The sequence below is a fragment of the Haemaphysalis longicornis genome, unplaced genomic scaffold (genome assembly GCF_048455015.1).
Source record: "Haemaphysalis longicornis isolate Haplotype H1 unplaced genomic scaffold, Haemaphysalis longicornis Haplotype H1 scaffold_7, whole genome shotgun sequence".
Taxonomy (NCBI): Eukaryota; Metazoa; Arthropoda; class Arachnida; order Ixodida; family Ixodidae; genus Haemaphysalis; species Haemaphysalis longicornis.
Window position 1 is genome coordinate 74633538 of NW_027526422.1, and position 71193 is coordinate 74704730.

Here is a 71193-nt window from a genome sequence, read left to right on the forward strand (position 1 = left end):
AAGTGATCGCTGCGCGATTCTTTTCTCGGTGACCCGCCTGCAGCCTAGAAGTTGTTCACCCACCCTGGTGAAGATGTTTGGAAGGTGGATGCTAAAAAATTCCACCAAAATTGTGCTTATTTCAGGTACAGAAAAATTTGCAAGGCAATATACCTGCAAGCATGCAAGTGATCGCTGCGCGATTCTTTTCTCGGTGACCCGCCTGCAGCCTAAAAGTTGTTCACCCACCCTGGTGAAGATGTTTGGAAGTAGGATGCCAAAAAATTCCACCAAAATTGTGCTTATTTCAGGTACAGAAAAATTTGCAAGGTAATATACCTGCAAGCATGCAAGTGATTGCTGCCCGATTCTTTTCTCGGTGACCCGCCTGCAGCCTAGAAGTTGTTCACCCACCCTGGTGAAGATGTTTGAAAACAGGATGCTAAAAAATTCCACCAAAATGGTTCTTATTTCAGGTACAGAAAAATTTGCAAGGTAATATACCTGCAAGCATGCAAGTGATCGCTGCCCGATTCTTTTCTCGGTGACCCGCCTGCAGCGTAGAAGTTGTTCACCCACCCTGGTGAAGATGTTTGGCAGTAGGATGCCAAAAAATTCCACCAAAATTGTGCTTATTTCAGGTACAGAGAAATTTGCAAGGTAATACCTGCACACATGCAAGTTATCGCTGCCAGATTCTTTTCTCGGTGACCCGCCTGCAGCCTAGAAGTTGTCCACCCACCCTGGTGAAGATGTTTGGAAGCAGGATGCTAAAAAATTCCACCAAAATTGTGCTTATTTCAGGGACAGAAAAATTTGCAAGGTAATATACCTGCAAGCATGCAAGTGATCGCTGCGCGATTCTTTTCTCGGTGACCCGCCTGCAGCCTAGAAGTTGTTCACCCACCCTGGTGAAGATGTTTGGAAGGTGGATGCTAAAAAATTCCACCAAAATTGTGCTTATTTCAGGTACAGAAAAATTTGCAAGGTAATATACCTGCAAGCATGCAAGTGATCGCTGCGCGATTCTTTTCTCGGTTACCCGCCTGCAGCCTAAAAGTTGTTCACCCACCCTGGTGAAGATGTTTCGAAGCAGGATGCTAAAAAATTCCACCAAAATTGTGCTTATTTCAGGGACAGAAAAATTTGCAAGGTAATATACCTGCAAGCATGCAAGTGATCGCTGCGCGATTCTTTTCTCGGTGACCCGCCTGCAGCCTAGAAGTTGTTCACCCACCCTGGTGAAGATGTTTGGAAGGTGGATGCTAAAAAATTCCACCAAAATTGTGCTTATTTCAGGTACAGAAAAATTTGCAAGGTAATATACCTGCAAGCATGCAAGTGATTGCTGCCCGATTCTTTTCTCGGTGACCCGCCTGCAGCCTAGAAGTTGGTCACCCACCCTGGTGAAGATGTTTGGAAGCAGGATGCTAAATAATTCCACCAAAATTGTGCTTATTTCAGGTACAGAAAAATTTGCAAGGTAATCTACCTGCAAGCATGCAAGTGATCGCTGCCCGATTCTTTTCTCGGTGACCCGCCTGCAGCGTAGAAGTTGTTCACCCACCCTGGTGAAGATGTTTGGAAGTAGGATGCCAAAAAATTCCACCAAAATTGTGCTTATTTCAGGTACAGAAAAATTTGCAAGGTAATATACCTGCAAGCATGCAAGTGATTGCTGCCCGATTCTTTTCTCGGTGACCCGCCTGCAGCCTAGAAGTTGTTCACCCACCCTGGTGAAGATGTTTGGAAGTAGGATGCCGAAAAATTCCTCCAAATTGTGCTTATTTCAGGTACAGAAAAATTTGAAAGGTAATATACCTGCAAGCATGCAAGTGATCGCTGCCCGATTCTTTTCTCGGTGACCCGCCTGCAGCGTAGAAGTTGTTCACCCACCCTGGTGAAGATGTTTGGAAGTAGGATGCCAAAAAATTCCTCCAAATTGTGCTTATTTCAGGTACAGAAAAATTTGCAAGGTAATATACCTGCAAGCATGCAAGTGATCGCTGCCCGGTTCTTTTTCAGGTGAACCGCCTGCAGCGTAGAAGTTGTTCACCCACCCTGCTGAAGATGTTTGGAAGTAGGATGCCAAAAAATTCCACCAAATTTGTGCTTATTTCAGGTACAGAAAAATTTGCAAGGTAATATACCTTCAAGCATGCAAGTGATCGCTGCCCAATTTTTTTCTCGGTGACCTACCTGCAGCCTAGAAGTTGTTCACCCACCCTGGTGAAGATGTTTGGAAGCAGGATGCTAAAAAATTCTACCAAAATTGCGCTTATTTCAGGGACAGAAAAATTTGCAAGGTAATATACCTGCAAGCATGCAAGTGATCGCTGCGCGATTCTTTTCTCGGTGACCCGCCTGCAGCCTAGAAGTTGTTCACCCACCCTGGTGAAGATGTTTGGAAGGTGGATGCTAAAAAATTCCACCAAAATTGTGCTTATTTCAGGTACAGAAAAATTTGCAAGGTAATATACCTGCAAGCATGCAAGTGATCGCTGCGCGATTCTTTTCTCGGTTACCCGCCTGCAGCCTAAAAGTTGTTCACCCACCCTGGTGAAGATGTTTGGAAGTAGGATGCCAAAAAATTCCACCAAAATTGTGCTTATTTCAGGTACAGAAAAATTTGCAAGGTAATATACCTGCAAGCATGCAAGTGATTGCTGCCCGATTCTTTTCTCGGTGACCCGCCTGCAGCCTAGAAGTTGGTCACCCACCCTGGTGAAGATGTTTGGAAGCAGGATGCTAAATAATTCCACCAAAATTGTGCTTATTTCAGGTACAGAAAAATTTGCAAGGTAATCTACCTGCAAGCATGCAAGTGATCGCTGCCCGATTCTTTTCTCGGTGACCCGCCTGCAGCGTAGAAGTTGTTCACCCACCCTGGTGAAGATGTTTGGCAGTAGGATGCCAAAAAATTCCACCAAAATTGTGCTTATTTCAGGTACAGAGAAATTTGCAAGGTAATATACCTGCACACATGCAAGTGATCGCTGCCAGATTCTTTTCTCGGTGACCCGCCTGCAGCCTAGAAGTTGTCCACCCACCCTGGTGAAGATGTTTGGAAGTAGGATGCCAAAAAATTCCACCAAAATTGTGCTTATTTCAGGTACAGAAAAATTTGCAAGGTAATATACCTGCAAGCATGCAAGTGATTGCTGCCCGATTCTTTTCTCGGTGACCCGCCTGCAGCCTAGAAGTTGGTCACCCACCCTGGTGAAGATGTTTGGAAGCAGGATGCTAAATAATTCCACCAAAATTGTGCTTATTTCAGGTACAGAAAAATTTGCAAGGTAATCTACCTGCAAGCATGCAAGTGATCGCTGCCCGATTCTTTTCTCGGTGACCCGCCTGCAGCGTAGAAGTTGTTCACCCACCCTGGTGAAGATGTTTGGCAGTAGGATGCCAAAAAATTCCACCAAAATTGTGCTTATTTCAGGTACAGAGAAATTTGCAAGGTAATATACCTGCACACATGCAAGTGATCGCTGCCAGATTCTTTTCTCGGTGACCCGCCTGCAGCCTAGAAGTTGTCCACCCACCCTGGTGAAGATGTTTGGAAGCAGGATGCTAAAAAATTCCACCAAAATTGTGCTTATTTCAGGGACAGAAAAATTTGCAAGGTAATATACCTGCAAGCATGCAAGTGATCGCTGCGCGATTCTTTTCTCGGTGACCCGCCTGCAGCCTAGAAGTTGTTCACCCACCCTGGTGAAGATGTTTGGAAGGTGGATGCTAAAAAATTCCACCAAAATTGTGCTTATTTCACGTACAGAAAAATTTGCAAGGTAATATACCTGCAAGCATGCAAGTGATCGCTGCGCGATTCTTTTCTCGGTTACCCGCCTGCAGCCTAAAAGTTGTTCACCCACCCTGGTGAAGATGTTTGGAAGTAGGATGCCAAAAAATTCCACCAAAATTGTGCTTATTTCAGGTACAGAAAAATTTGCAAGGTAATATACCTGCAAGCATGCAAGTGATCGCTGCCCGATTCTTTTCTCGGTGACCCGCCTGCAGCCTAGAAGTTGTTCACCCACCCTGGTGAAGATGTTTGGAAACAGGATGCTAAAAAATTCCACCAAAATGGTGCTTATTTCAGGTACAGAAAAATTTGCAAGGTAATATACCTGCAAGCATGCAAGTGATCGCTGCGCGATTCTTTTCTCGGTGACCCGCCTGCAGCCTAGAAGTTGTTCAGCCACCCTGGTGAAGATGTTTGGAAGGTGGATGCTAAAAAATTCCACCAAAATTGTGCTTATTTCAGGTACAGAAAAATTTGCAAGGTAATATACCTGCAAGCATGCAAGTGATCGCTGCGCGATTCTTTTCTCGGTTACCCGCCTGCAGCCTAAAAGTTGTTCACCCACCCTGGTGAAGATGTTTGGAAGTAGGATGCCAAAAAATTCCACCAAAATTGTGCTTATTTCAGGTACAGAAAAATTTGCAAGGTAATATACCTGCAAGCATGCAAGTGATTGCTGCCCGATTCTTTTCTCGGTGACCCGCCTGCAGCCTAGAAGTTGTTCACCCACCCTGGTGAAGATGTTTGAAAACAGGATGCTAAAAAATTCCACCAAAATGGTGCTTATTTCAGGTACAGAAAAATTTGCAAGGTAATATACCTGCAAGCATGCAAGTGATCGCTGCCCGATTCTTTTCTCGGTGACCCGCCTGCAGCGTAGAAGTTGTTCACCCACCCTGGTGAAGATGTTTGGCAGTAGGATGCCAAAAAATTCCACCAAAATTGTGCTTATTTCAGGTACAGAGAAATTTGCAAGGTAATACCTGCACACATGCAAGTGATCGCTGCCAGATTCTTTTCTCGGTGACCCGCCTGCAGCCTAGAAGTTGTTCACCCACCCTGGTGAAGATGTTTGGAAGCAGGATGCTAAAAAATTCCACCAAAATTGTGCTTATTTCAGGAACAGAAAAATTTGCAAGGTAATATACCTGCAAGCATGCAAGTGATCGCTGCGCGATCCTTTTCTCGGTGACCCGCCTGCAGCCTAGAAGTTGTTCACCCACCCTGGTGAAGATGTTTGGAAGGTGGATGCTAAAAAATTCCACCAAAATTGTGCTTATTTCAGGTACAGAAAAATTTGCAAGGTAATATACCTGCAAGCATGCAAGTGATCGCTGCCCAATTTTTTTCTCGGTGACCCGCCTGCAGCCTAGAAGTTGGTCACCCACCCTGGTGAAGATGTTTGGAAGCAGGATGCTAAAAAATTCCACCAAAATTGTGCTTATTTCAGGGACAGAAAAATTTGCAAGGTAATATACCTGCAAGCATGCAAGTGATCGCTGCGCGATCCTTTTCTCGGTGACCCGCCTGCAGCCTAGAAGTTGTTCACCCACCCTGGTGAAGATGTTTGGAAACAGGATGCTAAAAAATTCCACCAAAATGGTGCTTATTTCAGGTACAGAAAAATTTGCAAGGTAATATACCTGCAAGCATGCAAGTGATCGCTGCCCGATTCTTTTCTCGGTGACCCGCCTGCAGCGTAGAAGTTGTTCACCCACCCTGGTGAAGATGTTTGGAAGCAGGATGCTAAAAAATTCCACCAAAATTGTGCTTATTTCAGGGACAGAAAAATTTGCAAGGTAATATACCTGCAAGCATGCAAGTGATCGCTGCGCGATTCTTTTCTCGGTGACCCGCCTGCAGCCTAGAAGTTGTTCACCCACCCTGGTGAAGATGTTTGGAAGGTGGATGCTAAAAAATTCCACCAAAATTGTGCTTATTTCAGGTACAGAAAAATTTGCAAGGTAATATACCTGCACGCATGCAAGTGATCGCTGCGCGATTCTTTTCTCGGTTACCCGCCTGCAGCCTAGAAGTTGTTCACCCACCCCGGTGAAGATGTTTGGAAGTAGGATGCCAAAAAATTCCACCAAAATTGTGCTTATTTCAGGTACAGAAAAATTTGCAAGGTAATATACCTGCACGCATGCAAGTGATCGCTGCGCGATTCTTTTCTCGGTTACCCGCCTGCAGCCTAGAAGTTGTTCACCCACCCCGGTGAAGATGTTTGGACACAGGATGCTAAAAAATTCCACCAAAATTGTGCTTATTTCAGGTACAGAAAAATTTGCAAGGTAATATACCTGCAAGCATGCAAGTGATCGCTGCCCGATTCTTTTCTCGGTGACCCGCCTGCAGCGTAGAAGCTGTTCACCCACCCTGGTGAAGATGTTTGGAAGTAGGATGCCAAATAATTCCACCAAAATTGAGCTTATTTCAGGTACAGAAAAATTTGCAAGGTAATACCTGCACGCATGCAAGTGATCGCTGCCAGATTTTCTCGGTGACCCGCATGCAGCCTAGAAGTTGTTCACCCATCCTGGTGAAGATGTTTGGAAGCAGGATGCAAAAAAAATTCCACCAAAATGGTGTTTAAACCTGCATGCATGCAAGTTACAGCTGCAAGATTCTTTTCTCAGTGACCCTCACGCAGCCTAGAAGTTGTTCACCCATCCTGGTGATGTTTGGAAGCAGGATGCCAAGAAATTCCACCAAAATTGTTTATTTCAGGTACAGAAAAATTTGCAAGGTAATACCTGCATGCATGCAAGTGATCACTGCCAGATATTTTTCTCGGTGATCCACACGCAACCTCGAAGTTGTTCACCCACCCTGGTGAAGATGTTTGGAAGCAGGACGCTTAAAAAATTCCACCAAAATTGTGTTTATTTCAGGTACAGAAAAATTCGCAAGGACCAAGAAAAGTATCTGCTGGAAATGTATCAATTGTGAAATAAGACAGCTTTGGGCGAGAGTTGTATCTCAAACTTTGTCTCAAAAAAAGTGTCCCCAGCAATGCAAATGTAACGTGCTCGAAACGTAGCTTGGCTTAAAAATTAGATGCGCTGAACCATGAAAAGATATGTTGAATCACTCCCAACCAGACTCCACTTAAAAAATCCTTACAACTTTCACGCACCCAGTATTGCCACAACAGGTATTGCTTAACCGGGTCTAACGATACAGACATGCCATTGGCATCTCTTCATTAGCACATATCCGTCAATGAGCGCTTGGTTTAAGCAGACTTTTGGGCAACCTGGCTGCCATCAACATTATGGTAGGCATTTCACCTGCTGTAGACTTTCGCGGTTAGGTGAAGCTGCATTTCATTCTGCTAACAGCCGACAAATATTGGCAGTGCAGGTATAAGGGTGAATAAAATGGAGGCATCGTGAATCTAAAGCAGTTTGGTCTAAACACATGCACAAACATTTGGAAGTGGCATAGCCTTTGAATAAAACTTCTGGCTGTACCTTGGCGAAATGCCATCATACTTCTGCCTTTTCCATTATTTTACACGTTTTCTAGGCATAAATTACAAGTAAAGACCTTTTACGATAACTATCAAGGCTTCAGAATGCAAGCGATGGCAGCACTCACTTCAGGACAGCCTCTCCTGGAAAGTTCAAGACAACTTTCAACACATTACACTGCGTATGCAGCCTTTTTATAAAATGCAGGTTTGCAGTGTATAGGTACAGTACTTCGAAGAACTAGTTGGGTTTGTTCCGGCACGCCTACGATATGTCGCTTACCCTTTCTTCACCTCAACTTCCTTCACACAACCTTTTTGTAACATTGCAAGACAGTCGTCAATAGAAAGAGTCTGCCATCAATAAACTACAAAGACCTGGCAATTGTGGAGAAAGCAAGGGTAAATCCATTCAGAAACAGGCAGACTCAAATAAAAACACCTGTGCACTGAAACCGTAAACACAAACTCTTTACGACAACAAATGACAAAAAAAAAGAAAGAGCAACACTTGACAAGGTAAATAAGTTAAAGGTTACAGGTATGTACACATAGGCACAGGGCATGTAGAAGTCACTTTCAAAAAAAAAAAAAAAAAAGGAGAAAAGTGGAAAGGGTTAACTGTGCACAGGAATAAATAACTTCTCTATGAAGTGAAGTTTTTGATTTGTTGCGCACACTATTATACACAGATCTGGAATGGATTACACAATGTGAAACGGACAAGCCATAGCGGCATGCCATAGGGTCAACAACCTGTGTGCTATATATACTTCTGACATATCGTACATATAGACCTCCTTTTAGCTGAACAATATGCACCTACGCAAGTCGCTTTTATGCTGAAGACTGGGCTACGGTAAGTTCATATTTGCATCATTCGGCTTTGGTTGCTTGTTTAGAACATGTGCCCACAAATATTGCAGGGAAAAGAGATAAAGCAAAAGAATCAATGCGAGTGCCGCTGTGAAACCAGGAGGGGTGCGAGTTAACAATATGGGTCAATGCAAAAACACCTTCACATCAAGGTTTCGCCCCATTGATAAGGTCTCCCGCCCTTCACCGTGGAGTGCCCATAGCCCGGATAAAGCTTTAGCATGTAAAACCATAATTTTTTTTTTTTCTGAACAGTCAACGTGTGAGTGGGGAGGCTCTGCCAGTCATGAAGAATCTGGACCTGTTAAATTGACACTCAAAAAAACTTTTAAAAACATGTTAAAGAAACAAATTTAAAAAAGAAGATACTGGGCCAATTAAAGTGAAAACAGCATCACCAAAGCCAAGGGTACTTTCCAGCCTTTCTAGGCATCCAGAACTTGTGCATTGAGAGTCTTATACCTGTGTTACACGGCTGTCTGGAAGGCTTCTGAGGGCTGTTGTACCAATTGTCTATCAAGTGCTCATTCTAAATACATAGGGCGCACTTGTGGGCGAGTGTTCAATTGCCAATTGAAAGTTGCCGGGTAACACAGGCTCTACAAAAACAATGGCCCTCAATTTTGTTTGGGCAACTCAGTACTCCAATTTCCACTTGCACGGTCATAGCCCGGTGGCCGTGTACCATTACCCACATACATGTACACACTAGGCAGCCATAAAGCAGGCAACACGAGTAAAAAGAAAACAACATAGACGCAGATTCCATGCGTACACTCTGTCAGCGTACCTATGTACAAAACATTCACACGAAAGTTGACATTGCGAGGTGATAAACAGAGAAGTGAAAATAGGGAATGCAGTGACGAAAACAGTGGTCCCAAATGAAATGCGTGCACTTGCAGTGTGCAAAAAGGGAATGAGTTGCTGGGGTCGGGGCTGTACCAGAACCCTCGGTCTAGAAAATGTGGTTATACCACAGGACAGCTTGACAGCTAGCGCAAAACAAAAATATCACAAGAAAGAAACGAACCGGGAAATGTTTTATAGCAGGCGAGAAGAGACTAACCCCTGATACTTTCCCTACCCTGTGCAGAACACGATAAAGGTCGTTTTCAATGAACTATCAAAGCAATTGTGCAACAATGCCAGCAAGCGTCATAGCCCTCTTCCTTGGAAAGAAAAAAAAAAAAAAGATTTGCATGAAAAATTACATGTACCTGCGCAAACCCAAAATATCCCTTTGAAATGGTTCCTTGCAACTGGTGCCACCAAAGTTTAATGAGCTGTAAAATTAGTTCCAAGCGGTGCATCAAAAAACCGTCTCTCTTATTGCACTCACCAGGGTTCGTACTATTGGAAAAAATAAAGATTACAGTTTTGTGACTCACAGTTTTGTCTATTGTTCCTCCAAAACTGACTAATTATCTGCAATTATATTGGGAAGTGATTGACCAACTGAAAAAAAATGGCATATGAAAAAATAATGGCTAAATCAGTGGGGAAAAAAAGCTGCATGCTGACAAGTTTCAGAGTTTATTTAAACATTAATGAAGTTGTTTTAAGAGCAGTGTCCTTCCTTAAACATAAGTGACTTCTTCATATTCGGTGCCATTTCTTCTAGAAAACATAACTCTTTCATTAGGACTACCACAACACATTTTAGCGAAGAATGTTATGAATGTCTTGCTTCAGCAAAAAATTTGTCCGTACATACATCATCAAGTCCCTCAACCTCCATTTGTAATGGGCACCGACTGGAATGCAAAGCGGACGGAAAGCGACATGGAGTAGGACGTCGAACCAGCCAAAGCAAAGGGGTGAAAAGGTGCATTGCCTTCTGCAATTTGTGACGTACCCAACCAGTTTACAGTTTTGTCATTCTCAAGCCAATTAAAAAAATGCTACCACCAAGCACAGTCTCTGTATCACCTAGGCACACTGAACGATCAATGCAGGCTGTGCATGTTAAATTTGCCCTCAGCCCTGTATTTATGAATAAAGCAAAATTTCTCGACAAAGCACGATGTGGATTGATGAATTATGAACAAAACGTGAATGGATAAAACATGAACGTTAATTTGTTCATTTTCTTTTGGTCAATGCATGTTGATTTAGGATGCAGACGAAGATATACAGCTTAAGTGCCGACACCACCTTACAACAGCGCTTGCAGGTATTTTGCTTGCACTCGCAAGTCACGAGCGTGTTTCAAGCAAGCAAAAAAAAAAAGTAACAATGTCACACAAGTCATAAAATAAACACACTGATGTGAAACCTATTTAAAGTGTTAAGGCCAGCACTACACCAACCCAGGAATTTTACCAGCAGCATAAATGCTGACACTACTGTCCTCAGACCAGAGCTCACTATGCAGGGTATTTTGAGCCTCCAAAAATTTTGCCTTCAGAAACTATCCAGATGGGTAGAGTTTCTGACCAATTAGCACAAACCCTTCTTCGAACCTCTCAACCCGTGCAAGCCGTTAACACCAAAACGAAGCATGGGGCACACTGGTTTCTGCTCAAGCCTTAATCAACTGAATGAAAGGCTGCAAAGGATCCACATTTGTAGAGATTCCACTTGCATAGAAATTAAAAAAAAATAATTTAAAGCTTTGCGAAAATAATTTTCTTTAGAGGCCAAGAAACGGATGTAAATGAAACGTGTACCTCTAAAGTAGGTGTTTTCAATGAGCGCTCCTAATGGGGGAATGTTAGCGCCACTCCATAACAATAACAGTTGCCAAGTGAAGATTTTGCTTTCACTTTATAACGAATATGTCAACCACTCAACTTAGGGTCAATTGAGTTATCTTATCACAGCTGGCAACTTCGACCACCTAAGGCACCTAACATTAGTGCAATCAAGGTAAATATCCAGAAAACCGTTCAGCGCCATGTTTGGTTGGTGCTTTTCACCTGCGCTGTGACGCGACCAACATAACTTCAGCACAAGCCGTAATGTTTTTACTACTAAATGTATGTAAATATTCAATACAGCGAGCTCCATCAAATTGCATCATGCTGCGAGGCTAAATAGACTGCATAGGTGCCAATAGTTTGAGGTAATGACTATTTGACTTTCTGCCCATCGCTTCAAAGGCTATTACCAATCTTCTTGTACTGTAGCAACAGCCACCCGAAAAGAATTCACAACTCAGTCATAAACTTGCACAAATTACACACGGGGCACACATCCCTGCAATACCCACATATAATAGTCCGAACTCTGTGCACGACATGGACAACGTCCCCAAATTTGCAGTGTACAGCAGTGAGCACTTCACCGTGGCGAGGCCAGAGAGCGCGGCAAACTCAGTCCAGTTCGAGTGATGAGCGCGGAGAGTCCAAAGCCTGCTCACTGATGGTCCTCAGGGGAGAACGTCGGCACTCTGGAGGGGTCAGCGACTCTGGAGTGGAGTCTGTTGTGCTGGCCGTGACGGCGGTGCCCTGGTAGTTGACTATGTCGCTCACTAGCTCCGTCGGCAGTGGACTGTCCACTATGAGGTGCAGGGAGATGTTTTCCAACCACTTCTGCAGCAGCTCAAATGGTGGCCTGCACATTGTGACAAGAGATAAAGAAATGAAGCTTCACTCATTCTGGCCTTTGAAGGTTTCTGCAGGACACAGAAATAGCGACCCACAGGTTCCAGTTCTGCCTTAAATTACAGTTGTTCTATGGAAATTGGGTTCGCTAGTACAAGATATTCTCAGGGTCCACAAACTCCTTTGTCCTCTCAACTTAGCAAATGCTAGATGTGGCTGCAAAACATCAAGCGATGCTGACCGACATGTGCACTCAACCAAGCAGAGGGAGAACACCTACTGCAGGTTTTCCCGCCCAATTTAATCCCGGTGCCAGCCAATTTAATCCAACCACCATCTAATTTAATCCAGATGCCATGCAATTTAATCCAAGTGCCAACCAAATTTTCCTCTCGCCGACCAAATTAAGCTACAAGAAGAATGTTCAGGAGTGTTTTGTGCAAAATTAGGCGCAGCTTTGTGGACTTTGTTGCATGTGGTGTGGTGAAAAGGTGGTGTTTCTTGTGCCATTATGAACAAAATATCTGATGCCAACAGCTTAATGTACATTTACCAACACGCGTAGACCATTGGTTCCGCGTGCTGTGAGCTGATCAATTGAGTGATTTGATTGTAGGGTTTAAAGGAGCCATGAAGAGAAAACACAAGTTTGGTTCATTCAAAAGATTGTCTCGTTAGAATCATACTGACACCACTTTTAACGTAAACTTCGCTCAAATAAGCTACATAATTAGGAAAAACGGGAATGGTCATGCGACCCACCAGCTTATTTCCCGCAACAGAACCTATGATGTCTAAGCTCTGCGATTGGCAGAGGCTGGCAGAGGCAGACGCAAATTAGGTAGAGCTTACAAACTAGACGAACGAGCGATTGCGCTTAAATTTAGGGCACATTCTTTACAAAGCAATAAGAATGATGGGACAAACAGTGGAAGTTACGAAAGCACATGTAAACATAGAAGTACTGATGCGTTCTGCTGTTCGTACTGCGCACAGCATGCTTGGTTTAGCTGCACAGCACTACGGGGCTTGGGGTTGTCTCAGACGACACTGGCCGATTGACGCAAGCAACGGTGTCTTACGTGACCCCATTTGTCGAGCGAGCACTGTTTCAGGGAACGAATATTTTCTCCCAGAACAAAAACAAGCCAGGTTTAAATGCGGGCAAAAACAAACCAAACGCTTGCCACGGTATGGTGGCGCCATCTAGGTTACGGAACGTAAAGAAACGCGGGAACAAACCAACACCGCTGTACAGGGTGGAAACAACCTTTGAACGGTCCCGTGCCGCCGCAATTGGGCCAACGGGCTCAACGCGTTATTCTTTTCGTTTCCCACGAGACCTAGCAACGCGAAACAGACAATATGATTCAAACTTCTTCAGTAAACCGCGTTGCGGCGATAATTTTAGCGCGGTTTTGACACAATGACTTGCTTCGGCGGCGAGCGAGCAACCGAAAATGGCGGCGCCAGCGTATACGTGTCTCTACCCTGTACGGCAGATGCGTGAATGAAGGTACTCTAGGCTGCAGACCGGTCGGTTCCTGTGATGTCATTTGGGACCACAAAAACGCACGATTGCGCGGGAAAATCAAAATTTTAACCTAAATTGTTTAATTTCTCAGTGAATAAAGCACCGTTTGTATCCGGACAAGCGCTGGGGGCACTATAAAACACGAAATCTTTCGAATAAAACCAACTTGCATTTTCTCTTCATGGCTCCTTTAACGCGCCAACGCAATGCAGGCGATGAGGCGCGCTTTAGTGGAGGGCTCCGGATTAATTTTGACCACTTGGGGATCTTTAACGTGCACCGAAATCTCGTACACACGGGCGTTTTTGCTTTTCGCCTCCATCAGAAAAGCGGCCGCCGCGGCTGGAAATTGAACCCGCGACCTCGTGCTCAGCAGTGCAACGCCTTGGCCACTGAGCCACCGCGGCGGGTTGTGAGCTGATCGTCTGCGAGAGCGCCGTCAATAACACACGTAAGAAGTATCATCTGCTCTTCACGTAACAATGCCTTCAGAAGCTCCTTTGATAAAACCACATTACTTAAATGCCCTTTGCATTCTGATTTTCAATAATTGAATGCTTTTCTGCAGGCAGTGTTAAGCATTATTTTCAGATTCTAATATCATCTGCGAGATCGTCAGAAATATTGCCTGCTCGCAACAGAAGTGTCGTCTGCTCGGGTAACAATATGCTGGCAAATATGCTGGCGTAACAGTATGCGAGCAGACAATACTTCTGACGATCTCACAGACGATAAGCACACGGCACCAACGGATCAAATGAGATCGCTCTGCTGGTCTGCGGGTGTCAGTAAATGTCCATTAGGCTGCGCGCATATGATATTTTGCACATAATGGATCAAGAAACACCCCGTTTTCACCGCACCACGCGCAACAAAGTCCACAAAGCTGCGCGTAATTTCACACAAAACACTCCTGAACATTCTTCTGATAGATGGATTAATTTGGTTGGCGCTCGGATTAAATTTGGATTTAAAAAAAAAAAAGATAACCATTGGTATGTTTGTTATCAGGATATACACGACGCTATTGGGCGTCACTCCTTTTTTTAAATATTGTATTATGCTACGAATGATGCGGAAATATATGGGGCTATTTTTCTTGCCCCTCCGTGGTCTGCTGGGGCAGATTTCACCTCAACGAAATTTTTCGCACGTAGCGGACTTTCACTGTATTACCTTCTATATAAAAATTTCTATGTGATAACAAAAACTTTTTGCTGTACCCCACAAAAACAGGACTTTTCCTGGCAGTAATGAAATAGTTAAGTATTGTAAAAAAGCCACTTCTGAATGATAACTCCTTTTTTTTTTCCTACTTCTGGATTATCTCCGTGTTCCTTTGCACAAGCTTCAATTGCTTCAGACAACCACATGGACAGAACACACTGACTTTCAAATTAAAGAACAGTCTTTCATCGCAAATCGGTTGCATAAAAAAAAACCTTCGAACTCGTTCGCACAACTCTGAGACAAACAAAATTATCTGGCCTCTTGCGAGTGGTGCCAAAGTGCAAGCTTTATGAGCTCCCGTCGGGCACCATCACCTCTTGCGCTGCACTTATGGAGTTTCACTTTCTCAATCTCATCAAAAGTGGAAATCCCTGCTTTCATCAGAGCAAACCTCTCCAGCTCTCCCTATGCCAGCAAGATGCAAGCAAGCTCACGATCCGTGATAACAACGCAGCGCTCAGCGCCCACCTCTTCTCGGGGTCGACGTCGCAGCACAGGAAGGCAATGCGGTAGAAAGGCTCGGGGCAGGTGGCACAAAACTTCTCCTTGAACACAACCGTGTTGAGGCCAAAGTCGTTGCTGCGGGGCAAGTAGTCGGGGTCCGCTTGCACCCGCCCGATGATCTGGGGGGAGAGGGACCGGTGCTCAGTCACACCACGGCCGTCTCAGGCTTGCAGCACAGGTCAACCCACACGACACGAGACAACTAAGCAGTGGCCCTGTCTCTTCGCTTGCTGTTTACTGGCCATTATTTTTACCAAGATGTACTAGAAACAAAGGCACTGCACTTACTCTACGCGGGAAAAGAGAAAGGAGAACAGCACTGTGTCTTCCCCTCCTGTCAGGCGGATGCAGAGTTGGAATAGGAAGACTGTGCAGCAGGTACAAGCAAGGAGAGGGAGGAAGCTCTCCTCCTATACTACACTCTGCAGCAGCCCACTCCTAGGCCCTAGTGCCTATTATGAACACACCATTAATAAAGGTCCCAGTACATTTTAGAGAAACAAGTGTCACTTATTAGGAACTGTACTTAAACAGCCCAAAAAATGCTGCTTTATTGCAAAGTTTCCTTAGTGCCTCAGGAGCCTTAGGGGGGCACCGCAGGCATCACTACCACAGCACTCGATTCCCAACCCTCCCCCCCCACCGAAGAAGGAGCCCAGTCACCTCGCAGAGGACGATGCCGAAGGAGAAGAGGTCGACCTTCTCGTCGTAAAGCTTGCCGGTCATCATCTCGGGGGCCATCCAGTAGGGGTTGCCCACCACCGTGTAGCGCTTCTTGCGCTCGGGCCGCTTGCTGCCCGAGGCGCGCTTGCTGCTGCCGCCGCCACTGCCTGCCCCCCCACCGCTGCCCCCGCCGCTGCTGCTCCGACGGCCCGCCACGCCCTGGTCGCTCATAATCCGAGCCAAGCCAAAGTCGGCCACCACCACCGTCCGGTCCTGGACGACATAACACCGGGCAGTGGTTCACTTCCAGAACACTAAGGAAAAAGCAGCACACCCCAAATTTGGCCCATGACAAGTTTGCACACAAGCTACTATTTTCCTTCAGGACTAACAAAACTATGTTTCAGTGAGATCTGTTTCCCTTCATTGCGAACAAAATGCCAAAGCTATTGATGTATAGCCATGCAGCAATTGTGGTCCAGGGGCAACAGTTCTTGCAGTATGCCCTACACACTGCAGCTCTAAAATGAAAAAGAAAATAAAAAAGTGTGGGAATCTGTCATGAGGCCGCATCTAGAATTACTGTATTTATTTGAATATAAGGAGAGGTTTTTTTTCTAAAATCCATAGTCTCAAAGTCATACTCCTCCTTATATTTGAAGCCCAGTATAGCAATATGGCGATTTTAGAGTGAAACTTTTGGTTTCTGCGTTTCAACCATTTCCAAGCTTCCAAAAGAGCCCAACAACACGGTTGGAAATGTAACAAAGATTTCAGAATAAAACTTACAGATGACATCATGGCAGCAGACACGCTCGACCATGTCAACGAGCTGAGTGGAGTTTTTGCTGGAATGCTTGGAGTCCTTGTTGTAAGAGTTTCTTTTTCAGTACTTGTTTTCTTTTTATTTACACAACCAGCGCAATAGTGAGTCGTCATTGCCGCTATAACACAGCCTTCAAGAGAAAGGTCATACCAGAGGCGAAAGTCATTGAAAACTGCGCGGCGGGTCGAAAGTTTGGCTTTTAAGAGAACAACGTGCGTCATTGGAAGCAAACAAAAGATGTTGCTCTTAGCCCGTGAAGCGACGGCAAAGGCAGCGATCCCAAAAGACAGTGCGGCGACATCGTTTCGCAAGTGATGAGTTTCTAATGCGCTGGATGGAACTGGGGGTGCTGACCTCTTAGAGTGCGCAAGTGATAAGGAAGATTTGAATAACACCACCTCTAAGGACAACAGTTTCCAACTTTGTCTGTCATCTTGCTCCAAACAAGCATCTTTGTGGCGCAGACAGTTCATGAATACTTGGTGTCTGGTTTGGTGAAAGGTAAGAAATTTAATTGACTTGCTTCCTTCGTTTCTATAGCCTTATATTGGTAGGAATATACCTTTTCTTTTTTTGGCTCTCCAAACTGCACCCTTGCCTTATAATTGTGACCACCTTATAATCAAATAAATACTAGTAAAATATTGGCATTGCAAGTTTTGGCCAATTTTTCATGTGGACATGTCATGTTTCTGCTGGGAGAGACAGGAGATTGGAAGTCTGCTGGGATATTCTGTCCCAGCTGGTCACGGGGTTACCTAGCCCCTGGCCCCACAATGACAGCTGTCTAAGGTGAGCCCATACGCAACTTAGCAACTCAGCACTGCGGGCAGTCTCTGCTGTGAGCAAGAGTCATGATGTTGTATTACATGCTGCTTGTACCCCTGGAATAAAACCACCATTTGCCACCGAAGCATGGGAACCTGTTTACCATGTAGGAGTCTGAGCACTGCTACGTACCATATTTATTCAATTATAAGGAGAGGGTTCAGTTTGAAGAGTAAAAAAAATCGCCATATATATATACTGAGCTTTGAATATAAGGTGGAGTATAATTTTGAGACTATAAATTAAAAAAAAAAAAAAAAAAAAAACTCGCCTCATATTTGAATAAATACAGTAGTCATAGTGTGGCTTTGCAGTTCATGCGCTACCCTAGCCAGTCGGGGCCATTTTCCCCCGAGGATTGCTAAGCTGGGCACCAAGAGACACAAAAATGATTAAATTAGGCAAACTAGGCACGTTACAATGAACCTTTAACTCAGCCCTGCCATGATGAAGGGGACCTGAAAGGGTGTGCCCCCCTCACCTCCTTGACGAGGCAGTTGTGAGAGTTGAGGTCTCGGTGGACGATGTCACGGGAGTGCAGGTAGCGCATGCCCGCGGCGATGTCCCGGGCCAGCCGCAGTCGCTGCAGCCAGGGCAGGGGCTCGGCCGAGTCGTGCAGCAGCGCGCGCAGAGAGCCCCCGCTCACGTACTCTGTGACCAGGTGCAGCCGCTTGTCCCGGTACAGCACCCCGATGAAGCGCAGGACGTTCTCGTGCTGCAGCGACCGCAGCACCGCCACCTCCCGCAAGAAGTTGCGCTGCGCATCCTCGTCCAGGCGGTGGAGCTCCTTAACCACCATCACCTCACCTGTCTCCCGGTGGGTCACCTATTGGCCAGTGCAGGAGACAAGTTAGTGCTCTCGTGCCGCTACTCTGCCCATCTTGCGTACACTGAAGGCCTCTTCCGTTGGCTTCTGTTTGCTCGTAATCTGTGCCGCCCAGACTCTCGTTACAAAACGGGCATACTTTGGAACATCGCATGTACATTCTAGACTATCTCATAAGCTGTTCTCAGTGTCCCTTCACTTCGCCACACTCACTTCGGTGACTCTTAAAATAAATCTTCAAGTAGTTACCACTGACGCATATACTTCCCTCAGTTATTGGTTAACAAAGAAGAACTGCTGCGTGAGATATCTGCTTTTGAACTTGCTTACAAATGGAACCGTTCACTCAGACTCAAGCCTCGAGAATTCACTCTGTGCATGCCAAGTTTCAAACGTGCAAAAACAAAGGCCTGTGCATAGTTAGGTTTCTTAAACATTTTAGGGTTTTTGCCATATATGTTCGGCGGCATTTTTCCATTCCGCAAGGTCTTTGCCGTACGGGTACAGTTTCGACCCTCCGCTTGAAATTTCGCGCCTTAATGAAGATGCATGCTCACTGGCAGGTGCTGCAACCCCCTAGGACTTACAAGAAGCATTTGAAATTTGATTGTGCTACCTTCTTGCAGAGAAACAAAACTATAGTTTCAGCGCGTCACATGGTCTGTGTCAACGCCCTTTCATGGTTTCAATTTCCCCATCGGATCGAAATGGAGGCGCGTGAAAATTGATTTTTATCCTTATTGGCACTCCCTTGCAGGGGCAGTGGAAGTTGATTTCTACCTATATTGGCGCTGCTCTTAGCTTATTTGTTACCGAAATGTATCACCATAAAAAAATTTGACCATCTGGGAAAGTATTTTTTTTTTTTTTCGAAGAACATTTGACCCTCAAAAGGTTAAGGGCTGCGTCTAATCTCACGGTAGCCGTGAGAATTACCTCAGAGAAATTCTCATGGCAGTTTCTATAAAAGCTGGCTGGCCTAAAATTCGCTGAATAATATTACCTCCCAATATAACCTAACATAACCTAACCTCACAGAACCTAGCCTAGCATAACCTAAGTATGCTAGGCTAGGAACCTAGCCTAGCATAACTAGCAGAACCTAGCCTAGCATAACTACCCAAATCCAGCCCAACTGCAACAAACCTAACCTAACCCAGCCCAACGACACAGAACAGAACATATATTAAACTTAATCCAGCCCATTCCAGAAGTCCTGTGCATCCTCTCTTGATATAGCAATAGCCAGGATGAAAATAACCACTAACTATAATGAAAGGTCCAAAAATTATTTAAAAAAAAAGAGAGAGAGAGAGAGAGACTTGAACCTAAGTGCTATACCACAGCGCCACAAAATTAGCTGTGGGAACAAGCTTACAGGGAATATTTGCCACTTAGAATCTGCGGGTGGAGTGCTTAGCCAAACAGAGGCAACTGTTGTGAGAAATTTCTGACGGCAATCCTCACAGTTGCCGTGACAATAGACACTACCCTCTTTAAGTTCTGAAATCAGCAGAAACTTCAGAATCGGGAAAGTATTACAAAGTTAAGGAGAACGGCCCTTTCTACAAGGGTTGTTTTCGAGCTCCTCTGCTCACCAGGTACACTTGGCCGAAGAAGCCCTTGCCTAGGAGTCTTCCCTGCACCAGGTCAGAGGCCCGAAAAATCCTCTGGTTCTTTGGCTCAATGCGGAACGACTTCGTCCGACTCAGGTCGTAGGGCGGCTGGCTGGTGCATTCAGCAGAGTCACTGCAACAAGCAACGCCGTCAAGCCAATCAATGCCTGCACTGTGTCCAAGCATAGCCAAGCACGTGCCGGTTGCAGCCAAACATTTGCCAAGAACAAGTGCAGTCTGCAGTCGTTTATGAGCTACTTTAACACGTACACCTTATAACTGAGTTCCACTGCCAAGGACATTGGAGGTCTGTTGGACTACCCAGCTTTTGTCTAGGTTTCATTGAAAACAAGAATGCTCCTCACCAAAATTTCCTAGGATAAAAAAAAAAAGCAAATTTTATTGCTGTGTGCACTTTTACACCTTCCTGCCCACGCCTATTCAAATCGATAGTATACTATCGGTGCTTTCGAATTCAAATTTGGACCTTTTCCCTTTCGAATTTGGAGCTTTCTGAGTGCGCTCTGAGAGCTGGCACTACCTACTAAGTAGTAAAGACACTTAAATCCTCTGTTATTTTTTTGTTCTGCGCGCCACGTTTTTTTAAAAGCCCCACCAATGTCATGTGATGGGTGCTCAGATGATACCAAGGCGGTGTTATCCTCCCCTCAGAAAACGAGTCGACTCGTTTTCTGAGGGGAGGAAGGGATGCGAAGCACAGGGTGGCTCGCAATGCATGCCGTTCGCACGGAGAGCCGGCAGCAGCTCGCATTTTCAGTGCATGCTGTAACCTGATTCAATTGTGATATCCGATAGCGCAGCACTGGAGGATTGTAATAAGCGGTTTATTAGAACACATACAAAAGTGGAGGGTGCCCTAGTTGTTCACCGTTACATCCAATATATTGTTGTAAACGGTATCGTTATAAGTGGGCTTGACTGTACATCGTTTTTTTTAATGTTTGGAAGTGTTATAATTCATTTTTTCTTGTGATTACCCTGGATGATATATTTTGAAACAATTGGAACCAACCCAACCCAGATACCCGTGGTATGGTTAGCTCCCACAGAAAAATTTCGGCAAACAAGGTGATGAAAACGAAGGGTTGGCGAGCCCATCAGTTTTGAAAATGCATCTTTAACACGGGCTCACCTGCACTGACACCGCTCAATGGTACAACCACTAAAAACATGTCATATCGCCCTCCATTTCCATTCTGTCATCCCACCCTCCTCGCGCAATAACTAGCAGCTAACTGCCACAGAACCCACACCCAGCAGCTGACTAAAAAATTAAAGCCGTTCCATTCAATGTGAAAGCTGTCGGAAGTGCAGAGCAGTGATTTGTCATAATGGGCTGTAGCGCCATTATCCACTCACTGCTACCACCCAATGCAAATCAAATTTCCCGCCTTCACAAATTTCCCTGCCTGAAACTGCGCCAGTGGGAGTTCTGTTTTTTTCCTGCTTGCTTTTCTTCCCGCACATGCCGGCGTTGCACTGCCAGTTTTTTCGCTTAGTAAAAACCAACCCTACGAGCATTACTAGCTAAATTAACACGGGTGCCGCCGGTTAATTACATATATTTTGCCTCAAATGTACCTACAGTTTTCTTTGCGCTAAACAATGGGGAGATGCATGACAAGCACCGGTGGTTCACGAGTTTCGAACGCTTATGACTTTATAAACTGCTTGGCTTTTAAAGCCTCCGGGTTACACTGCGAGGACAGCCGCTACGACAGAACGCTGTGCAGACTACAAGGCAAGCCTCTAAAGTGCTCTGCACTTAAAAAATCTCCCCAACAGTGTTGCATTGTACACACATTGGTAGGGCAAGAGAGAGCAATGGTTAGTAGTGAACTTCTAGGCCGTGAGCCCAACAACAGGCTCACCAGATGCCCAAAGCTGACTGAGACAGAGAGGAACACAGAGCTACAGTGCATTTGTTTTGGGCACAATGCTAAATGTACACAGGCAGCAGGTAGGAAAAAGCAACGGGAGAAGGTGTTGGCAAGTGCTCCGCGACCAACCTGACTAGCAGGCGCGGGAGAGACGAGGAGCGCTCCCTTCCGCCACTGGTCCTCTTGAGCTGGCGCGATCGCACACCGCTGGTGCCAACGGCGCCTTCGTCCTGCAGAGCGGCGGAAGCAGCAGCAAGGTTCAGTTGAATGCCAGGCAAGCTGTACATCTTGCATTAAACTGTGCTCCGCACTTATCCATAACACTCCCCGCTAGATCCGCACAGGTTCAAATTTGTGCAGCTAGAAAAGGTAAGCAGACTTAAGAAGTAGCCAACAGAACAAATACTTTAAAATGAGCGAGTAACCAGAATTATCAAGATGCTTAAATTAACAGTGAAATGGGGTCGCAGTGCCACGTTTACTTGAAATGTAATGCACAAAAAGAAAACCTACATTATAAGAGGCTTGCTAACATTACTGTGACAATTCTTTCAGCTAGACAAGAACTGATCTGCAAATCGACATCAGTGAAATATTGGGGAAAAAAGAAAAAAGGATTGCAAAACAGCCTCAGCTGCATCCTCACATGTTTTTCCCGTTTAAAAACAACCACTGAAGCTGACAGTACCTTATGAGCATCATTTGTTATACTGAGGATGCAATTCATGAACAGTACCAAACAAACGTGTCGAATTACGCCAATTCAAACTCACATTAACCCTGTCCGATCTGAAACTTTTACCCACTTTTCAGCTGTCCTGGTCCAGAAATATTTCGCCAGCTTCTGGTGCCGCGAAAAAAAAACACAAACTGTGCAAGAACTTAATATATTTTTTTCTCCTGCATTCTGCACGCAACTTGTTTACATATATTTGAGAGGTCCTTGCGCTTGCTCCTGTCGAACCACTGTCATCACTACCTGATGGACACACGTAATTCTTTTCCTCCCTAAAGTCATCATTGTTTTCGTTAAGTGCACCAGCAGTAAAACGCACGCGGTAAAAATACGGCCACGCTTCTTAGCAAACCACGCGCAAGTTCTGAAAGCTCTGGGATCCAGAAGGCCTGTGCTGAACATTATGCAGCACCCTAGTGCAAAAAGAAGTAAACTTTAACAAACAGAGTTCACTTATCCCTCAAGAGATGGCGCATCATGTATACAAAGAATGTACAGGCATCGCAGTGAGAAAAACCGCATAATTTAAACCCGCACATCCTTGTTGGGCAGTGCCCGACAAGGGCTGGACAATGGACCACAAAGGGTTTTACATAATGAAGTTGCACTCGGGTAATCAGCCATGGAGGAATGTGGATCAACTTAGATTGGCTGGCTGGGGATCTTTAAAGGAGCCACGAAGACAAAACACAAGTTTATGTTATTCGAAAGATTTTGTGTTTTATAGTGCCCCCAGTGCTTGTCCGAATGCAAACAATGCTTTATTCACTGAGAAATTAATTAATTTAAGTTGAAATCTTGATTTTCCCACTAAATCGCACGTTTTCGTGGTCTGCAATGACACCACAGGGCCTTGTTTACCGTTAGTGAACCTAGATGGCGCCACAAAACCGCGGCAAGCCGTTTTCTGCCTTTGGTTTGTTTGTGAACGTATTTGTACCTGGCTTGTTTTGTTCATGCAGATAATCGTTTCGTGAAGCATGGTGCTCGCTCGACAAATACGGTCACGTAAGACATCGTTGCTTGCGTCAATCGGCCAGTGTCGTCTGAAACAACCCCAAAGCCCTGCAGTCCTGTGCAGCTAAACCAAGCATAGTGCGCGCAGTACCAACAGCAGTATACGCATCGGTACTTCTATGTTTACGCGTGCTTTCGTAACTTGCACTGTTTGCCCCACCATTCTTAGGGCTTTAAAAAGGATGTGCCCTAAATTTAAGCACAAATAGCTCGTTCAGCAAGCTTATAAGCTCTGCCTAATTTGCGTTTGCTGTTGTCGCCCTCCGCCAATCACAGAGCTGTCTCATGTGACATCATAGGTTCTGTTGCGGGAAATGAGCTAGTGGTCGCATGGCCACTCCCTTTTTTCCTAATTATGTAGCTTATTTGAGCAAAGTTTACGTTAAAGTGGTGTCAGTATGATTCTAACGAGACAATCGTTTGAATGAACCAAACTTGTGTATTGTCTTCATGGCTCCTTTAACGTGCAGTGAAATCAGAATATGCAGAAGCGCACCTTCTTTTTGTAGCGCCTCTCCTTGTCGCTGAGGGCCTTTCTTCTGGGAGGGCACAAGAGGGCGCACCTGGAAACACTGCTGGGGTCGTGCTCAATGGTCAGCTGCAACACCTTGTTGGTCGACTTGATGAGCTCCTCAACCTGGGAGTCAGAGGACATTCTGTAAGGGGGCAACCCTCATCCCAACCAGACCACAAGCTTGGGCTGCCCCTGATTGTGCACACCTAAGCTACTCCAAAGAAGAGAGAAACACCAGGGTATACAGAGAACAGTGTACATAAACGGTGATTTTTGAACTGCATTGCCCTCTCCTGCATGGACCATACTTGGTCCGCAGTATGTGATAAATAAAACAAATAAACCATAAAACGACTTCAAGTTATTTGCATCATACAATTGGCATCTTTCAGACATGCGAGTGAGTTTGTCACGTCAAAGCTTGTGGTAAAAAAACTTGCTTCTGCTCAGACTGAGTTCATGAACAAGTACAAGTGCAATAGCAGCGTATTATGAGCTCTATTAACGTAATGGCATGAAAGGAGTCGTCTAGCTGAAGCTTCAGTGCTAGCGCTGGATGTCAAGTATTGACACTACCGCCATTTTAGAAAGAAGTCCCCAGTAAACGTACCAGAAGTCCCAGCAAAAAAAAAAAAAAAAAAAAAAAAACGCTCAGGGTTCTGAATGCGAAAGCTTTAATTGTCCGAATAAATGCCGCAATGCTTTGCTTCCATCCCGTGTTATCAAATGGCTTCATCTTCTCGCCGCTTGAGACAATCTGCTTCACAATCCGCTTTTGCCTTGTGTCTGTGTCATTCCTGCAGCATTACATTGTGACAGTTGATGACGATAGTGGATTTCGCTGCCCGTCCATCCCCATTAGGCTGCATTCTTCCACCCTTGTGCTTGATGTGTGGTGTACTGGTGTACATAGCCACCTTCCGCTACTGCTCATTTTAACTTTTTTTACAGCGCCATAGGCCATCGGACATGGATCGGACAAGGGCTGCTGGGTTGACGGGCCCGCAGAAATCCAAAACTTGGTGTACAGCATTTATGTACATATTGAATCATAGCTTAGGAAAGTAGTAACAACTTGTATATCTTAGAGTTCCTAAAATAATTTTTAGGCTCAGTACAATCGCCAATATACATTGTGTGTATACTTTTTTGTGCATTTTTTTCTGTTTATTTGACCAATAAACTATAAATAATTGTACCTCTCACAGAACTGCTTTTATATGTCTGAAAAAGCAATCTATAAGCTACAATTTCATGCATTGCAATGCCAAATGTGTCCAGTAGCTCAAGAGGAAGAAAAAGCTTTGTAGAAGCACTCAAAATCGGCTGTTTTTCCACTGTAACGAAAGAGTTAGGAGCGTGCCATGCAATGCCTCGCCGTTACAGACGCCAGCTGACGCTTTCTCATTAGCCCTGCCCCCACCCACCGACCTCCTCGAGGGACTGGCTGCCGAGCGGGGTGCCGTTGACCTCGAGGATGCGGTCGCCGATGTGCAGGGCCATCAGGTCGGGGCTCACGTCCAGGTCGGCAATGTGCACCCCGTGGCGGCCCAGGCAAGGGGGGCCCAGCTTGATGCTGCGCGCGCCCCCGGCCCCGGCCCCGGCCGGGATCTCCAGCAGCTGGATGCTGTGCGGCTGGGGCCCGCCCAGCACCGCGCTGCGCTGCGCCAGGGGCTGCATGTGGCGCCGGTAGCAGGGGCCGCTGCGCAAACAACAAACCCGCAGTGAACCCCCCGTCTACCTAACCACTCGGGACAGAAATGTGGCCTCATCGTAAGCTATACTTCATCAGTTGCTGCAGACCCCCCAACATAGCAGCAACACGAAAATTCGGGGGATTGCAGCATTTCTTTCGGTTTACATTTTGGAAATTACCGAGACTGGAGACCGACATCCGCAGAGGTTAAGGGCGTTTATTTTGGGTTGCTTTATTACGAGATAGACAGACGCAAAAGCTCTCATGCCTTTGCAGTAAAGTGGCAAACGCACCTCGGGGTCAGCCTTTGTAAGCTACAACCAACATTTCGGCCGTACCCAGATGCACGCTGCACGCGGTACTATAGAGCTGCAAATACACTTAGCAGTACTCCACAGTATGGTTAAAAAGAACAAAAAGTATGTGGCGAATGCTCTTCCCCAGCACAGCAAATGTCGCAGCAGGGAAGACTGCGCGCGTGATTAAGTGACCACTTTTCGGGAGATTAGAGACAGCATTCATACAGTCGGGAGATGTGGCTGAAAGTCAGGGGTCTCCCGGACAATTCGAGAATGTTGGCAGGTATGTAGCTAGAACGACCTTATCTCAATGCACTGCAGTGGAGAGCCCGAAACCCTCCAAATAAAGCAAGATTTCCAAAAAAGCAATTTCGTTATAAAGGGGGTGTTCTGCAGTTCAGTTCTACTTCCCCCAACTATATTTTTGCGTGCGGTTGTGTTTGTATGGCAAGCACGAGTGGCTTCGATATACGCCTCGAGCGCGGCCTGTAGGGGCGCCACTGAAATCCCCCTAGCGGCCCGTTTCGAAAGCAGGCGCGGGAGTCCCCGGCCCACTCCCACCTGTCGCCGTTGCTTTTGGGGCTCGTTCAAGACAGCGATTTACCGTTTGTGAGCGTTCAAAATACAGAATAACGTGGAACAGGCACTCTGTTTGCAAGCGTGGTGTGTTCATGAGAGTATAAACGTTTATGACGCGATCTTAGTGAGATCTATATGAGCGCCGGGCGTGTGTCACAGGCCGGCGTTCCGAAGCCAGCATTTGCATGCAGCTGGTTGCAATTCCACTGCCCTGAAATTTAGTGGCAGTGTCTCCGTAAGCAGTGTTTCCTCCAATGGTCATGTTGCGGCCATACACACTATGATGTAAATCGACTTTGTGCACTTACAAAATCCAGCGGAGCACTCATACCTGACAGCACGCAAGTTACGCCTGCCAATATCACATATCAGATATTGATCAGTACCATGAAAAAGCCAATGCTACATAAATTTCACAAACATTGTACCAAAGAAGTACGATGGATAATGCAAAATTATACTCCAGAGCCAGCACATGACGACAAATTTAATGCTGGGTCGTCTTGTCCCGAGGTGAGCGCTCGCAAAGATTCATCTGTTACATTTATCCTCCACGAGAAGCGCGAAGATGGGCTCATAGAGTAATCCGCGTCCGTGACCAAACTCTGCTTCGAAACATCGTCATATGACACAGGGAGACTGCAGAATCTAGCATAAACTGAAATCAGATGCCTTTATCAGATACGACACTCTTCCAACGCTCGAGCCCGTGTGTACGAGATTTCGGCGCACGTTAAGGATCTCCAGGTGGTCAAAATTAATCCGGAGCCCTCCCCTACGGCGTGCCTCATCGTCTCCGTTGCGTCGGCGCGTTAAACCTTGCAATCAATCAATCAACTCTTCCAACGACACCTCGTATCGCTTGTGAACTGCCTACCCTGTATTCTTCAAAAAATTCACCCGCATTTCCCCGAAGGGGAGCATGGGGAAGTGCGAATGCACGGGTGATGCGAAGGAACTCTTCTTGGCCAATCGCCCTAAGTGGGTATGTGGTGGGGTCGCTTTCGCACTTAAAAACTCTACTTGGCCAATCGCCCTAAGTGGGTATGTGGTGCGGATGGACGGACGGCGGTGGACGCGTGATTCAGGGTCGCTTAAGAAGTGCATTCGCACTTAAAAATGCGTCCGCCGAGTGATCAGCCGTTCGTTGAAGGCGAAAAACAAACGAAAAGTGAACACGAAGCTTGTGTGTGTGATTAGTAAAACGTTCATTCGTTGATTCCGCTCCGCATTTGTAAACAACGATAGTTAAGCGTCCTCCTCCTCCCCCCCCCTCCCCCCCCCCCATGTCTAGCGAAATATCAGTGCATTTAGCATCTAGTTGGTCTGGTGAATACTACCTTGCTCAAACAAACGTCTTTTGCATTTCAGAAGCTGCACTCAGTTTTTTTTTTAATTCCCGTACGACTATTCTATTTATTCCTGACTTGCAGACCATTCATTTTCCCGTGGTTTCATTAACCTTGGTTCTTACTATAAGGCACGAGTGGGCACATATCTTACAATGCACAGCCTTTGAGTGTACTTAACATTTTCGCGTGGCTTATATTCCCATAAAACGCACAATTTTTTGTCAGCTACTGGGTTAATTATCACATCCCCGAACATATTTTTCTACGACATACATATTCGAAGCAAAGCCGCATTTGTTGTCTGCGCTGCAAAACGAACCAACCTCTTACGGTGCCAATATCAGGTCTAAACGGGGCGACAATAAATAGAATTCACTTGTGCTGATGTGTTCGAAGGTGACAGCGGTGATATGCTGCTGCCGTCGCCGACGCCCGCAAGAGCGGCCAAGAAGCGCGCAGAATCGCCTCCCCGGGTAGCTCTTGATGGCGTTAGGGCGCTCTGTATACAAGACGCCGCTGTTTTTTAAGTGCCCTAAACGTGCAGTTAGCTTACAGACGTCACCATAACAAATTGTTTAGTGCGCGGAAAGGCAAAGAGAAGCGAAAGAGAACCAAAACAGTGCATGACCACCTATCAGCCACGCAGCGCTAATCCCGCAAACGCCGCGGAAACGCGGCGGCAGGCGGCGCAGCGATCGCGAATCTCGAGGCGTATAGCCACTTGTCCGGCACACCCACCATTCAAAACAACTTCCTTGTTCTCCATCACTGAAAACCAGTCTTTGATCGCAGTTTTTCTCCTCCCTCTGCACCTAGTTCCCTGCCTCCCACTGACTGCTTCCTGTCTTGTGCAGCACTTGTTACACTTACTTCTCTCATTCACTTGCAGCCTTGTTCTGAAAAGTGTTCACTTAAAGGGGGACACTGGTCTTGAGGACCGAAAATTTGCCAAAAAATCAATTTTCTGTATTAATTTTATTTGCAGTCTACAGGTCCCAAAGAATGTACCTGCAAAATATCATAGCTGTATCATAAGTATTCACAAAGCTGTTGCCCTTTGAAGTCACCTAAATGACCATTTTTGCCTATGTTTGCAAACTTCGTGCCCTGTTTTCTCAGAACCAGTTTTTTTTCCCACATCGTCAGCTGTCGGGTACAATATCTTGGGATGTACTGGTTCGATTTACATCATTTTTTGCTGCATTCGAAAGCTTATGAACTGAACAGTGCAATAAAGCCACAAAAGCACAGAATTTCTTTTTGCTGGCACAAGATTTTATGCAGTTAGTTTTACAAAAACGTTGTAAATTGATGACCTGACATTTACGAATTTTACAGCGTTTGCAGAAACCATGCTAAAATTACTGTAGTGGTATAGTTGCACTCCCTGGTCCTAGAGCACAAAGGGATAAAAGCTTTTTGAGTATTTCATAGGTACATAATGAAAAAATTGCCCGAAACGGAGTGACAAAACATGTTGCACAACTCTAAACATACACCCCATAGACGAAAACTGACTGCATATTTGTGCTCAGAATGTTGAAATACACTCAATGTGTAAATCTCAAGTACATAGGTTAAAAAATAACAAAAATGTCCTCAAGACCAGTGTCCCCCTTAAAGGAGCCATGAAGAGAAAACACAAGTTTGGTTCATTCAAAAGATTGTCTCGTTAGAATCATACTGACACCACTTTTAACGTAAACTTCGCTCAAATAAGCTACATAATTAGGAAAAACGGGAATGGTCATGCGACCCACCAGCTCATTTCCCACAACAGAACCTGTGATGTCACATGAGCTAAGCTCCGCGATTGGCGGAGGCTGGCAGAAGCAGACACAAATTAGGTAGAGCTTACAAACTAGACGAACGAGCGATTTGCGCTTAAATTTAGGGCACATTCTTTACAAAGCAATAAGAATGATGGGACAAACAGTGGAAGTTACGAAAGCACATGTAAACATAGAAGTACTGATGCGTTCTGCTGTTCGTACTGCGCATAGCATGCTTGGTTTAGCTGCACAGCACTACGGGGCTTGGGGTTGTCTCAGACGACACTGGCCGATTGACGCAAGCAACGGTGTCTTACGTGACCCCATTTGTCGAGCGAGCACTGTTTCAGGGAACGAATATTTTCTCCCAGAACAAAAACAAGCCAGGTTTAAATGCGGGCAAAAACAAACCAAACGCTTGCCACGGTATGGTGGCGCCATCTAGGTTACGGAACGTAAAGAAACGCGAGAACAAACCAACACCGCTGTACAGGGTGGAGACAACCTTTGAACGGTCCCGTGCCGCCGCAATTGGGCCAACGGGCTCAACGCGTTATTCTTTTCGTTTCCCACGAGACCTAGCAACGCGAAACAGACAATATGATTCAAACTTCTTCAGTAAACCACGTTGCGGCGATAATTTTAGCGCGGTTTTGACACAATGACTTGCTTCGGCGGCGAGTGAGCAACCGAAAATGGCGGCGGCAGCGTATACGTGTCTCTACCCTGTACGGCGGATGCGTGAATGAAGGTACAACCGGTAAAACGCTTGTCTATAACAGCGATTTCGACTTCAACCAACTACATCCGAAAACTACTGAAACATACTCGTTCCAAACATGTCGGAGGCAAAAGCGAAGGGCTAAGACTTCAGAATTCCGCAGTAGTTTTATTCAAATCCCGTTCCGGCGGGGCAGGATAGGGCTGAGAGTACGAACGCTGTGTTATAGACAAGCCTTTTACCGGCTGTACTCAAGGCTGCAGAGCGGTCGGTTCCTGTGATGTCATTTGGGACCACGAAAACGCACGATTGCGCGGGAAAATCAAAATTTTAACCTAAATTGTTTAATTTCTCAGTGAATAAAGCACCGTTTGTATCCGGACAAGCGCTGGGAGCACTATAAAACACGAAATCTTTCGAATAAAACCAACTTGCATTTTCTCTTCATGGCTCCTTTAAAGCGTGACATCAAAATTCCATTTTACGGGGGTGGAGCATGAAACTGAGAAGGAGGAGGAAGAGAAACCTCAACAACGCTTGCGCTGACCCAAACGAACAAAGTCAGGCTCTCCAAACAAGGCACCGAACATCTTTCTTCTTTACTTTTTTTTTTCTTTTTGTGCACGGCACTTTAAGCTAATCAGTTTCCGTAAACAATTCGTTTTCCAATGTGCAACCTCACCAGTTTTGGTAACAAAGAGACACGAAAAGCTCTAAGCATTCACCTCCAAAAAACAAAGGTTCCTAACTAAAACACTCCAAGACTGTTCTCAATGGATGGCGAAAACAACCATACTGCCACTGGTGAAGTCCAATGCTTTAATCCGACAAAGCACTAAGATTGCATTTTCTGTACATTTAAATACCATTTCTTGCTGCTACTTTTACACATTATGCCAGCGAAACCTTAACTACAACTGTGAATTTGTTGTAGCAGAATTAAGCTGCACAGGCAAGAGACAGAATGCAAACAGTCGATTGATTATGAGGTTCAACGTTCCGATGCTACACAGGCAATAAGGCGGGCCGTAGTGGAGAGCTCCGGTTTAATCGTTACTACCTGGGGATCTTTAACGCGTGCCGAAATCTCCGCCCTGTGCCAAAAGCAAGCATCCCCACCTGAAGAAAAAACTGTGAACACTTCCTTGAAATTCAAAATTCTGTTTCTTCCCATGACTCAACTGTAAATGTCCAGCAACGCATGTCCCTTAAAGCCGACAATGCCAAAAATAGGAAACATTGCACAAAAGAAAAAAAATATGAGAAAAGATCCTCCGCAGGTGACTCAAGTCGCAGCTCAGTAATGGAGAAAAAGGCAGTGTAAACAAAAAGGAGCGCATGGCATGACTACTCAAGGTGGTGTTCGGACACCTTGAAAATGCTGTCACTAGTGTTTCTTCTATCTGACCATGCTTTCCCACGAAAGCATAGACACAACACTGCATGTGCTTAGCTCCTATCAAACCAGTTAAGGCCTTTGCTCTGCATCATACCAGTAACTCTCATTCTCAACATATTTGTGCTCACAGCCCGTTCCGCAAAACTTAGGCATGGTATGTTTTCAACAAACACAGTAACTGCATGTTCATAGAGTAGGAGTTAGACTACAGCCTATGTGATTACAAAAGCCTAATTAATAAGGTTTTGTGAAAGAGAATTCAAGCCACCACATCCAGCAATGTAACGTCAGGGTCATTACTCCTGTCTGTTAACACTGTCTCCTTCGCAAAGTGAATTTCAGTAAAGCTTTATTTGCATAATTGTTTTAAACCATGTCACAAGTGAAAACAGCCCTCCATTTATCCCAGACATACGAGTTTTTTATTTTTGTAGCACTGGGGACAAAGACCGGAATTTTTTCAAAAAACGCATGCAAATGGGGACACATTTTTCCCTGAGCCAAACTTGTCTTTTTCTGGGGAGTTAACAGCACAGACAGTTGCACTGCCCCCTAACAGAAAGGCCAGCAAAACAGTGACAAGTATTTGCATCCCATTAAATAAAATTCCGATAAAGAAATGCAAAAACAAAAAAGACAAAGGAAATGTTACCAGAAAATGAAATTCACATGATTGTGTGGCAACGGCCAGCCAGAATAAATAATGTACTCACCAATACAGCTTAGAACGTTCCACTAAGGCATACGCATCCCCGTCCCCAATAAATGCATTGCAGCTCGCACAGCAGAAGCACTCTGGGTGGAACTTGTGGTCTCCTGCAACCTGAAAGAAGACACGCAGTACCTCATTCAATGCCTCAATGCCTCACAAGTTAACACACCTTTAGCACTCCCTCAAGCATCCCAAAGCAGTGCTGCATAAAGTTGGAAGTCATGGTTTTGTTTCATGCTTTAAGATTTCAACAAGTTAAAATAATGTCTGCAGGTGTAAACAAAAATAAGTGATGTGAGGTTACTTGTTACTTCCTACCACGGAGTCGACACAAAATAAATTAAAAAATCTTAACTACAGGAAGTTGCACAGCAACTAAGTTGAGTGCACATATTAATTACGTGTGCCGGTTGTGCCATCTGCGACGAGTTTCTTGTTTTTTTGTTTGTTTCTTTTTTGTCTCGCGGCCAAAATCAACCAAAAAGGGTAGCATGTTTTCTTGATCATCTTGCATGAAGCTTCTAAATAATTTCCGACAAAAAAAATCTTTTTGTAGCTTCAATTTTATAATAACAAAACAAATTTGGTTATTCTTCTATGGAAATATTGTAGCTTTTTTGCAGCCATAGGAAACTTTCAGGCCTGTCCATGAGCCATGCCAAAGACAAGTTGAACCTGCCTGCCCGGTACATCACGGAACACTCAATGAAGCACGGCTCACCTAGGCAGTGGGGCCATATTTCCCTCTAGTGCATATTAGCACGAAACTCTATGCCGCCCCCGTCAGCAATCCGGGAACACACCAGGGGATGCAGAGCAGCCAGCTCACCATGACGGGGCCCGTGATGACCTCGGAGCAATTCTGGCAGGCCTCGCCGTAGTTGGACAGGTAGTCACTCTTGCAGAACAGCATCCCATCCTTCTCAAAGTACCAGCTGTTCAGGGAAGCATCGCACACCGAGCACCTGCACCACACGAGCGCACAGCGAACACCGAGACATCAGGGGCCCGTTGTCATTCCCTCGGGGTCGGAGGTGTTACCCCCCTTACAAAAAGACAGCAAGCTTCCCCTTCACTCCACTAACTAACCCTTACCTGTGGCCTTCCCTTAAACCATTTATTCCAAGCAAAATCGATTAAGCTAAAAACAGTAACCACCCTCATATTAAATGTGGTCAGACATGTACCATGAAGCCTGGAAGCGGTACAGCAGGCATGCATGCAGGCACTTGGCTGGTGCAGAGAAAGTGCAGAAATAATTACAGTGGAGAGGTACGATTCGCGGCTGGTTGGCGCACGAGAGATGAACCACATGTGTACAACAATGAGCAACAGCACAGCACTCCATCGACAGATTGAGCAGGAGTTGCACCATGGCCCCATGCTCAAGAAAGAAAGAAAACCATTGTGGGATGGGATTGTGAGCCCCGCGCATAAATACTATGTTCCTCAGTAGTAGTCACGAAGAAGTGGTCATGGTGGCGGAGGTGATGATACCACGATAATTGCACAGACAGACTTGTTTTCACTTGAATCCCAGTGAACACCATATTCCATGATAAGGGAGATGGGAGTGAACCGTGTCCAAGTAACCAAATTTTAAAATTTTAACAAGTTTACTAACCTGCAGATTGGCTTCTGTACAGCCATCTCGAACATGCAAACCAAAGGGGGCTTTACCTCTTTAAACACTTTTCTCTTTACAAGTATTTTTACATTGATGTCATTACCAAAAGATTTAGGATGGCATTGTTTCAAATGTTTTTTTTTTAATCTTCACGTCAAGAGTTTTTATGTGTTACAGCTACTCTGTACTTATTAAGAAAATCTGTGGGAGCAATATAACGAACATTTTTCAATGACTAGCATTGGACTAGATGTAACTTAGCAAGAAGATACGAAAAAAAAAAAAAGCCCCAACTTCCCTGCACTGAAGTTAGCTTTGTGATGTCTACACAAGCCTTGCAGTGGTTTTTGATTAAACTTCACGAAGGATTTAATACTGATATCAAGTCACAACAAAGGGTCATGTTATTTCCAATTACAAGATCGCTATAACTTTCCGTAAATTTCTGCTCACAGTTAGTAAAAAATAAGAGAGGTGGAGGTCAATACATACTCGGCAGAATTTCGAGATAAAAGCATTAGAAACAGCAACGACCAGTTCCAGCCCACTTTTCAGCCAGTATAGAATGCTAAGCCTCACTGTAGCAAATTAAACCATTTGTTTACTGAAAGGCGACACTAAATACTTCTGAGCATAAGCACCACGAAAATAATTTTGACAAGGCAACTTCACATTTCATTCTTGAGGGACACTAAAAAGTATGAAAGTAAATAAGTTGCCCGTTTCGGTAGCCTACACCACCATTAATGCAAATATACATCTTGTGGTAGCTCCATGGTTTATTATTGCAGAAAATGCCACAAGTGCAAAGACAGGTATCACCACCCGTACATTATTCTGCATTACAATTGTGCAGCACTGCCCATGTAAGGAGCATACCTGTCGCAAAAAAGCTTTTCAAAGAGAACAATGTTGATACCTCCTTTCTGACCACTGTAAAATACAGAGATAGCTCATCAAAAAGCAAATCTAGTAAATATATGTGGCCCGTCTTGCATCATACGAGAGGATGCTTCACCACGGTGCTTGTGAAAAGAGGAAAAAGAAAGGGGGAATGAGGAGTGTGTCACAGGGCAGACGGGCTTGCCAAGCTGCTTCTATGCAGCTGTTATCATTGGTCCTCGCCAGGTACATAAAACCCTGAATACTTGAAATACCAGAGAGGTTAGTTTCTAGGGGAAAGGGGGAGAAGGTGAAGCATCCTCTGGATTTTAGCGTACATTCCTCAACCACTAACGGAAGGAAGCGCTTTGCTGCTGCTCCAACACTTTTGTGACTCACCTACAGCTGCATGGCTTTCAGGCATATTTTCTTTTTATAGTGCGAGTTACGATGAAACCAGATGCTGCATGCTTCAATGTTTTTGTGTGTGTGTGCTATTTTTTTTAGATAACTAGTACAAAGCAAAGCCTAGGCGTGAAACATAGCTATGAAACAAAATCAGACATTTGCTTTCTGTCCATGTTGTTGAGATATTAACATTGAATAAGACGTAACCACTGCCATACATCAATGTGACTGCTTTGCACACACCATATGGAGGTTTTTAATTCCCGAAAAGTCCTGGCATCTGTTTGTCTTATAGCCCAGTCAACGACGAAAAGGCTGGGAGCCCCAGCTGCAAGGAACTGAGGTAGGCCATACAAACACATCACACTTAACTGCACAAGCACCATGAAACCTCCGTTTATATAATCTGGATAACCCCACGCATTCCACACCATGTAGTCACGCAGCGTTCTGTGGTATCTCACACATTCCTCTTTTATCACGTCTTTGTGCTGATCCAGGCAACAACCCTATGATCACTAGGGCATCGTTCCGTTGTGTCAGCTATCCACAGGTAGGTGACAGAATCAATCATTGTGTTCTCTCGTCATCAACTCTTACGCCAACCCTACATGCTGACAAAACCAAGCGCGGGGTAAAGACAAAATTTCAAAACGGTGTCCTGGCTCCCTTGAGTGTGCATACACCAAGACACATGCGGAACAACATAGCCAGAATATGAGGGTATACTACACAAAAATTCCATGAATTATTTCCTGGAGATCATAGCAATATTTCTCTACAGGACAGCGATCACGCCGGGTGAAGCAAGTTTCGAGATACTCGGTTCGAGATCACAAAAACGTTGCAGTCAGCGCGCACGCAATCACAAAAAGAATAGGCGGAACTCAGAAGACTTACAGTATGCCCTCCACGCGCGAATGGAGAAAACTGCAGGCCACCAACGGAGCAACGATGCTGGATACAACAGACAGTGACGAATGACGACTCCCAAGCAACTTGAAGCCGTCGCCACCCGGCTACAACTCACGGTAACGGCATCGGAGACAGCTACGATTGCACGCCAGGAGGAAAGCTCCGCGCAGCAAAGATTGGAGAAAAAGGAACTTAGCTCAAAGGGCGGAAAAAGGGAGAAGGAAATGCCACCCAAACCCCTAGGTCATATCATACTACGATGGAGAAACGGACTAAATGCGGCGAACAACGCGCACTGCACCGGAACTTGCGGAGACAGATAAGTGTGCGAACGTGGTTGTATGACGCCCGGCGCGCGCATCCACGTTCATCACTACGTAAAACCCAAGATATCGGCAAGCCCCTCGGCGAACACTTCCCAATCGCCCCAATCGATAAACACGCGGTGACTCAGAAAGCCACTGCGTCTTTCCTAGCCGCGCGAGGGTACCACCACGTACTGCACGACCGCACAAACAAAACGCCTCTCGGTTACACGCGTAGTACGAGTCGGGTGAACCGCGCTGCCGCCGCGCTATGCATTTGGGGCAACGCTGGCGGATATGCAGCTCGGTTGGCCGGGAGCTCGTAAGCTGGGTCGCGGCGAGACCCAGCGCGACACGTGACAATCGGCGGTAACAAACCTTTCACGCCCTTCGAGAGACGTAAACCAGAGAAGGAGTAGGGGACCTTCGAAACAGGGAAGCAGCCTTGTATGAAATGACAGCGGCGTATTCGATTAAGGTTACGGGCCGGAGGCTTCCTGGGCAGCAGAGGTGCTGCAAAATGGTAAACACAAAAGTGCAAAACGCCGGGCAACCGGCCAGCTAACAAGGCCTTTAGCGAATTCGCCCGACAAAAGGGGCTAAAAAAGACGCAGTGAAATAGCGTTTATTGCACCCGAAGTCCTGAGCGCGTATGCGTGCGCCAAGTTGAAAATGAAAGAACAAGACAGCAGCCAAACCTTTTTCAAGCTTCGACGGGCTTCAACGTCACATTCAAGCAACACCGAACTAAGTCGCGTGCATTTTCTCTGCTCGTTTTTCATTTGGTTTTAAGGACATGAAGTGGCATATCTCACCTGAAACAATCGGTATGCCACACCGTGTGAAGCGCTTGCAGGCACTCGTCGTCCTCAATCACATTTAGACAGCTTGCACAAACCGACGGGGGCTCTTCTGTCAAGTTGAAATTCCATCGTTATCCAGTGTTAGTGAAGCGGGTTAGCCGTTGTTAGTTAGGCGGTGCCAGTTATTTCAGAAGCAAATTTGGATATTAACCTGACGCCTCCTCCATGCCAGACATCAAACATATCTTTGAACCACTCTGCGCATGCGCGGAAGTAAGCCGCCACGAGCGCCCGCTGCGCCACCTCCTCATGGACGGTGCTTTTTGTTTGTGATTGTTGCCGTGCTTTCAGATTTGCTGTGTTGCTGCACGGAAGACACCGTCAAGCTTGTTCGCGCCCACTCCTTGGACAATGAAGCTTCGAAAATAGCATGGATTGAACATAACTGCGATCGTTGTGAGGTGAGACAGTCAGCGTAATTTTAGAACAACCGCGGTGCGCCAAAATGTTTCTAAAAACTGCCCATTGTTCTGTGGCACAAATAATAGTTGTGCTACCGCTTTCGCGTCCAATTTGCAACCTAATTAAACGGCGGGTGGTTATTCTGTTTCACGGTCATGGATAGAGGTCGGGCAAGCGATTCTCCTCGTGAGCAGCGTTTGGTACCTGCGGACTGCATCCTAACCCACTAAAAACGCTAACTTCGGACGGCTGGAACAATCCTGCAAAATTAAATTGGACTAAGCACGTTCATAATGCGCATTTCGATTCACTTGGACGCGTGCCAGTCGTGCCATGCGAAAGAACAATTTGCGATGTGAGAAAAGCGCTCCGTCAGTCCATTCCGTCTACAACGTACGATTTCGCACATTGCTTCCAGGTAGACTGAAGCCGGTGTGATGGTTTCTTCAAAGGCTCAAGAGGATGATCTTCCCGACAAGGACGTCGCAAAAGAATTCTACGCGAAGTACGAGCCAAAAGAAATCCTGGGAAGGTACGAGATGTTCTCTTCGCGAAGTACTTTCGCTTTCGTTGATCCAAATCCGGCTTGTACGCCCGCACGGGCTTCTCGTGAAAACTGACCGAATGATCACCATTCAAACGAAGGGAGAGAAAGAAGGTGTACGTTAAGGGATTGAAGGAGGCAAAAACGCATAATTAAAAAACCGGGCCGTCTCCTCTAACCTGTAGCCTGGGGAGGGGCGAAGCATGCAGTGTATAAGTGTATTCAAGTCTCCCTTGCCACACAGCGCGCGGCATCCCAATTACGAAGACAGAATAGAAGTGAAGTTCGAAACGGAGAATGGCGAATTTTAATGTTAAAGAAGCGGGTGCGCGAACGAAAAACGAGTGCCCCGTGTGTTCTTTCAGTCCGCGTTTTAGCCCATGGAGATGAAACGTTGCAGCGCCAGGCGTGGGAAAACGAGTTTCCCGCTCTGTTCTTTTAGTACGCGTTGCGTTCTTGCGCGAGGCGTTGGAAAATTAGTGTCCTGTACCGTGACCACATGAGAATACGACGACATGAGACGCCGACAACAAGAGGCCCCTAAAAGGTCATGGTTTTGTTGTTCTCGTTGTATGCTCCACATTACTAGTGCATACACGTTCCCTATTTTTTAGTACTATACGCTTTTCCATTTTTTTTACATGAAGCATTGCTCACGTTCAGTTAGGCGAAGTGGTTGCGTGCCCTGTGGAATTTTGATTTTTCAGTCTGTAAAAGTAGCGTGCATGTTAAGTTCTTTTTTACTTTGTCATCACGCTAAATTTGCTGTAATATTGCTGCAGAGGAATAAGTAGTACGGTGCGAAGATGCATAGACAAGGAGACTGGGGAGGAGTATGCTGCGAAGATCATCGACATCAGTTCAGACACTGAAGGGTCAGGACCGACGAGTCTCTACCAGGCAACAAAGAGGGAAATCGAAGTGCTCAAGAAAGTGGCTGGTCATCCCTACATTAGTGAGTGCCTTTTCAACTGTGAATGTGTGCTTGTTCTGCTCTGTTTGTTACATGTCGACAGGGTTCCGATTCGACGTTGCCATAGAGCGACGGCCGTCTGTCTAGGAGTTTCTTTTTCCTGGTTCAAACAAAACGACCCACTTCTTGAGCATACCACTTCACCCCTTTCTTATGTGGGATCACTGTTTGCAATGAGAGTCTCTCCTCGATGATGCCCTCTTTCAACTTCAACATCAGTACCTTCTTGACTGAAGCCTCTTTAAGTGACTGACCCTTCTTGCAATGATCTTCCTTCTTGAACACTGTACTTTCAATATCTGTAATACGGTTGATTCAAACGTTTGACCAGCACACAAAAAGATGCATGACAAATATGTGTATCTTTCTGCGGTCTCCGTATTTTTGCGCACTGGACTGTTGGTATGAATTCCAATTTACATTTTCTTTTTCACCTTATGTCCATCTCAGCATTTTCGGTTAGGCAGTTGGACTTTTTGGGGGGGGGGGGGGGGAGTGTTTTAGTTGCACAGCATCATTGGTCTTGTCCTGTGCCTGTGACCTTTAAGCTTGATTGGAATGCTTTTGTAGTGGATTACTCCAAAAGCTGTTTTCCTGCTCATTGATCTTGCTGTGATTCTTTTGTTGTCTGTGTACAGCACGCATCAATCAGTCAAGAGAGTTATTCTTTCACCCATCAAGTCATAGTACAGATAAGTGTGTAAAACAGGAGTGGGCACAGTGGTGAACCTTGATGATGTTGCACTATCACCTTGAAGCTTGTGGACACTGGAATTTGTTTTTTTAACTGGACATTGTAAGTTTATTTAGGGTGACTTGGGAACAAGATCTCGACAATTTGTTTGAGCAGTGGGTAGCTTTAGAGTCAAGCTTTGGAGACCCCCCCAGTGGTGCTGGTAATGCAGTTGTTATACATGCGACACAAAAAGACGGGAGAGAAATAGGTAGGTCATGGACCCATAATTCTCTAGCATCTCGACTGTTCACAATTCATTTGCTCAACTCAGAAGGCTTATTTTTCATTATCGCATTTAAGTCGTTTCAATGTATTGTCCCATTCAAATGTGTGGAAAACTTTTGTTTACGTGCACAGTGTCCTTTTGTATTACCTGAGCTTGATTTTGTCACTTCCGTTTCCAGTTGAGCTGCACGATGTGTTTGAATCGACCACATTTATCTTCCTGGTGTTGGAACTGTGAGTACAGCTTTGCTTGGTGTTGTTGATTGTGGCTGTACATGCACATACACACTCACGGCATTGTGCATTTTTTGCCAGAAGGTCTGCATTATAGCTCTGTAAGGTCCCGTGTAGGTTGCATGTTGCTTTATTAATTAGGTACTGATATGTCGATTTAGAAGCCGTCGTATGTGAACTGTTGCTCAAATGGCCCCATTTCTTTGTAAGGTAGGAGCATAATCCTGAATAGTTACACTCACTGAAAATTGTGGACATGAAAGGTGGTAGTGTGACAGCTCTTTTTAAAATAATTTATGGAATTCGCAAAGTTTCTTAGTTATCTGCATTATTATTTTCATTGACATAATTCTTTTTCCCCAGATGATTACTGTTGTCAAATTTTCAATAGCTTCCTTTAACAATTTAATTGATTTTTGTGGTCATGTTATCAGTTTGCATGCTTCTGACTATTCAGTTTGACGCCATAATAGATTTGCTGGAAGGCCAGTGGACAGTCTCTCCAAGCATATCGTGCAGCAGCAAACAACTTGGAAAAACTGTTTGTGAAGCAACAACTGCAGTCTTTGGGCACCGTAGGTCTACCGCAAAATCTCAAGAGATATCCTGTCCCTCAAATAGGATAACCCAGCCAAATATTTAGGCCTGGTTTTTCTTTCTTTTATTTGCTGAGCAGGTACCTTAAACAGTGCCTGGCTGCACACACACAAAAAAAGGGCCACCTGCCCCCCCTTCACCCCTCACCCCCCCCCCCCCCCCCCCCCCCCCGTAATCAGTCTCTGTTTATGAAAATATCTGCTCTGTTCTGGGAACAACTTCTTAATAGCCAATCTCACAGGGTTTCGTGGTTGCACATATTCTGGAAACAAACTACGGTATTGCATGCCCAGTATTCTGAACTTTCTTCGGAATTCTGAACCCAGTATTCTGAATGGCGAATCTCGCAGGGTTTCATGGTGAATGGCCAATCTCGCAGGGTTTCGTAGTTTCGCATTTTCTGGGAACAAACTACGGAATTGCATGCCCAGTATACTGAACTTTTGACCACTCTTACGTGTATAGTGAAGCATCCTATTGTACTCGATACAATTGCACAGGGTCCCTGTATAAATCTGCGCCAGGAAAAAAACGTTTTGTTGTTGGTAAATTTGGAAGTGACTCATTGGGAGTGTTGTTGGCATCGGTTGTGTGCGTATGCTTTTATCTCTTTGCATACGTTGAAAGAGAACCCAGAGAAGGCCATTTATCTGTACTATAAGCATATTTCTGTGGCCATGGTGTCACGTTGTGTTCTGGCATGCCCACTCAGCTCTATTCTTGCAGCATTGTTTTGACCTGTAGCTTATCAAGCGAGATATGCCTGTCGCATGTAAAGCGTGCGTAACATGCTATTTGAAGCTGTGTTGTTCCTGGTGCCAGAAATATGTGTTGATGAGCTTAACGTTCCCCTTGCGCACATTCCAGGTGCCGCCACGGGGAGCTCTTCGACTACCTCACGAGCGTTGTAGCCCTGTCGGAGAAGAAAACAAAGTAAGGGCGCCCTGGCCTGCCTGTTTGGTGTTCTTGCGAGTTTTTCTCGCAAATTTGAGGTCACGTCCCCCAATCGGGGTGCGACTCATACCGTTACCCCGATTTTTCGCTGGAAATGGATTTAGAATGAGGTAGCATTTGTATTGCTGTATCGTTCTACCCTCGCATTTTGTTTAGTTTATAGGGATTAGTGTATCCACTTGTTGGCATCTCCCATGCCCCTTCACATTTCGCATGAATGCATATGGGGCTGGAGGATGTTGTCAGTATTTGAGGAAACGTCATTTTGTTGTGATTGTATCCGGCTCCAGGCACTGTGTATGAAGTATTTTGTTTGTGCCACATCTCTCTTTGCTAGCGATCGTGCCTATCAAAGCCACCCATACGCGTCAGATCAGATATTGAAAATTTAAAAAGGTGTGCATGGAAAGCAATTTATTGTTGCCGTTCAAAACAGACAGGAAGGCTTGTTGTGAATTTTTGATGGGCACAGAGGCCATTGCAGGCTTTTGTGGTGTGTGTGCAATCCTTGCACTAATCAGAGGTGATAAAATTTCCAGATAACACTGCCCATGCCTTGCTATACACGGGTACAAGTTAAGAATGGCAATAGTTTGTGGTGTATCACTCCGCCGAAGCGACGGACCTGGACGTCAACGTGCGGGGGCATTTTGAAAGGAATTTGTGGTTAATGGATGGCATTGTCTACATTTTGTCACCTAGTTTCTTTTTTGAGCTGCAGTAATTTATAACCACATGAAGCTTGAACAATCATGGAAACGACTAGTGTCTTGTTCAAAACACTCACATTAAGGCACTCTGCGCTGCATGGAGGAGCAGCTGGTGTCGTAACGGGGCAGAGGGTGACCACTGTTGTCGGTCTTAAGGGGAGACACTGCTCTTAAAACAATTTCTTTTCATTTTTAAGTAAACTCTGCGAAACTTGCTCGTCTTGCTGCTTTTCTTTCCCACTGATTTCAAATCCGCCCCATTATTTATTGAGTCAGTAAATTAGTTACCAGAATAATGAGAGATAATTAGCCATTTTTGGAGGAACAAGAGACAAAAAAGTGTTTTATAAAACTGCAATCTTTACATTTTCCAATACTATGAACCCTGGTGAGTGCAATGAGAGAATCGGTTTTTTGATTCGCCGCTTGGAACTAATTTTACAGCTCATTAAAGTTTGGTGTTTGAAATGGGCATTCAAAGTGATTCCTTGCCACTGGTGCCACTAAAGTTTAATGAGCTGTAAAATTACTTCCAAGCGGCGAATCAAAAAACCGATTCTCTCATTGCACTCACCAGGGTTCATAGTATTGGAAAATGTAAAGATTGCAGTTTTATAAAACACTTTTTTGTCTCTTGTTCCTCCAAAAATGGCTAATTATCTCTCATTATCCTGGTAACTAATTGACTGACTCAATAAATAATGGCATATTTGAAACCAGCGGGAGAAAAGCAGCAAGACTGACAAGTATCACACAGTTTACTTAAAAATTAAAAGAAGTTGTTTTGAGAGCAGTTTCCCCCCGTAAGTTGTACTCGAATAGACCATGCATCGGGAGTTGCAGACGTTGTGACCGTGGCGGCAGAATGCACCACTCAGGTGCTAATTTCTTGGGAAGATGCATGTTTAGCCGCCTTTCCTTTTTATGTTTTACAACTTCGAGAATAAAATCACTCTTGCAGCACAACATACATGTGTACTCTGTTCGTACGAACGAGATCACTTTTTCAAATACTGGCATGCTTTATTGAAGCAAGCAGATAATGAGCTGCCACTTCGTTTTGCATAATGGGCGTAATTTTATTTAATATTAGGTATCAGATGAGGACGACTCAGCAAGGAATGGAATGGAAGATGAAAGGTGTAACACTGAGGGGCAAGAAGAGATCGGAGTGGTTCAGGGAACAAACGCATCTCGGGTGCGCGTTATAATCGGGGGCGCGTTAGAATCGGGTAATTACGGTAGTAGAAATAAAAAGAAGAAATGGACGTGAGCAGGGCATGTAATGCGAAGGCAAGATAATCGTAGGTCATGAAGGGTAACAGAGTGGATCCCTAGAGAAGGCAAGCGTGGCAGGGGGTGGCAGAAAGTTAGGTGGACAGATGAGATCAAGAAGTTTGCGGGGATAAATTGGTCGCAGTTGGCACAAGACCGGGATATTTGGAGATCCATGGGAGAGGCCTTTGCCCTGCAGTGGGCATAGATAGGCTGGTGATGATGATGATGATGCTTTCAATAGAAAGTGGCTGTTCATTACAAATCTCAGAGCCGCTTCCTTATGGGGCATGGTTGTTTCAGTGCTTCCAGTGCTCTTTAAACTGGTTTTGGGCCTTGCATTCAAGATGGTTGTTTCACATGTTGTCAGTTCCGCAAAGCGGCTAGCAGCAAAAATAAATAACATATCTAGTGCATCAGGTTGCCTAATTTCGTCTGGATTTGTTTAGCTGCAACTCGTTTTGTGCGCCTTAGTCGTAGCCCACAAATTTTAACCCCCCCCCCCCCCCCCCTTTTTTTTTTTGTTGCTCTGCATAGGAGCATCATGAAGCAGCTGTTTGAAGCGGTTGAGTTCATCCACTCGCAAGGAATTGTCCACCGTGACCTCAAAGTGAGTGGCACGCCCCCTTTTCAGGCATCAAACACAGCTTCGTTTTTCTTCAAGCAGAATGCATGCCACTGTTGGCTGTTCTGTATTTTGAAACCAAAATTTTACTCCGCAAGGAGAATGAATGGAATGCCGGATGAAACACCCTGTCACTGAAATGTGCGCTCTACTGGGGTTGCAGAACTCTGTGGCACACCCGGAGGCAAAATCTGCCGGCCACAGTATTTGTTTTCTGTCCTGTCACACCTTTTAATGCGTAGCATTCTTTGCCGAGTAAAGAATGCCCCACAGCCAGGACCGTGTAACACCCTGCATTTCCACGAAAACGCAGACATCGCGGAAGTTCCACTTTTAGTTGTTATAATAGCGTTGGCCGAACGAAATTTCGAAAAACTAAAAAAAAGAAAGAAAGAAAAATATAAAAAAGTACGGGAAATGGCAACCCATATAACACACTGCATTTCCACAGCAATGCAGATTTAGTGAAAGTTCCGCCTGGAATCGTTGTAATGACGTAAATGGAGATGATTGATCGAACGAAATTTTGAAAAAATAATAAATAGAAAAAATATGAAGAAAAGAAATACGGAAAATGGCAAACCGCGTAATGTCCTGCATTTCCATGGTAATGCAGATTTTGTGGAAGTTCCACCTGTAATTGTTATATTAACATCAGTGGAGACAATTGGTCGGACAAGATTGAGAAAAACAAAAAAATTTGGCTGTAAAAAACAAAAGAATGCTACACATTAGTAGGTGATTCTCTAAATTTCTGCAGAATATTATTTTCAGTGGTTTTTTTTTTCTGTCTTTCAGCCGGAGAACATCCTTCTGGACGACGAACTCAATGTTAAGGTCACAGACTTTGGCTTTGCCACTGAGCTTGCCCCGGGCGAGACTTTATCAGGTACACTGGGTAGATCTACTGGTGCTGGTTCTTGTTGTTCAGTAGGCAATAATTCCAGCGTGTAGGGAACTGTGGGGCTGTTCTGTATTTTGAAACCAAAATTTTACTCCGCAAGGAGAATGAATGGAATGCTGGATGAAACACCCTGTCACTGAAATGTGCGCTCTACTGGGGTTGCAGAACTCTGTGGCACACCCGGTTACTTGGCACCTGAGCTGCTGAAGGCGTCGATGTACGAAAGCTCCGAAGGTTATGACAAACAAGTAGACATGTAAGTTGAACGAGTTCCTAAGAAATTTCAGGTTTTCAGCCCACCGATTCCTTAAATTTGAAAACTTCTGTGGCCATTAAATCGGTTCCCTCATAACTTCTTGCCTGAAACCATATATTGTTTGTTTACATTGGCAGATATTTTCCAGTTGATATGTGACATGAGGGATTGAGAGTTTTTAGGAAGTGATGGTGTGTTAGCCTAGATTATTCTTTAGTCGATCTGTGACATGAGTGATGCAGTTATTAGTGAGTGATAGTGTTGGCCAGGCGGTGTGTTTTACCGGCCAGTAACCTTTCAGATTGTGGACTCAAGTGTGATGCGTCAGCTTTTTTTCTGCCACACATACAAATTTAAATGACGAATGCACACGGATCCGCTGTGTTCTTGGCTTTTCTCTTGCTGACAGTGGATGTTTGAGCAGTTCAGTGTTCTCCCCTTTTGTGCAACTGTTATGCTTCGCTGGCCCTAGTGCCTTGTGGAGTTGCCCTAACTTGGTTTTCTCCTTAATTCCAGGTGGGCATGTGGTGTCATTATGTACACGCTGTAAGTGTGCAGAATCTTTGCCATGCTAGTAGATTTGTTGGCAACTGATAAAGATTCGCTGAGCCGTAGCATCCAGATTTAACAATCAACTTTTCTTTCGCTCGACCTTCATCTATGATGCCCAGATAAAAGGTGGGAGGGTTGTTGTATAAGTGCCTTTCAGGTGCACAAAGTAGTGTATATTGAAAATAGCCAGGGGTCTGTGTGCCTTGATTGTAGCGTAGAGCAAAAGCTGTGAGCTTTACCAGGGATGGTTACGAATAGGCACAGTGACACCTTTCCCTTCTTTTATTCTTTTTTTTTATCAGTCACGGATAGAAGTTTAATTGTATTTTTATTGGATGATGAAGCAGAATGTAATAATCAGCTTAAGTGCAAGTTGTGGTGCAGTGCAGTAATAATGCAAGACTTGAAAGATCATTGAAGGTAAATTTTAAGCAGCTTTTGCTAATTTATTTCAATATTCAGCCCTGCTAATGTGAGCTGTGAAAAAGCATGTGGGAACAGATCGTGTGCTCCTATGTCATAGCTAGGTTTGCATGCTTCCTGACAGAAGCAGGGCTTCTTACAGCAGTTGTTTTTTGGAGATCACCAGCCAGGGTGATTTCGCAGGAATTATTTTTCTTGCACTGCTTCACTGTTGTGATGCAGCGTAGTTTCCAAATTCAGTGCGGCTCTTCACATCTAATCCTCTTTTTGCGTGCATGCGTGTATTACTGTTTTAACATTTTACACGCCGGCCAATGAGTGTGCTCTTAAAATGTCTCGCATTGCCGTAATAGAGTGTCGTCACCTGTTGCCCTCCCTGTCTCTCTCTCCGTGTCCATCTAGGCTGGTGGGCTTCCCGCCCTTCTGGCACAGGAAGCAGATGGTGATGCTTCGCAACATCATGGAGGGCAAGTACGAGTTCTGCAGCCCCGAGTGGGACGACATCACCGAGGCCCCCAAGGACCTGGTGAGGGACTAAGGAACTTCGTGGACAAAGACGCATTTCTTGTGTGCAGTATACAGCGCAGACAAGAGTACCATATCAACAACCTAATTCACGCTCAAAACACTGGTGCAAAAAGAAAATAGGCATGAAATTTCACTGATTCAAGTGAAGAGTAGCACTAGCAACACCAAACAAAAATATGTGTTAAGCAAATCAACGCATAAAATTTTGCAGTTCTTGTCAAAAGCTTCTTGAATTAACGATAGTCGAAACCGTGTCCTGCAGACTTTAGTGGTGGATGGAACATGCATGCACGTTAGTGCAGATGTGATTCGTCATGCATCAAATAAAAGCCAATTGTTGTGCCTATTTTGAGTAGGGCAGGAGCCCACAATCTTCAGATTACCCAGCCATTGCGTTGCTAATAAAGTGGCGTCACTAGGCAATACTAGTATCAAACGCAAAAGGTTTTTAGTTTTGTTGGTCTTTTACTGGGTTCAGGCAGCTAATAACTACCCTGTGTGGGCTACTGTAATTGTTACTCTAGCTGTAGCGATACGCTGTCAAAGTTGGTGCTTTCGACCACAGTCACTTTCATTGCTGCTAAAAGCTACTATTGTCAGAAGGCTCAGAGGCAGTTGTGGAATCGGTATAGTCTAGCTATATGGGGGCACCGGTATGCTGTTCTTTTACGTGCGAGTATTTATGTCCGTCACGTACTGAAATGGTGGATGGTGCAACCACACTGTAGCACAACTGGGACAGCACAAAATGTGCAGCATGAAGATTATAGGGCCTTGAGCATCACCTGGGTGCAACTATGTTCTTTCCTCAGTTCACAAAAGTAAAAGACAAGCCTTGTCCTACCCAGGAGCTTTTCTAACTGGTAGATTTTGTTAATTCGTTGAGCAAGTCCCTTGTTCCCAGTTATTAGTTCCCAGTTATTAGAAGTTTGAGTATGTATGACAGCTTGTTCCACTTTTTAAGGGAGAGTCTGGAAAAGAGTACCACTCTAGCTGGCATCCTTGTGTCTGAGCCTTGCAAATTGTTGTGCATTCTCAAGAACGTTGCTGCCTTCTTTCTCTTGGCACCAGATCAGCAAGCTTCTGGTTGTAGATCCAAGGGAGCGAATAACTGCTGCTCAAGCGTTGGAGCACTGTTTCTTCAAAGCAGTCGTAAGCCACAAAGCCATCTTTCCTCCCTGTGTTATTGCTGAGAGGGAGAAAGTACTCAGACCTCCCCCTTACTATCATGTCCTGAATCGAATTGATTGTAACTAGCAATTTTTCCCCGTGATGAAATTACACACAAAGTTTTAAGGAAGTTAAGGAAAGGTGTAAACAGTAAGGGAAGAAGTGGCGTTGAAGCATGCTTCCCCTACAATTTTCTTTTGTACGTACTAGCATGCAAACTGTTTTGCAGTTAATAGTGTTAGTCTGTTTCTAGCACAGCTTTCATACTGAACCATGATGTCTTGAAAAGGCCCCGTGATGCCCCTGTTTAATTTCCAGTTATTTTTGTACGGTTGTGTTTTGGTGCCTTGTCCAACGTCTTAGCTAGCACTGCACAGCACCATTGGTCAAGACTGACACTAAATGGGCGAGATGCATGAAATCCTTGTCCAAGCTCTCTCTGATGTGCATGCATTCTGTTGTTTTTCCTAATGAAGGTGACATTAAAACATAACTGTGTCACTGTAGCTCATTTTCCTGCCACTTGTGCACTCCTGGCTGTGATGCTGCATACCTGTGAGCCTGAATCTGCCTTTCCAACCTCGCTGGTTGTTGTCAACTACGCGCCTAATACCTTTCAACACCCACCTGCAATCTTTGAAGCAACTTTTTTTCATGATCTCTTTATAAACTTTTTTCATCTGTTTTCACCAGCTTCACCGTTGAAGGGCCAGTCGATGTGCCATTTAAACTTAGTTCTACGCGTTTCAGCTCCACTGACGCTTTTGTGATGCGGATTTCATCCCTTTGATAACTCGTGTAACTCAGATGAACAGCTGCAGTAATTACTCTCGTACTTGGTTTTCACACTGTGCGTGTAAGTTAATAAGTGTAAGTGTAAGCTAATAAGTGTAAGCTAACAGGCTGCCTTGTTGACCATGAGCTAGTAGTGTTGGCGTACAGGCTGTACACATGCAATGTAGGCCTATTATTAGTTGTATGGTGGGCCAATAATTGGCCTATATTGCACGTGACAGCGCTACAAAATGTTGTAATTGGCTCGTTGATCTGGCTTTTATGGGACTGCAAAAATTTGGTGTAATTAATTGGAGGATTGAAATAATCAAAGTTGACGGGGCTTCTAGGTCTGGTTGACTTTAGTGGTAAAGTTATGTTATCTGAAAGCAAATTAACAGAAATTGGCGGTATTCGACAGTGCCCCTTCAATTTGGCTGTGATTTTATGAATTTCCAAATTTAATAAATGATCAGATTACTTGATTACCTGATTGAAGTTCCTGATTTAATAAAATACTTTACTAAGTGCGCAGAGTGAACAGCTAAATAAAGCTTGCCCATAGTCCCTGTATTGTGTCTGCATCGTATAGTACAAGTAAAATGCTACCGCATGCCTTCAGTTCAGTTTGCACCATTTCTTGCTCTGCCTGGCGTGTTGTTGTTGTGCCACGCTGCCTGTGTGTCTCGTCGTGCCGAGTTTGCACCCATTCTGTGCCCTTGCCTCGACTGCTTGTGTTTTACGCCAACCTTTTCTACTTGTTTCTCTCTGCCTTGTGATTCATGTAGAAACGTGCCTCTGTGTTCGTCGCCGAAGAAGTGAGTATCGCTGGTGATGCCATCTCCATTGAGCTTGCACCGTTATTAGCGTCTAGTTTGCGTTATTGGCCAGTAGTGTTAGTGCAATGCCTGCATTGGTGAATGATGAAGAAGCGAGCTGTAGTTGCGGGAATGACCATTTGTTGGTACTGGAAACCATGGAGCATAAACTTTAAATGGACCCGGTGTAGTAACCTTGAGTAGGCTCTTGACTACAAGCCTTTGTTATGTAGCAGAGCACAGCATTTGTGGTTACGTAATTTTATAACCCAACCTTTTTTTTTTAAGCTTGGGTGCTTGGAGAAAAAATAGCCAACCATGGGCGCTTTTCCAAACGATTCCTCTATAACATTGCCTGTCACATCGGCTGAAAAGTGGCAAAAGCAGCCACTTTCTTGCTGCCCTCTCCTGCTCTTTTCCCCTTACTGGACTTTCCGCGTGCTGCCAGCCTGAGTGCTGCCCGCGGGGTAACGCCACTTCACGGAAACGGTGCGAACTATTTTAGGGGTTTCAGGGCCGGACTCGAGGAGGGCCAGGCACGCACTTTAATATGGCCTGCGCTTCGGGTATAGTTCCCACCTTTCACCACCGCTAGTTCGTGGCGCTGCTGCCCAACCCTCGCCAGTCGAGCTACGGCAGAGGCGGGGTAGGAGAGCGACGCGGCGCACGCACATTTGCCGCTCCCCTAGCCCTGTCGTAGCTACAGGCGATACCTATCCATGTTAATTTACATGGGCGTCCGTAAAATAGGCGATTCCTTACCCCCTTCTGAATATTCGATCTATAAGGGTCAAACAGCGTAACATTACGATTCGGGAGCAGCGAATCATAAACATTTGAAAGAAACATTTTAACGCGGGGCACATGAAAAAAATATGCAAGGCTATGATATCCAATCAGCGACTGTATTATATGAAAATGGTGATACAGGCAATAAAAGCGCCATTTTCCGTGACTAAATTATCAATTCTTATTTTTTCTTTCGGATGACGTCTTGGTTTGCACACACGCACAGGGCACGACCAGTGACGCGAATGATTCCACGTCGAGGGAGATACGGTTATCGCTTAGCTAAAAGTGTTTCTGCTGCTCACGCTCCAGTCTGGCTGAGCGGACTGCCGGCAGCGGAGCAGACTGTCAAAAACATACAGCTAAAACTCTTAATCGTGCAATTGAAGCGCACAAGTCTTCTTTCTTGTTGAGATAAAGCAGTGAAGGTATTGATTGGTACCGGTGGTATTCCGCGGTAGGTCCAAAACGTGTGCGGCAAGCGTCATCGGCTCACTCAGCCAGAGGCAGTGCGTTGACTAAGAAAAAGGGGCATTAGGAGGGTAGAAGGTTGGTTCAAAGCACCTTCACTCTGTCAAGAAAATGCTGTATCGTTTCCTTCTTGGGTGCGCAGGCCATATGAAAGTGTGTGCTCGCTGCTCCTCCAGTCCGGCCGTGGGGTTTCGTACTGTTTTTGCAAGGCGGCAGTCCTACGCCACCGTGTTTAGGGCCCCTAGGTCTGATCCGTGGTGTGGTGCGCACTGGTGGTGACGGCTCAGGTGTGCCTACTGCTCCTGTTGGAAAGTGGCTGCATAGGCTTGGCCAACACAGGCAGCGTTGGCCAAGCCTATGCCAACGTTTGGCTGTTGTTAATCCTCCTGGGTCATGTAGCACAATTGAACCCTGCAATGATGAAGGCCTGCAGAGATGAAGTTGTCGTCGCAAATAAAGAAATTTTCAATGTCCCCAGTGAATGCCCAAATGGTCCCACGCTATTTTATTAACAAGCCGCCTTGAGGCTGTGGTCGCGCAACGATGAAAATGTCTAGAATTTCCGCCTCAAAGCCTTATTTTGCAAGCTGAAATCCAGAGTGATTAGTTAAAGCTATACATTCTTTTTTTTTTCTTAACATACCATGAATAGTAACTTCTTCAGTTGTGAATTATGAGTCAGAACCAAAATTTGGCACTGATTACTATGGTAAGGTAAGATATTAAAAGTTATGAGTTATCAGCTATCATCATCAGGCCGGGCTTCATTTGGGCACCACCAGGTATCATCCAGGTATTTGTGTGTGATAATTACTGTCCATGCAGCGTTCTAATTCAAAACACTGCAGGAAAGACAAGAGAAAACCTATTTTTTCTTTAGTATTGCTTTAAGGTGCTACTAAGCACCACAGGGCAGACTAAAATCGGTCCGTTGTTATTAAGTCAAGGTTTTTTTTTTTCCACCTTAATTTCTTCACATATTTATGACAAAAAAAAATTTAACAATGGCAGTAGCTTCCTGGGCAAATTTTGTCATTGCAGAGTTCAGACATTTTAATGTGACTTTCACGCCAATGTTCTTTTTTTGTTTTCTAGGTACCAGTACAAAAACGTGCCTTCAATGCACGGAAAACATTTCAGGTGAGTTAACACACCGTTGCGACTTAAACGCTGTGCGGACGCTGCACATTCCGAGACAAGCTCTCTCAACTACACAACTGTGCCTGAAGCACGCGGTTGAGGCAGGTGCAGGTTTTCTAAGAATAAGTACTGTATTTGCAAATTAGGGTAAGAAGAAATGACTAAAAGTAGTGTGTTGCACAATCAGCGTTTAGGTTCACTAGCACTTCATTAACTCAGTGCTCGGGGACAATTCTGTGTGTAGTTTGAATTAAACGTGGTGAAAATCTCGTAGCACATCTATAAAACATATACATGTGTGTGCCAAACAAGATTAGTCGTTGAAATTATGTGAGGCTTTGCTGCGCAAAGGGCTTGCAGTAATACATTGTCATCGCGACAACTCCTTCTCACTTCCGTGCCTTGTTTCAGTTCGGCATCCTGTGTGTTCGCGCTCTGGTGCGCATCCGCCGGCTACGGTACACGCCCGAGCCCCTGTCCTTGAACATAGCTCGCACCAACCCGTACCGCATCAAGACATTGCGCAAGGTGCGTCGAAAAGTTGCCCAACCACGTACAAGCACGTTGTCTTCGTACGATGGCCCCGTTCTCAGGTGCTTGGGTTATTTAGTGGTGACCAGTCTCGCCCACGATCGACAAGTAAATAGACTAGCCAGACTGGTCTGTGCGGGCAGAGCGCCCGTTCAAAGTTGCAGCAAAGTGACAACTTCAAGCCCTCTGTGCCAACTTCGCACGGATTCCACCGAGCAGTTCATTCTCAAGCAAGGGTTCCGTAGCCATCTGAGAACATGTGCTGTAGAAACATGATGGCGATGATGATGATGATTATGAGGTTTAAGGCGGCGATGTTTCACAGGTGATGAGGCACGCCGTAGTGGAGGGCTCCGGATTAATTTTGACCACCTGGGGAGCTTTAATGTGCATCGAAATCTTGAACACACAGGCGTTTCCACTTTTCGCCTTTACCAGTGCTATAGAAACAGTCCTGCCAGCTTGTTGTGTAAAACATTGCAAACTATCGTAGTGGCATCGCAAACACATTGCGACACTATTACGATAGTTGGTGCAGTAACCGTGTATGGCCCAAGGTGACCCACCGTGGTGGCTCAGTGGCTAAGGCGTTGTGCTGCTGAGAACGAGGATGTGGGTTCGATTTCCGGCCATGGTGGCCGCTTTTCTGATGGAGGCAAAAAGCGAAAACGCCTGTGTGTTCGAGATTTCGGCGCACTTCAAAGATCACCAGGTGGTCAAAATTAATCCAGAGCCCTCCGCTACGGCGTGCCTCATCGCCTGCATTGCGTCGGTTAAACCACATAATCAATAAAATCATCAACGGCCCATGGTATTTTCTTCTGCCAATCACAGGTAAACTAAGGCTTCAGATTTCCACTGAAAAAAAAAAGCCGCAAATAAGACTTAGAGCTAAAATGAAAGATTACGGTAGCTGGTAAATTTTTAAAAGGAATGAACAGTGCAAAACAACGAAACACAAGAAAGTTTGTACAGACCCAGTGCTGCTCCTTTTTTTTCACACATACCCCCTTTCATGTTTTAGGGGGTGCCATCAGAATCCCATTATCCAAAACTCTTCTCGCACCCCACCTCTCGTCCCGAGTGCTGCCTCTATCATTAGAATAGCCTGAGTGCAGTAATTTATTTTCCTTTCGCAATATGCGCAACTTGTTGATGAGCCCAAAGATGTGGGTTCAATTCCCGCCCATGGCAGCCGCTTTTCTGATAAAGGCGGAAAGCAAAAACGCCCGTGTGTGCGAGATTTCAGCGCACATTAGAGATCCCAAGGTGGTCAAAATTAATCTGGAGCCCTCTGCCATGGTGCACCTCATCTTTCTGTCTTTTTACTTTACTGTAGACATTGTGTGCATATTTAGGAGTGTAGTACGATGCCCCAACTGATGCAGCACACATTGAGTCGAGGGGTGGGATGGCTGTGCAGGTCATTGATGGGTGTGCCTTCCGAGTCTACTGCCACTGGGTCAAGAAAGGGGAGATGCAGAACCGCGCCGCCCTGTTCGAGAATCACCCCAAAGTTGAGCTGCGGCAGATGTTCGAAGAGACCCAGGTGGCTGCCTAAGCCACAAGGGCAACCCTGGTGCTGCCCCCGCCTTCACCCAGAATCACCCAGATCATCACCACCACCCCCGAGTACTTTAAACCAGAACACTCGAAAGCGCCCCCTGTCCGCCTCTTTACAGTTGTGTCTGGAGCAGCGTGCCCGTGTCAGCGACGTCCACCAATGTTGTGCGCTGTCGAGCACGTTTATAAGGCGACTGCACACAAGTCAGTGCCTCGGAAAGAAGAGAAAGAAACAAGAAGGCTTTGACAATGCCCAGTAAATTGGAGCGGCACCACTTAGACTATTCGCTTGTTCCTTTTTGTGTGCGTGCTTGTGATAAAAACAAATTTAAAGGTGCCGCAGGACTGTTTATGTGACAAGTCTCGAGTGTTGTTACTGGCTAGAAAAAAACACTTTCAAGGCTTCTTTTGTTCCTTCATGTGGGGATTTTTTCTTTCTAGTCAATTGACCGACTGTCTCTGGATTTCTTTTTCAGTGGTGATTAAAGGAAGTCTGACATGAGGTCAAGTTGTTGACTGTACGATCAAGTTGTTGATTGTTGCAGCAGAAAGTTAAGACTGCTTGCTGAAAGCTAATGTTTGAACTTGATTTTAATTTTTAAGAAAGCTGAAGAAGGTGGACCTCGTAGGACGCGAATGTGTGAACTGGAACTGTGAAGAAACTAGCTCAAATTGCATTTGTGTTTTTTTTTTCTTGGCAGACAAAAGCTGTGTACAGTTGCACCCTGTGCAAGGCTGTTTAATGAATCTCTTCCTCTTTTTTTTTTTTTTTTTTTAAGTAGGGCAAAGTATGTGTAGTCGCTATTTCGCATAGCTAAGGAGATCCACTCTTGAAACACCTTCGCATGGCAGTAAATATTGCTAAGTGCAAGTGCGTTTTAGATGGCTGCTTCATGCATAGTCTTTAGACAAAATTTGTTGGTCACAGCACTTTTTGTGAACTGTTTAATGTAGTTAAAGTTAAGTGCATCAATTTTTTCTACCTCGTATTTTGGTTATTAGAATGAACCTTGAAAAATCTATACACTGCTTGGGAAGCTTTGGTTGTGCCTTTTTGTGTGTGTCTACACTTGTTGGTTGCTGCTTGCCAGTATCTGATACAGCTCTAGAAAAGTAGTTATGCTTTAGAAGCACATTATGGCGGGAATATTGAATTAAGGGCTCAAGTAAGTGGGTTGAAGCGAGATGAAGTACTTTCGTGGACTTCGCTGATGTACAATTCATCTGGACAAAAAGAGGTTTGGATTCTACGCAATAACAAAAGCTGCATGTGACTGATGTGGAAGAGTAGGAACTGATGTTGACGTACATACAATGTGCGTATCCTCGCCGAAAAAGAATCCTTAGCTTCCAAAAGTTCCGCTGTGTGCACTATTGAAAATAGGAAGTGAGATGTGCAACACTTTTTCAGCCACAAGAGTGAAAAACAATGTAAGACAATGTGCAGCTTTTTCTAGGTGTTTGAAAGAGCAAAGCGAATAAAGATATGAATGGAACGCGTAATGTTTGCACTCACTGGGTTTTCTAGTTATGCACTTTTTTTGCACTTTTTCCCCCCATGCGTAGCCACTCGGGCAAGGCTGCAAGCAAGTTGTCAGCTTCCAGCACGACACCCCCAACTAGAAGTAATTGTGGAAAGCAAACAGCTAGTACCACGCTGCTGAATTTTCACTTATTTCCAATGAAGGTGCGACGTTAATTTTTGGAGTACACATTGGGTCTTCCATATTGAAACCCTCTGGTGGTGAAATTGCAGACTGCAATACAGGTTTTTAAAGAAAGTGCATATGTTGATTGTGGCCCTAACAGCACTCGTGGCCTAAGGTGGTGAGCTTTGGCTGTAAGTGATGCACCTGCTGAGTGGAAGGTGTAGGCTGTGAGGGTTGCTGGCCAGATTGGCTGAGCCTTTTCGTCATTCCAGATGTCATCAGAACCGTCTAGCTGTTCTGTTAATGAGTGGCTACATACTAAAACTGCTGCTTAAACCGCTTAGACTACGCACTCACATGGATGGGGAAATAAATTCCCTTCCCTATTTTCAAGCTGCGCCTCCATTCCCTATTTTAGCCTCCATAAGGGTTTTCAGGGCCAGAGAGGGGACACGCTGCCTCTCTCTCCTGGCCAACAGAATTGCGCGCACACCTCTTGAGTGCACTTAGAGAAGTGCACTCAAATTTATTTTTACATACTTCAGCCAAATTGGGCTATCGGAGGAATGGGTAGGTATGTACATCGAGTGCAGTACAGTCGAACCTCGTTACAGCGAACACTGATATAGCGAGTTATCGGACATAGTAAACTAAATACGAAGTTTGTTTGGTCAGGCTTAATTTCAATGACATTTACTCTTTTTATAACGAAGAAATATTTGGTTCCCACGAGGCTCAAAATTCGGCAGCTAGAATAATAAAAGCAAAATTTAACAAAAAGTGAGAACAACCGTTTTTTAGTAGCTTAAGGCCCTTTATTGCGTGGACAATGTGAAAAGCTTCATTCCGCCCAGACTGTGAAAAGCCACCAGGTGATATTATTGTGCTTGGAACAAGCACAAAAATAATGAAATGAAGGATTGCCATCAAATTGCGAAGATTGAAACGCAGCAAACTGCGGTGTTATTTCGTGCCAAATATTGTAGAGGTAATTGGTAGGGAAGCTGCACAGAGTGGGCAGTTCTGATGAGATTGATAAATTAATGCCCTCTTTTTTTTTTTCTTGGGGTACTTTTTTCTCACACATAATGTGCCTCATTGGGAAAACAAACACTGTGAAAACATGTCGAATGTAAAAAAAAATCGAGTGAAGTTTTGCACTCCAAAGCAGTTGGGGTGGTGTGGTGTGTACTGAAAATATTTACCCATAGAGTTTCATTAGTATGAAACTCTATGGTCTTTGGGGTTGGGGGAAAAATGGCTGACCCACAGTTTGAGCCTTTCAAGATATTTTTCGACCAGATGCCGCAACATATTAAGGCCCCCGTGAATTGCTACAGGTGAGTGAGTGCCAGACCTCCTTTCGAGGCTTGAAAGAAGGTTATACTCGTAAACTTTCGTCCCAGAAGGATCTGTTATGGTCGGCGGGGTCGCGAACTGGAGCCGCTTTGATAGAAAACAATGTAGATTTTCACAGCACCGCCTTTGAAACTGTAAGCGTGCGTTAAGTCTTTGAACTTTCAGCTGGTCCACCGACCTAGTGGATTGGTGACGCTTGTTTATAAGCGTAGCGACGTGGTTGTTTTTGAACTTTTGCTTCAAAAGAGGGGTCACCGAGGTGACTAAATGTGCGAAGCGTTGGACGCTGCAGCATCGCCGACCCCTTTCAATGTTTGCGTTGCGTAAAAGAGCCTGATCAATTCAACGAAGCGAAGAGCCGACCAATTAGTGTTCTTTGTTCTGCTGTGGGCCTGGGGCTTTTATTAATAACTTGGGCCAAGGCCAGCATATTGAGATAATAAAACCCCGGTTGCTACTATGGTTGTCATTGACAGCCGCCAGCGGCTTCTGACATCTACGGTTTGGTGGGTCTGGTTTCATTTTCTTGTGCCACCACGTGACCTGTGACGGCTGCTCTGTGCCATTAATTTGGGTGACACACTTAAATTGCTTTTATTATTTATTTATTTATTTATTTATTTAATACTGTAAGCCTTTCTCAGGCTCATACAGGGTGGGCGTGCAAATATACACACTCGAGTAGAAACCAAGCAATATCGCACATAACGAAAGAAACAGAATCACAAGATGCTGGTGAAACTAAAACTGAACGGTGGAAGCTCTTGCACAAAATCATGGCCAGGTCACAAAACATCATCGTGGCATCAGCAGGTGTTACAGTGATCAGTGTGTTCCGAAGCGCTCACAAACAAAAATGGGCAACTTTTACTCTTCATAAAACAATCTTTCTAGATTTTGAACAAATGAATCTGCAGAGGAAATGTTAACGCATTCACGTGGGAGTTTGTTCCACTCTTCGACTGCTTTTGTTTTGTTTTGTTTTGTTTTGTTTTGAGGAGGCGCGGACATGGCGAAGGCAGGCCCGCGGAACTAATCCCCCTACCGCGACGAATGCCCAAGTGCCCAGACGGGTCCCAGGCAACCCGGTAACAACGTAAGCGACGGAACGGACGGACTGCTGAAACTCTCTATGGTGACATCATCAAAACGTGGTTCGCAGCCGGGCTCCAAGCATGGACACGGCCGGACTCGACTCTCCTCCTGCGCGGGAGGAGGAGCTCCGGCCGTGGCATGGATAACCTCTCGGCATTTCCGTTCGCGTTTCTCCCTCCTCTTCTTCTCTTCAGCTGCGCCAATTACAGTCAGTTTCCTACAAAATACTGTAGCTTGTTGCATTTAAATATGGCGGGATCGTACCTTTATGCATGTTTTCTTGATGCAAAGCGGAAAACAAAACGCAGACCTGATTCGAGCGTCGACCAACGCCCGAAGCTGGTGCTGGGTCTCTACAACTGCCTATGCTCCCTGTTTTGTGGTGGACCGAGCAGCTTCCCCAGATAATTTCGATTTCTAGCGTCCCTAACGAAAAGTACAAGTTTTGTATGAGCCATACACATAAAAGAATTGCACCGAAGCTCAAACGCTCTGAAGAGCTGCATTACCGTTAAGCTTTAAAACCGGTAATGAGTACTGGACTAAATAATGGCAGCGCCGCCATCCGTAAAAAATACGTCGTTTCCTAATGCTTCAAATCAAAATAGTTGGCCTTATTATAATACTTTCACAAATTTCACAAGAAAATTCCAAACCCAGGAAGAATCAGTTAACTTGCACAGAACACGACTACCTGCAAGAGCATGATCAGACGCCACTGTCTTTAAGTTATTACGGTATAAGCTCTTTGATTCGAACTCCATTAAATCAAACTTACAGTTAAGTCGAACTGACGCCCAGGTCGTGGCACAACATTGTGTATATTAAATGCAGGAAAACTGCCTCTAATTCGGTCGCGTCAGTGTTCACAGCGGTTAATTCAAACGAGCAGCCCCAGCTTATACCGCACCTGAGAGATGGAAGTCGGCCCATAGTGAATAGAATGCGCTGCAAAACCAAATCATATTTACTAGAGACTCAAAACGACAGAGAATCGCACGGTGCGCTGCAGGTTTTCGCTGGCGTAGCGGGCGCCGCCGGCACCGCCAATGTTCCGGCGCACGTCGTTGCAAGGCGCCATTTTCTTAATTCTCGAAATCACCTGCCTCATCGCGCGTTATTCCCGATAACAAGTCCAAGCGTGGTTTTTCTGGGGTCTAGCCCCCGCGGCACGGCTCAACGACCGCCCGCCTGCGCTAATTCAAACTCCGCTTAATCCGTGTGGAAGCCACACTCATCATGTACACGCGTTGATTTAACACAAGTAATCACGTGGAGCTATCATCACGTAATGTAATGCCTGCGCAAGGTGCCCATGAGTGCATTACGTCCTGCATCACGGGCACAAATTTGCATTACGTGGAGTGCTCATTTTCGTCCAGCTCGCAACTTCACCTGGCATTAACAACCCTTATAATCAACACCAATATCATCAGAGAAACCTCAAAGGCGCTTGTAAACTACCGAGTGCGTGTGTGCAACCTTAGAGCCCCCTACCCCAGAAAAAAGAGGTGGGTACGCGCATGGTGTGCATCTTCCCCTTTCCGGCTACCTAGGGAAAATTCCCTTTCTGCCACCATTCTCCCCTCTAGGAGATTACAAAAACGGCCCCTCCTCACGTAAAGAAAAAGAAAAACCTGTGCACGTTGGCGTTTTCTATGGCGTCTTGTTGAAAAAGTCATGCGGATCGGCACTGGCGAACGTGCGGCCGCGAAACTAGGAATCTCCACCTACAATGGCACTATGAAATAGCTTGGTGGACCGCGTAAGCGTCAAAATGTACAAATTAATGAGTTGTAGTTGTAATAGCGAGGAAACAGTGATGGTAGTCCTGCGAATATTGTCATGGAGTAGTAAAAATTGGATATAATCTTCTTGTGTAGCGCACGTTGTCACTGAGTCTGATGAGGCCTCATTTTCCCAGATTACAAACAAATGGAGATAAGCGGTGGTTTCATGGGGAGTTTTTTTTTTTTTTTTTTTTTGGAAGGAGGGGGACCCACCGTTGCGGCTCACTGGCTGAGGTGTTGTGCTACGAGTTCAAGCACGCGGGTTCGATTCCCGGCCGCGGCGGCCGCTTTTCTGGTGGAGGCGAAAAGCGATAACGCCCGTGTGCTCGATATTTCGGCGCACGTTAACGATTCCCAAATGGTCAAAATTAATCCTGAGTAGCCTGAGCCTGGGTAGCTTCGGCGCGTTAAACCTCGTAATCAGTCAATCAATCGAAGGAGAAGGGGGTGCTAGCACTTTGCTGTAAAGGGTGCGGGCAGAAGCTCAGGTGGAAAGCTGGTCAGCCAAAAGCTCGCCGGACATAATCTCACCCATTCCGAAAGCTGTTGCAAAGCAGCCTGGGCTAACTTTACGAAAATGTTTCGCGCTTTTTACCAGGTTACTGAAATTGCACCAGAAATCGTTAATATAAAAAAAGTTCAGTCTCATTCTTGTTATCCCTAGCCGAATGGATTGCTCACCATGTCCCTGCCCCCTCCGAGAAAATGAAAACTCTACGCCTATGCTGACTACGCCCTTTCAACTGACGTGCGCAAAGAATTCGATTGCGTTAGTGAGGCTGCTATTCTCGAGGAGTTACCTCAGGCATTTCCCAGTCAGAGGGCCCAAAATTAAATATGCAATTTACTTGAGAACCTTCTGATTAGTCTCAGCAGTATACCTACCGGGGTGGAACACCAAGACCTACTATTTGGAAAGAGGCGTGCCCCAGGGCTCTATCCTCGAGCCCGTGCTTTTTAACCAATGGTCTGCGTTGCTCGTACGCTTGAACGGGACTCAAGGTGGCGCTTGCTTTTCTATATACGCCGATGACCTCATGGCTTTGGTAGAAGCCGCTGACTTTTCCAATCCGGATCACATGTTGGACCAACCTAATTAAAGTGCCGCCAACAGCCTCAATGTTGTCATTCCGCCTCTGGGCTTTGAGCTTGCCCCTGAAAAGACGGAATTTCTCCTTGCTCATGGTCCGCATCAGCTCCCACCGGATACGCTCAAGGTCATCTACTTCTGTGTCACGCCGTTTTCCCGTAAAAGTGGGCAAATTCGTATTTTAGGTGTCCCGTTGGCCAGGAACAATAGCGTCAAGTGTTGGATCAGCCAGCTGAAGCACAACTGGTAACCTATGCTTCATCACATTTGGCGCATATCGAACAAGTGCGGCGGAGCATGGTAGTCAACCTGCCGTACCCTCGCTCTGTAGGTGTAGCGTGGATAGCGGGGTATATGGCTCAGGGTTCCGGCAACCAGGCTGCCCATGACGCAGCGCAGGAGAGTCTTCAACTAACTCTTTCACTGGTTGACGGCCCTGCTCCCCCGCTCTCCCTCAGGTAACACCTGGATCACGCTCGACGGGCTAGGCAAAACTAGCGTCACTAAATAAGGTACGCTTATTTAGCCTTTATTTAGTGACGCCAGGCACAACCGCATTGCCGCTGCCACTCCTGTATGCTTCCTGCAGAACGCTCCACCACTAACTCGTCCTGTATGCCCAAGTTTTTATTAACAAAGTTCGCGCAAACGCTGCATTGACCCCCCACATCATACGCAAATGGCATCCCCCGACGGACGATCCTGCCCGGAATGCAGCGCAGCTACACTAGCAAATCTGACCCACCTTATTGGGCACTGCTCTGCGTGCCAATCTTTCCGCCCCATCCTGCTGAACGCCCTATCCAATCCAAGTGAGATACCCCCCCCCCCCCCTCCCCCGACTCTCAGCGACCCCGATTTTCTCGCTATCCTTGGGGGCTTTGTTCTCGAGAGTGGCCTCGTAAATGTAGTTTAGCCGGGGTCTAACACCCCTGTCTGTGCATTCAGGGACTGTATATTCCTTTTCAGGATCTTCAAGTGAACATTGCCTCCTGACCACCTCTCCCTTCCTCCTCTCCCCTGTCTCCCCCTTTTGGCCCCTCGACCCTAGCTCCTCGTGTTAATAAAAGACTTTCGTTCACTCACTGTCTCTCGAGTTCACGTTTTCGTTTCTTTTGCATGAGCTCCTGTTCTCGTTTCCTAAGTTACAGCCGAAGCTTTCCTCACTCCAGTTGGATTTCCTGTTCTCGCTTTTCTCGCTGACGCTCGGCCTGTGCAGCCTGACGTTTAGCGGTCTCCCTGTCATTGATAAGCTCAATGCACCTTCCGACAGCTCGTCATCGTCAGCCCCAACAGCGAGTATAGCCTACATCAGCTCTGTCTTCCTCAGCGCGTCCGGGACATCCGAGCACAACTCTTTTGCAAGCTCCAACAACTGTCGTTTTTTTAACGCTTACAAATTCGTGGCTGTCTAAAAGTACTACCTTTCACTGTACCAAAATAGTCTCGTGAAAATAGCCCACGCGACAAAGACATATGCCCTACCAGCCATTTTCATTAGCTTGGTAAATCTCAGTGAAGAAAGGTCCTGCACTCACCATTGACAGCATTGCCGCATTGACGTCCGTGGCGTTAAATTTCGCACCACTGGCCCCACTTGTTACATTCGGAAGGCGTCCCTGAACCGGGCTCCGTCGCCTCCGTCATGTGTGGTAGCGTGGTGGTGAGCGGCCAGCAAAAGTTGCTGCCTTGGTGATGACGACCAGTAGCCGAAGGCAAACTTAACTGGTTTACTGCATGGCTTAAGATGAGCCGAAGCAATACAGGAACAATACCCTTCCGGGCGAGCTTACAGCCTGATTCGAACAGAGCAGGGTTCCATACAGAAGCCCGATAGAGTCTGCTGTCAGCCCAGAAAGCACTCGATCAGCAAGGGCTCCGCCGCTTTCCTAGTGATTTTGCACACGGTCCGAAAATAGTATTGCCACAAAAAACACTCCTTGGCGAGTTCACGATCTCTGGCAGTAGCGGCGCACGTTGAACCTGAGAGAGGGGTGGGGGATATCTAGGTTCAAGTCTCGACATGCCGAGCAGTCCTTTTTGTATTTTGCAACTGCCGCGGCTCGAGTCATCGCCGGCGGGGCCTGTCTCAACACGTTAGAGGAAGGCGGGATTTCCGCAAGGCACAGGTGCTTCGCCACACTACACTAACTTGTAGCACGCTTGAACAGTGTAGCGGCGCGCTGAATCGTAACAACCTTTAACGTGTCCTTCAAATCAGGCATCTGATTATTTTGTATTAACGAGAACGATCACTTTTGTGTAACATTTCTCGCTAGTATCGGCGTTATGCATACTGCCCATAAAATTCTGATGTCCGAAATGCGAAGATGTGAGGGAAATACCAAACAAGAGAAAAATACCCAGTGACGACTTGAACCGTGTCGCCCGGCTGACAACAGGCGACCGCCCGACGCAAGTATCATCCCATGAAATCGGCAGGAGAGAGAGAAAAATGAAGGAAGCTCCCACAACGCGTAAGGTAGCGAGCCGTACGCAGCCTTCATGAGCATCACGACGGGTTAAGTCCACGATTGCAGCCTATTTGCTTCTTCTTCGCTGCCACAAGGACCTTTACTCCATCTTCGTTGCTAATGCTATAAGGGCGAAGGAGAAGCAAACCGAAGAAGGAACGAACGGAGCGCGCACATTTGCGACCGCAGGTATACAACGTGTATTCTATCGCGTGTTCTGCGCCCAGCAGGTGGCGCACGTGCTTCCTCTCCCCTAGTCACAGTCGAGTGAGGAAGCCGTTTGACTCTCAGGTACTTATCGGTAGTCATTTCACGATTGACACACTTAGTGGCCTTATACCCCCCCGCGGCATACGTCAGCTTCGGGAGGCAGCAACAAATAATTACACCGAGTCCGTTCGCCTACAGAAAACTCATTTTTAGAGTTTAGTGTGCAGCAACACAGACGCCCATCTCACGGCGAAGGCACGATGCTAAATGCGGGTTCAGCAAGCATCTGTTTCGCCCGAACACATTATTGATCAAGCTATAAATTTATTGCACTTCAACCACGCGTTTGTCTTGAACAGATGCCTTCTGCTCCCCAATCCAATCGTCAGATGTCAGGTTTATTCTGTTGCCTTTGTTAGCCCCCATGGCCGGCACTAAGGCCGGGACTAATTTAGTATGCATAGGACCTAACAGGGGTTTCACCTGGATGTGCTAAACAGTGGATGCCCCACATTTTTCCGCGGCAAAACTTCAAGTGTGTTGGATGTCACTGCGGCCTCTGCTTCCCTGCTACCGTCCGTGTCCTGGCGTTCCGATATTGAAACTTTTGGTAGCAACCATGCGCGTGCCCACATACACAATAATTGAAGGAATTGTGGAGGACCCTGTAAGCGAAGGTATACTGTGTGAACTGGGACACCTACCAAAACCTATGAGAAGATAATGCCGGTGCACCTTATCAACAAGTGAGGAGTTCACAGTTGCCATTGGTCGGGCCAAATAAGATTCAACACGACAAAGTCTACTTCCATAGCCATGGTCTACATTTGATGGGGTCTATAAACATCTTAGCGCTATTCACCGGAAAACCAAGCGCCGGGCCAGAAAAACCTTATTGCCAGACGACATCTGAGCTTCCAGCAGCGCGCAGAAACGCGTTCAGAAGCACATGACCAAGCTTCCCAGAAACCGCTGGGCCCAGTCTTGTTCAAGGTTAGATCCATGCAAGCCACTGACACGCATATGGCAGGTGTTCCGTAGACTGAAAGCTCCACCCAGTCAGATCCACCGATTTTCTTCAGTAGCCCTCAAGCGTGGAGTTAGTGAAGTAGATCTTGCGGAAGAATTTTGTATAAAAGTCAGCGCTCCCCAGAGTCCTTCTCTGATTCCCGGGCAGTTGACCGAGTGGATTCTTACCACGAATGCTGTGAATCCTTTACCATCAATGAGCTATCGTGGGCGTTAAAATCTGTTCATTTGCCTTCCTCGCCTGGGCCTGATGGAGTTAGCTAATATCTCGACAGCAATTTTCTTCAGCAGTTGCTCAGTATATATAACACATCGTGGCAGACAGGCTGTGTGGAGGCTAGTTGCAAAATTTCTCGCCTGGTACCGGTTCTCAAGCCGGGAAAATGCCCGACAAATATAAACTCTTACCGACCAACTTCTCTATTCAGCTGCATTGGAAAGGTAATGAAAAAAAATGGTACTACAGCGGCTTGTCTGGGACCTCGAAAACAGGAATGTCTACCGCCCCGAGATGTCAGGATTCAGGCAAGGAAGGAGCAACATTGACAATGTGATCGCCCTGGTAACAGATGTTCGTGCACTCACCCTTGCTGTCTTCCTGAATATAAAGGCAGCATTTGACAGTGTTGCCGACGAAGCAATCCGAAGGGAGGTGGCATTCGCAAGACTGCGAGGCCGAATGCAAGCCTGGCTCAGTGATTACCTAAAGGATCCGTATGTCTACATGACAACCAAAGACGGTGACACGACATGCCATCAAGCAAGGTGTCCCACAAGGTGGTGTTCTGAGCCCGACATTGTTCAATATATGCCTCACACGCATCACAAAGGTATTACCTCAGGGAGTTCACATCTCGCTGTATGCTGACACTATCTGCATCTGCAGGAATCGCAGGAATCGCAGAAACATACGAGAAAAAGATCAGAAGGGTCTGTTCGCCACACACACACACAAAATACCTCAGCAGCTGCGGGCTGTTGTCTCGTGAGAAGTGCGCTGCCATGGCGATGTATCTCGATACCGACTGGAGATAAATGACGTGCAGATACCCTATATTTGCAATTACAAATTCCTAGGCATTACAACCAACCGTTTGCTGTCCTGGGCTCCCCATATCAGGCGGCTAAAGGAGCGACTCCTTTCGTTCGTTCACGCGTTTTGCGAATTATAACACAAAGAACCTGCGGCGGCCACTGTCAGCACTAAAGCGTTCTTCGTAGACCTCATGCGATATAGCCTTCCGGCTGTACATGATGTGTGCAGGACAAACTTGAAGGTTCTGGACAGCTTGCAGGTTAGAGCACTGCGAATATGCCTGGGCCTTCCAAAACGCACCTCCACGATAGTAACCTTATCTGAGGCAAGGTGCTTTTCTGCGACCACTCTCCATTCACAAGAGTTGCTCCGTACTGGACTTCGACATGTTTCTCGATGCGTTTCTCATCCACTGGCTGCTGCTTCTGCATCTCGCGGGGTGCACATCCTGCCGTCTAATTACGTCCGACCCAAGTTAAGTTGCCTGCTACTCCACCATGGTTGTACGTGGCGTGGGTTGTGTGAACCAATGTACCTGGAATAGGCAAAAAGTTGTGTATGCCCGCGTCGGCCTCGACATGTTTTGTCCTGGAGCGTAACCACACCCGTTATCCAGACCACATCCAAGTGTACATAGATGGATCTGTGACTTGGGCCTCTTCGTAAATCGGCTTATGGATTCCGTCAGCGGGATGGTTCCTAAAAGAAAGCTCAACCACAGAACATCCTCCACCGCCACTGAGCTAGCAGCTGTCAGAACAGCACTCCATTACATAAGCGGAAGTATTTCTGGGCGGTGGGTAATTCTTTCCGATTCCCGGCCAGCCTTGCGACTACTAAACATGCCGCCTGATTGTCGCAACCAGCTTGTCTGTGATATGAATAAAATTTACGCAAGTGTGGTGCGGGAAGGACATGGACTTTGCCTTCAGTGCCTGCCAGGTCATTGTGGTATAACGGGAAAGAAGGTCTTCGATGCGGCCGCCAGAGAACCCTACGGCTTCAACTACACCGTTGGAATCCCGTTTTCCGACGAGGATATCAAAGCAGCTGCATTTCATATAGCATGGCAACTCCAGCTGCCGGCTTGGCAGGGTGCTCTGAGAAGGTATGCGCATCATAATGTGATAGACCTAGGGGTATGCGAATGAATATCAAATATTTCGAATACGAATCGAATACGAATACAGTGGAACCCCGCTAATGCGACTTTCAAGGGACCGCGAGAAAGCGTCGTATTATCGGGGTGTCGTAAGACCGGGGTGCGGGTAAAACCGGCCTAGCAGACGGTCTCACGTGACAGGTGAGCTAAGAACTTATTTAAACAACTATATTTAGCGTTTTCTCGCGTGATTTGCGAACCTTTAACTGAAATCCCAAGTTAAAAAAAGCAACGCCGATGTTGTGCCCCCCCTCCCCTCCATGGTGTCCATCAAGCCCGCCGACCAAGCGTGCACGCGCTACATGACAACCGTGCCGTCCGGCGCTATTTATAGCCCCTGCCCGGCCCCACACCTTGCGAGCGCGAGGTAAGGCCGACGTGGTGGAGCAAATTCAGAGGGGAAAAGGCGAGTGTGAAACTGCGAAGGCCAAGAAACCAACGACAGTAGCAGGCGGAGGTGAAAAAAAACGGTGTTGCCGTACATGATGGAGACACCCTTTCAACTTTCCCGTCAAAGTGGTCAAATTGCTCAACGCATAGCTGTTTTGAAATTTGAAATTTGAATTTCGTTTCCCACAAGACTCAGCAATGCGAAATAGATACGATGATTAAAACTTCGCGAGTAAATCGCATTGCGACGAAAATGATAGCGCGGTCTTGCTACAGTGACTTGCTGCAGCAACCAGCGAGTGACCCAAAATGGCTGCGCCAGCGTATACGTGTTGTAAAATAAGGAGAGACCAATAGCCGCGACGTCCCGGCGATGCGATGCTGCTTCTATTGACAAAGATGGCGACTAGATGAAGATGAACATGGAGGAAAGAATACTCAGGAGAGGCCCCTAGCATCCCAATGCATTGCAAAAAGTGTGGAGGAAGTTACGTCATTTTTCTTGAGCCCATGGACAATGTTGCTTACTTGTTTACAACTGCGGCGGCCAAATTTGGGCAAATAAAACGGACAAATTTTTAAGGCGCTTGGTATGTCGCTGCCTCGCTACGCTTGCAAACCAGCGCATTCACTACGACAAACGTTTTTAGATTAGGCCAGTTTGAAAACTCCGCCGTCGGAGGCGGCCTTAACTTGTATCCCGCGAGCCTGTTGCTATGACGACGACAAACGCTACTTTGCCAGGCTTAAGAGCTAAAAAATCGTCCTTCTATCTCAAAAACGAAGGCCGCTTTTCGATTGAAACTTTGGGTGAGGGTTAGAATGGGCAAATTGAAGGCGAAATCAACAGCTTAGAACATTATATCGCACCGGGGAATTAGCGACGAAGCTGTTTTCGCTTCGAAGCGGGAGGGCAGGGCGACGCCATGTTAGTTAAATGAAACCGGAGACAGCAAAGGATGATGGGATAGAGTGCTGGGCTCCGTGGGCTCAAGTCATGGCGGGACTCGGCTTCACAAATGTGACGTCAGGGCCTCTCCTAACCTTTTCTTTCCTCCATGAAGATGAAGCTGCTCGAGCGAGAGCTGCTCACGCGACTATGGGCACCGATGATGGTGATCTCATCGGTGCAGCAATGATGACACCTATAAAGTTCCTACACGTGTGTCCACCCTTGCGGCGGACGCGTGTTAATCGAGCCATCCTAGCAAAGAAAGGAGCGGAGTGACAACGCGGCTTTGGAAGAAACTGATAAGCAGAGAGCAGAGATATAGGGAGAGAGAGAGCATCGTGAAAGGAAGAAACTTGGAACGAGCGGGCGGGAAAAGCGAGTGTTCGGTCATCGCCGTGGGGTTGCGTCGTATGTTTTCGCATTCTTCGGCGGCTCGATGGTAGTTTCAAATTCACGGTCCTCCTGCCACCTGAACTTCGACTTCTCGCGGTTGGCGCGTTGGCGTACTGCTGCCGCGTTTGGCCGTCGAAGGTTAACTCCCGCTCACGAGTACGGGCCTGCTTGCTTGCGTCTGTTCAGCAAGTGGCCTGGCCAGCCTGCAGGTCTTTGCACATCAAACAGCGTCAAACGGGGGTTCAGAATAAAGAAAGGTCGGGACAAGGCGGAGAAGCGGTGTAAATTATTGGAAAAAACATCGGTTTATACGCCCCAGGGTCCGTCGTATGAAGCGGACCGCGTGCACCCGAGCGTCATATCATCGGGGTTTTTAATGCATTCTTTCTATGGGGAATTTGCCGGGACCGCGATGATCCGTCGTAAGAAGCGGGTCGTCGTAAGTTCGGGGGACGTGCAAGCGGGGTTCCACTGTATCTAGCTTCGAATATCGAATCGAATAATTAAGGGGGGACGTGGCTTTCGAAATGAACTTTTTTTTCTCTGTGGATTTTGATGAAAATTAGCACAGCAACTGCAAATGCTTGTGTGATAACACCATAAACATTTCATGCTAGTTTGAAAACATTTTTATGTATAAATCTTTTTCTGTTCACCTTGTACCGAGCTCAAGCGGCCTAAAAACATGATAGAAAATTTGTTCAAAGTGCCTTGCATTCCCAAATGAATGGACGAGGTCGTGACCGTCTTAGATTTTTTTTATGAAAACATTTTTTTAGTTTTCAGTTTTTTATAGGTGAATGTACAACAGGCATATAAACCTATTTGCATAAAAAATTCACAAAAAGTAATCCTGTAAATTCAAGAGTGTCACGACCTGAACTATTCATCAATGAATGTAACGCAAAGAACGGAATCAAAAATAGACCTAATGGTCACAAAGAAATCACTGAAACAAGAGACGTAGGCAAAAAAACTGTTTTGAAAAAACGGCTTCCGAAGTTGCAACATAGATTTTATTCATCAAAGGTCGCTAGGGTTGTAGCCTTTCGGGTTTTTAAATGCGAATGCATTTATTAGCCGGGGGTTGTCTTGCTCCGTTGGCCGGCGTGCGCCTGCATTCCTCCAGCGCGAGCGCACGTGAGCGCGCGCCTCGTAGTTCTGCCTTCGTCGTCGTCGTAAATGCGAATGCATTTCTTAGTCGGGGGTTCACACAATGCAACGTGAGCATTACGCCTCTCCCTGGCGGTGACGTCACTGCAGTTGCTTCCACGTCATCATCATCGGTTGGAGAAGAAGAAGAAGACAAGTCTGCGAAGCGAAGAGCGCGTAATGCCGAACGCGTTACGCGCTCGGGAACATCAAGGAGGAGTCTAGTCGTTTGAACGCGCTTCGGGTTCTTTGGAACGAGTTTGGAAGAGGAGGTGATGAGAACGGTGACGCCATCATCGCGGTCTGTGACGACAACCCTCGTCTGGCGCCGTTCAGGTCGTACCTGGTGTGTGCCTCGTGCCGCGAGTCTCTGGTCAACGGGCGCGTTTCTTCGATCTATGCATTGTCTCTCTGCCGGCTTCGACACGTGCCCCACTACCATTCACGGGAGTTGCATTGATCTGGTCTTTACGCGAAACTGTGACGCGCGTATGCTTCTCAAAGACCCTTTGACCGTGCACTTTAGCGATCACAAGGCAGTGATTGTGGCCGTCAGGTACAACGATAACACAAACAGGTGCTGATGAATAAATGATTACGTTCACACTCTCGTCATTAATTACGCCATTACTCGCAACACACTCATCGGTGCACCCAATGCATTCGCATTTCTGCACGATTCCCTTCGGGGAGGTGCGGGGGAATTTTTTTTTTCTAAAACGGGGCTTCTGGAATGCCTTGCCTTGAAATTGGAGTGCCTTTTGCAGCCTTTTTCTTTCCTTAAAACATCATTTTCAGCTCCTCTGTGAA

At 45.9% G+C, this 71193-nt stretch overlaps 2 protein-coding genes across 6 annotated transcripts; one reads left to right on the top strand and one right to left on the bottom strand.

Moving 5' to 3' along the window:
• Positions 1-10126: 10126 nt before the first annotated feature.
• On the bottom strand, positions 10127-37591 carry Limk1 (LIM domain kinase 1). 2 transcript variants are annotated; one of them, XM_077677854.1, is made up of 11 exons: positions 37361-37591; positions 33238-33373; positions 32410-32519; positions 25310-25580; positions 23861-24001; positions 21741-21841; positions 19693-19843; positions 17750-18094; positions 15615-15887; positions 14916-15070; positions 10127-11693 (listed from the first exon to the last, which is right to left on the bottom strand). In XM_077677854.1, exons 2-11 carry the CDS (start codon positions 33319-33321, stop codon positions 11453-11455), a joined length of 1872 nt encoding a protein of 623 aa, XP_077533980.1. In that variant the 5' UTR covers positions 33322-33373; positions 37361-37591; the 3' UTR covers positions 10127-11452. The 2 variants fall into 2 exon arrangements, with proteins under 2 accessions (XP_077533980.1, XP_077533981.1); XM_077677855.1 differs by lacking the exon at positions 37361-37591 and adding an exon at positions 36226-36611.
• A 65-nt stretch (positions 37592-37656) lies between these two features.
• Phkgamma (phosphorylase kinase gamma) lies at positions 37657-56105 on the top strand. 4 transcript variants are annotated; one of them, XM_077677859.1, is made up of 15 exons: positions 37657-37809; positions 38229-38342; positions 39137-39309; positions 40468-40522; positions 41987-42052; positions 44596-44668; positions 45482-45572; positions 45753-45843; positions 46360-46389; positions 47221-47344; positions 48418-48498; positions 50079-50108; positions 52464-52508; positions 52920-53036; positions 54463-56105. In XM_077677859.1, exons 2-15 carry the CDS (start codon positions 38248-38250, stop codon positions 54598-54600), a joined length of 1209 nt encoding a protein of 402 aa, XP_077533985.1. In that variant the 5' UTR covers positions 37657-37809; positions 38229-38247; the 3' UTR covers positions 54601-56105. The 4 variants fall into 4 exon arrangements, with proteins under 4 accessions (XP_077533985.1, XP_077533982.1, XP_077533983.1 ...); XM_077677856.1 differs by having other exon boundaries at positions 37670-37809; positions 38233-38342; XM_077677857.1 differs by lacking the exon at positions 50079-50108 and having other exon boundaries at positions 37670-37809; positions 38233-38342.
• Positions 56106-71193: the final 15088 nt, after the last annotated feature.

Bases quoted from the DNA above. Each gene is read 5' to 3' on its own strand.
- Limk1 (XM_077677854.1), bottom strand. From the start codon at position 33,321: ATGCTGTTCTGCAAGAGTGACTACCTGTCCAACTACGGCGAGGCCTGC. The intron at 19,844-21,740 runs GTTGGTCGCGGA...TGCTTGTTGCAG, and splicing joins CTCCCGCGCCTGCTAGTCAG to TGACTCTGCTGAATGCACCA. The intron at 15,071-15,614 runs GTGACTGGGCTC...CTCTCCCCCCAG, and splicing joins TCGGCATCGTCCTCTGCGAG to ATCATCGGGCGGGTGCAAGC.
- Phkgamma (XM_077677859.1), top strand. From the start codon at position 38,248: ATGGTTTCTTCAAAGGCTCAAGAGGATGATCTTCCCGACAAGGACGTC. The intron at 39,310-40,467 runs GTGAGTGCCTTT...TTCCGTTTCCAG, and splicing joins GGCTGGTCATCCCTACATTA to TTGAGCTGCACGATGTGTTT. The intron at 53,037-54,462 runs GTGCGTCGAAAA...ATGGCTGTGCAG, and splicing joins GCATCAAGACATTGCGCAAG to GTCATTGATGGGTGTGCCTT.